The sequence below is a fragment of the Cupressus sempervirens genome, chromosome 8 (assembly GCF_028749045.1).
Source record: "Cupressus sempervirens isolate cs-2001-9-10 chromosome 8, ASM2874904v1, whole genome shotgun sequence".
NCBI classification, from domain to species: Eukaryota; Viridiplantae; Streptophyta; class Pinopsida; order Cupressales; family Cupressaceae; genus Cupressus; species Cupressus sempervirens.
Genome location: NC_143125.1, coordinates 610471154 through 610543242, shown reverse-complemented (window position 1 = coordinate 610543242; position 72089 = coordinate 610471154).

Genomic DNA, 72089 nt, shown 5'->3' with positions numbered 1-72089 from the left:
AACATGATTAGATCCTGGAGGAAACTATTCCAAACAATAGGAAAAAAAGAGCTATGAATGGTAGGAAAGAAGAAATAAAAATTTTAGAATAAGATTCTAATGCTAGAAAAAAAGTCTTGTGTAGAACAAAAAATGAAAATCTTACTAAGGAAATAACAGTAATTAGACAGTAATTGGTATTCTAGATGTTACTTAGGGTTGATTGTCATAATTTACAACCTCTCCATTTCAAGGTCATTTACTACGCATTGTTGATAGCTTCAGTCATAGGGATTTGTAGTATATTGTTCTTTACATGGACTGTCATCAGTTTTCATCCTTTTTTATTTAAGGCTTAGGCTAAAAGCTTCCTTTTTTTTGTTATTTATTTTGACTTCTCATTTTTACTATATTATTATTTTTGGTTTATAATATTGACATCTATCTAGATTAGCATTTAATTATTTGATCAACGGTTTTGTGGTGTTGATTTGATTATGAATAAAGGGTATGGACATTGTATATTTATTTTGGGTATAGTTAGTGGTTTTATTTCAGTTGTAATTAGTTATTGTAGTTTTTTGGCTTCTTTTTAGGATATATATAGGGTTTAATTCATCCATGTCCTTATAAATAATTCCTATTTTTATTCAAATGATATATATAGGAGATAATGTAAATATCTATTGATGTCTTTGTCTTTGCAATTTATTAAGGTTTTTATCATTCTTGACTCAGTTTTAGGTAAAATACTATCTCATACTTTATATTATCCATTATTAACCAATTTAATGTAAGATGGCTAGATAGGGATTATTGCATTTGGGTTTTATGTGTGTTTGAAGTGGAATTCTTTCCAAGAGCATGTGGTGGCCTCAAAAGAGAGTTGCAATTTAATGCTGATGTAAATAATTTTTTACGCTGTAATGTATTATTTGGATTTTCTGAATGGGGTGTGCCCCTTTTATGATGTAATAATAAAGGACAAAAGTCCTAGGCTAGACTGGAGGTTTTCTTTCCTTGTTCTTTCCTACCAGTGCCCATTTGAAGAGTGGAATGCTACTGTAATTATTTTATTAATAATAATATATTATCATGGCCTTGTTCATTTACCAATAAAAAAAATAGTAATTAGACATTCATTATGAAGACTTTAGGATAGAATAATATAGGGTGCCAAAACTAGAGCTAGACTCAATTAGGTTAGCATGGGTGATAGAGGATCCATCTACTTCTTTAACATGCTCATGGAAAAGGAAGAAAGAGTTAAAATTGATTAGATACATGATGATGACAAGGATATCCATGATCAAGAGGGAATCCTTTAGAAATTTGCAGAGTATTATAATAATTTGTTCACTTCTTAGGATATTGGAGATACTAGTGAAATTTTGAAAGAAAAAGTGTCTAAACTCATCTCTAAGAAGTTGGATCTTATATACACTATAGAGCTATATCAAATAATACCAGAAGGAGAAATTAAGAAACTCTACAAATAATGACAAGGCCCCTAGCCCATATGGGATTTCTATTGAATTCTATAAACATAATATTGACTGGATTAGCAAGGAACTACATAAAGTATATAATGATGCATTTACCAAAGAAACATTGGGAGGAAGAATTAATGTGGGTATGATTAAACTCATTCCAAAAGAAGGGCACAAAATGTTGATAAAAAATTGGAGGCCCATAATGCTTCTAAATGTGTCTTATAAAGTCCTAGCATAAATATTATCCTCTAGGCTTGAGAGGATACTACCCAAGATTATCTCTAAAACCCAAACTATCTTTGTAAAAGGAAGATGCATTCTTGAAAATTTAGTTACCTACTAGTAGGATTTGGATTGGGCAAAGGAGACCAATCAAAAGGCAAGCATGCTTCTCCTTGATTATTAAAAATTATATTATAGAATTGAAAGGGGATTTCAAAAAATGATGCATAAACAAATAGGGTTCCCATTGTTCTACTATATTATGGTTCATAAATTGTTCAAGGACTCCAATGCATGTGTGGAAATCAATGGTTAAAGGTCTCATTTTTTTTTGTCTATCTAGGTCTCTCAAGTAGGGATGCCCCTTAGCCCTTGCCCTATTTTTTTATTTATAGTAGATGCATTAGGTTATATTTTAAGAGATAGTGGCTTGTCACCTTATGTGAAAGGTATCATTTTCCGTAATAGCAAGGATGTCATCAATATTTATTTTGTGAATAATACTACTATTAACTTAGTGATGGAAGAAAGTGATATTAAAAATTTAATGTCAAAATTAGATCTTTTTTGCTTAGCTTCTTATAGTATAATTTCTATTCCAAAATCCATCATGCTAAGTTGGAAAACTGATCCCCCAACTTGGTATAGTCAATATTGATTTTCCTAGGGAGGCCCAAAGAACATAGTAATGTATCTAAGGATTGCATTTTTAGTTGACCCTAATCTATCAAATATGTGGAGATGGGTAAAAAGAAATATTGATAAAAATTTTACCAAGTGGAATGTGAGGTACATTTCCTTAGCAAGTGGATTGCAAGTATGTTAGAAAATCCTCTCCTCTTATACTATCTACTATGCATCTGCTTGGATGTTTAACTAAATCCATATCATCTAAGGAAAGCCCATGTTGTTAAGTGGCAATGTTGTACCATGAATAGAGTGATGGGAGTACTTGGTCTTAAGGATGTCAAGTTACAAGGTGTGGCTCTAGTTGTAAAATGAATCGCTGAAGAAATTGAAGGAGATGAGCCTTGGAAAATACTAATCATTAACAATATTAGCAGGGGTCATCCTGCTAAAGCCTCTTATTGGAAGAACTTAGATCTTGGGGATCTCCTCTTAGGTAGATTCTCTGTGAAAGTGGAAGGCTCTTGTGTCAATTTGGAAGTTTTGGGAATCAATGAGATAATTTTTCAAAACCAATGACCTTATCTTCAAAAATAATTCTATTAATGGGGACTTGTCTATTTGGTAGAGCTTAAAAATTGGGGAGAAAGCCTTAGCATTGATGCAAGGGTGTTTAGCCAAAGATTGGGATAGTAGACATATCTGCTCCTTCAAAGATATCTTGGTGAATCTAATGTTATCTATTTGGGAGAGTTTATGATCCAAATATAACCTTTGTGTTACTGAAAAGATGACCAATGCTATGTTAGAGAAAGTGTGTCAGCTTGTGCTTCCCTCTTATCTTGTTGCTATTAAAAGTGGCAGCCCCTTAGATCTAGCCTAGAAAGATGTTAACCCTTTTTCTAATACTAGTGGCTAAATTGATTTATCATTTCCATACTTCTAGCTTTGTCATCTTTGAACATCTAAATTTAGTCAAGTAGTTGATGTTAGCATGAGTGTTGATGTTATTGGGGAGCATTGCAAAACATTGATATGATGTATTCATAATTGTGCTTGTCATTGAGTAAAAGACTAATAGAGTAGAAAACTGTGATTTTTGTATTGAGAATATTATATTACATATCTAATGATGTGCAATTACCAACATTTACTACATTGTGTATTTGTGACATGGGCAAGTGCACCGAAATAGAATCAACAATGTACAAAAGATATGATTGATTTATAGAGAACCATATAGAAATAGAGTATCAGGAAAGTAGTTTCTATTACATGATTTCTAAAGCTTGTTACAATCATAGTGAAGGGTTGCATAATGAACTTGAGATAGTTTACTAACTACTAATGATGTAAGAGAATGCGCATGTACGAAAGTCATATGCGTGAAAGTTTGTGTATAACTATGAGCTGACATCATTAATTAAATGTGTATTTCATTTAATTAACATATGATAATGAAGTATGAAGCCAAATCAAGGATTTATTAATTAAGTATGGTATAAAGGAAAGATGTTTTCCATGTTTTAGATAACAAGGAAAAAGAGAAGACTTGCAAATTACTAAGCAATAGAGAAGAGTGACATACTAATGCGTGTAAGTGACCTTAAGGGTTACTGTTAGTAATCATAGAGTTCCAAATCTAATTGCATGATCTAAAGGTGAAGGAGTCCAACATACTAGATAGAGGAAGAAGTAAAAGCCTGTTACATATTGTTTATTATGAAAGGAATAGTACCGAGGTCAATTGGATAGTGGGTTCATTGATCTGATCCTGAAGCTATTTAGATAGTGGGTTCAGCTACCTTCCACAACTCCTATTAGGGTTGGAATCTCCTAATAGGGATTCAAAGTCTCCTAAAAGGGACTTTTTGTAATAAATGTTGTAATAGACTCCTTATAGGGTCCATCCTCTAACAAGGAATATTAATATTAGTACATCATTTTGTGGGCATCATTCCCACCAGGGTTTTCCCTCTGATCAAGGGTTTCCTAAGTCAATATATTTGGTGTAATTGTTTATATGCATCTCTTTATGGTTGCTATTTACTTTGGTTGAATGGTCAATATTTATTAAAAGAATAAATGTTTTAAATTATCATATAAATGATTCACCCCCTCTGCCAAGATATATTGGCAAACCATTATTTCTAACAATTGGTACTAGAGCTTAAAGTTCTTGAAGAAAAAGTTTAACAACTTTGGGAGATCCATGGTGAACATGTTAAGAAAGAAAAGTTCAAGATTTGATGGCACAAATTATGATAGCTAGAAGGATAAAATGAAGACTCATCTCTTGTGCATGGGTCCAGGATATTGGCTTGTAACCAAGGCATCTAAAAACATTGTGGAAGAAGATAATCTTGAAATGTGTATTGAGGAACAAAGAGAAGAATTTATGTGCAACATAAGGGCAAGAGAAGAAATATTGTTAGCTCTACCTAAAAGTGAGTATAGTTAGGTAAAACAACTCAAAACATCTCATGAAATTCAGAAAACCTTAGAAGCTAATAATGAAGGTGATACACATGCAAAAAGAGTTAGATTACAAAATCTGTATTTTGCATTCCAAGATGCTAAAATGATGGAAGATGAATCTGTAAGAAGCTATGGTAGAAAATTTGAGATTTTTGTAGGAATGACATCTCTTGGTGGAAAGAAATCTAATGATGAAGTAATATGAAAGATCTTGAAAATTCTAACAGCACCTTTCAAGACAATAGCACAAATGATTTAGTTAATGTTACATTGTACCACTAATTTCACCAAAGAAACATTTCTTGATAGATTGGAAGTTGAAGAATTCGATCTAAAACAATCTAGAGAATTAAAAAAAGTTGAGACAACATTTAGTGCATTTAATATTAAACTTGGTCTAGCAAGGAACACAAAAGCACAAGAAGACATTGCTAGTAGCAACAAGTCTATGGAGGAAAAGATACAGGAAGGAGTGGCTCTTCTTGTGGAAAGAGAAAAGGATGGTAAGAATATATTTAAATGTTGGACATGTAATGAATATGGTCATTATTCATTTAAGTGTCTTAAAAGAGAAAGAAAGTATAAGGGAAGGTTCAAATCTAGAAAACCTAGAAATTGTTTATATGCTTATGAAGAAGAAGAAGAAGAAGAAGAAGAATTTGATTAGAACAAAAGTGAAGATGAATTAGGAAAATCAAAGACTACTATAACCATGTTAAAATCACCTCCCATTGTCCAAGGTATATTAGGAAAATCACTCAACTAGTTCCAAAGATTGATCCTATCTTTATAATCACTTGGAGCATATAAATTGCAAATCCCAAATTCCTTGCCATCATTATGAAGTTTAATCTAGATTGAATTATTGCAAGGTGAGGTTCCCCATTCTAGAATATTTTTTCTCTAATTAGGACCAACTAAAATGGAGGATCCTCCCTTACCTTTTGGATGAGTGGTGGAGAATGAATCAACATCTCTCTAAATGCATTTGAGGGTAATGTCAAGCCCAAAACCAATTGCTTTCACTTCTTGCATCATTATTATGTCAATACCTCTATTACAATTTGAGAATGTTTTGATAACATATTTTCTATTAAGGGATTCTAAGCCTCTCACATTCCAAGAAGCTAGTTGGATCTGCATTATTCATGTCTATTAGTAGTGGTCTCTTCTGGGGGCCTTAAACCCTTTAAAACAACTAGGAAGTTGGGATTTCTCTTTTTACTCTCCTTAGGGATATTAGTGGAACCTTGAGGCCTCCCTCTCTTCCTTGATGATTTCTCCAAGCCACCTCCTTACTCTTGGTTCTCATCACACTTCAATGGGACATTGTCTTTCCTAAGTACCATCTTTTTTTTATGAGCTTTAAAGGAAAATGTTTCACCCTCTTTGAGGGGTATCTCATCAATGACCATACCTTCCTCTTTATTGTCATTAAAAAAAAAATTGATGATATCATCGCCACTAGCTAGGGAGGGAACAATAGGAGAGCAAATTTTATCCACTAATGGATGATCCTCCAATGGTTGTAAGGTAGACTTACCAAGGATGAGAATCACTTTTAAGTTAGAGATTCTATCAATCCCTACAAAATTATCTTTGAGTTCTAAAAGGTTATTACTACTAATCTTTTTACGCTCCAAAATGCCTAAGGTATTTACATCCACTTCTTCTAGGGGAATGTCCATCTTTGCAACTACAATATCTCTCACACTATTTATTCTCTTGAGAGTGTAGGCCAAGGTATTCTCTTACCTGATGCTACTACAGATGATAGACTTTTGTGTAGACCTAGTTTAAGAGAGACTCCTAATCTTCTAAAGAGAAATTTTCTGGTCATTAACAACCATGTGCTTAGGTTTGGTTTGGATTTTTTCCAATCCAAATTCAATAGGATCAATATCTAGAAGCCCAATAATAATTGGGGGTTGAGGCTTTACAATAAAATCACTCTCCTTATCTTTATGCCAAAAAATTTCTTGAAGAGAATTGAGATCATTCTGGATTTTTTGATTAGAAGTTAGAGAAAGAAAATTGTAACACAAGTTGGGCATCTATAGATTTCTTTTTAGAATGACCCACCTTAAGATTGGATTTGATAATAGGGAAATATCTTCTCCAATGTCCCTCCTTGCACAAGAAATACATGTTAAACTCTCAAAGGAAGGTAATAGGATAAGAGAGATTGATTGTCAATGGAAAAGGTTAAAACATCAAAAATTTCCACTCTGGGATTAATAGAAATGAGTATGTAAGCATCCATGTGTAGAAAAATTATGTTAGACTGATCAATTATAATTACATTGCCAATAGGGGTTAGGACATGTTGTAAGAAATTCCAAAGGAAGGGTGGTATTTTCCCCACCATAATCCATCTAGGACATGAAAGAGCCACAATTTATTCAAGCAACACATTAGGCAACCAAAAAAAATTCCTAAAAACACTATGCCCTATCTTCCAATATTGCCTATGTACCACATCTTTTTTTATACTTGGGGTTGCAGAAAAAAACCAAATAAACAACCCTTTTTTAATAAGTCTAAAATATGAAAATTTAAAACCAAATTTCTTGACCCAAATATTTTAAGTCTAGTCATTCATGTATTTCCTATAAGGGAGATTGTTAATGTCTCAAGAAACCAGAAATATCGATAAATCCATAAGCCTACCTTTCTCTAAATTAATGACTGGTTGCATGGAAATATTTGGTTTGATAATCATGGTTCTGGCATTAGAAATCTTATCTCTAGGGTAAGTGCACCAAGTTGTGGTGCCAAAAGGGGGGTATAAGTGGACACCTTTTTTCTGAAATCAGCAATTTCTAAACTTCAACAAGAATTTGAATCTAGTTACACTCAAAATTTTAAGATACGACAAAAACAAAAGTAGTAGTCCTTTGAATCTAGTTTCTAAACTACTAATTTTTTTCCAAAATGGTTTAGTTTTAGGTCCTTCAAAAAGGGGGCCACAGAAAGTGGTACTGTTTATTCCAAAAAAACATAACATAGTACAAAGTGTGGGCCCCCTAAAATTTTAACTTTTTTTTTTCAAATTCTTCAATCACTCTAATCAAAAGTTACTTAACACTATGTAGTTTATCCTAGATTTTTTAGGTAATTTTATAACGTGTATTTTTTTGTTATGAATTTTTTAACTAGACACATCCCAAAAATGTGAAATATCTGTGCTCCCCCTAAAAATGATTGAAAACTAATCTAAAATCAAAACTTCTTTTTTTCAAAGTGCATAGAATGGAGTCTAGTTTCTAAAAAACTAAGTTGTTGCAAAATTTGACAAACGAGCTAAAATCTACAACCCAATTAGTACATGGTGGTTTTTGATAAAAAAATGGACATATGTTCAAGAGAAATTATAGATGAAAGGCTTGAAATAGTTCAAATTAAAAATAAATTATATGGTTATATAGCTAAAATAGAGACCTACAATTTCATGTAACCTGATCTTATTGATGCCCAACCATGAGGAATCTTGAAGGAGAGCACACAAGAAAAATCAATCATTTTTTATATGTTTGCAGTAAAACATGTCTTAGACCTATTTATAGGCTCCAAACCTTTGGGTTGGATCTCCAAGGAAAAACTAAGCCTTAGGCTTGGTTTAATACAAAGTTTTGAATAGTGTGTATGCTCTATAGCATGTGTGCACTATAGCATACATGCGCTAATTAAAGCTTTTTGAAATTGGGTCTCAATAGCACGTGTGCGCTATAGTGTGCATGCACTATTGAGACCTAAATAGTACATAGAGAAGGAATAAGAGATGCAAAGCACGAGTGAGAGAGGGGAGGGATGGCTATGTGTGTGTGTGAGAGAGAGAGATAGAGAGAAAGTAGGGGATGGGAGAGGGGAGAGAGAGAGAGTAGGGGATGGGGGAGAGAGAGTAGAGAGGGAGAGAGAGAGGGGAGGATGGGAGTGTGTGAGAGAGATCTAGAGAGTAGGGGATGAGAGAGGAGAGACAGAGGGGGGATGGGAGTGTGTGGTGTGTGTGAAAGAGAGAGAGTAAGAGATGAGAGAGGGGAGAGAGAGAGAGAGAGTAGGGGATGGGAGAGAGAGTAAGTGGTGGGAGAGGGAGTGGGAGAGGGAGAGGGGGGAATGAGAATGTGTTTAAGAGAGAGAGTAGGGGATGGGAGAGAGAGGAAGTGTGAGAGAGAGTAGGGGTGGCAGAGAGAGAGTACAAGATGGGAGAGAGAGATTGAGAGTAGGGGATGGGGAGAGAGAGTATAGGATGGGAGAGAGAGATTGAGATTATGGGATGGGGGAGAGAGAGAGTAGGTGGTGGGAGACAGAGTGGGAGAGGGAGATCGAGAGAGAGGAAGATGGGAGTGCATGTGTGTGAAAGAGAGGGAGAGAGTAGCTCAAGAGAGAGTAGGAGATGGAAGAGAGAGAGTAGGTGGTGGGAGAGGGAGTGGGAGAGGGAGAGAGAGGGGGGATGGAAAGGTGTGTGTGTGTGTGTGTGTGTGTGTGTGTGTGAGAGAGAGAGAGAGAGAGAGAGAGAAGGGGATGGGAGAGAGTGTGAAAATGTGTGAGAGAGTAGGGGGTAGCAAAGAGAGAGTAGAGAGGGAGAGAGTGAGAGAGAGAGTGAGAGTGAGAGTAGGCGATGGGAGAGGGAGTGGGAGAGGAAGAGTGAGTGAAAGAGAGGAGAGAGTGGGGATGGGTGTGTGTGTGAAAGAGAGAGAGTAGGGAATGGGAGAGGGGAGAGAGATAGAAAGAGAGAGTAGGGGATGGGAGAGAAAGAGAGTAGGCAGTGGGAGAGGGAGTGGGAGAGGGAGAGAAGGGGGAATGGGAGTTTGTGTAAGATAGAGTAGGGGATGGGAGAGAGTGTGAGAGTGTGAGAGAGAGTAGGGGTGGTAGAGAGAGTGAGAGTAGGGGATGGGAGAGAGAGAAGAGAGAGGGAGAGAGTGAGAGAGAGATAGTAGGCAATAGGAGAGGGAGTGGGAGGGAGAGAGAGGGGAAATGGGAGTGTGTGTGAGATATCTAGAGAGTAGGGGATGGGAGAGGAGAGAGAGAGGGGGGATGGGAGTGTGTATCTATGAAAGAGGGAGTTTAGGGGATGGGAGAGGGGAGAGAGAGAGAGAGTAGGGGTTGGGGGTGAGAGAGTAGGTAGTGGGAGAGGGAGTGGGAGAGGGAGAGAGAGGGGTGGAATGAGAATGTGTGTAAGTGAGATAGAGTAGGGGATGAGAGAGAGTGTGAGAGTGAGAGAGAGAGTAGGGGGTGGCGGAGAGAGCTCGTACAGGATGTGAGAGAGAGAGAGTAGGGGATGGGGGAGAGAGTACTTGAGAGAGAGAGATAGTAGGCAGTGGGAGAGGGAATGGGCAAGGGGGAGAGAGAGGGGGGATGGGAGTGTGTGTGAAAAATATAGAGAGTAGGGGATAGGAGAGGAGAGAGAGAGAGGGGGGATGGGAGTGTGTGTGTTTGTGAAAGAGAGAGATTAGGGGATGGGAGAGGGGAGAGAGAGTAGTGGATGGGGGAGAGAGAGTAGGCAGTGGGAGAGGGAGTGGTAAAGGGAGAGAGAAAGGGGGAATGTGAATGTGTGTGTGTGTGAGAAAGAGAGAGGGAGTAGGGGATGGGAGAGAGTGTGAGAGTGTGAGAGAGAGTACATGGTGGGAGAGAGATCGTACAAGATAGGAAGGAGAAAGTGAGAGTAGGGGATGGGAGAGAGAGTGAGAATAAGGGATGGGAGAGAGAGAGCGAGAGAGAGAGAGAGAGAGAGAGAGAGAGAGAGAGAGAGAGAGAGAGAGAGAGAGAGAGATAGTAGGTGGTGGGAGAGGGAGTGGGAGAGGGAGAGAGATAGGGGGATGGGAGTGTGTGTGATAGATCTAGAGAGTAGGGGAGAGAGAGGGGGGATAAGAGTGTGTGTGTTTGTGAAAGAGAGAGAGTAGGGGATGGCGGATAGAGAGTAGGTGGTGGGAGAAGGAGAGATTGAGAATAAAGGATGGGAGAGAGTGAGAGAGAGAGTAGGGGATGGGAGAGAGTGTGATAGAGAGTAGGGATAGGGAGAGAGAGAGGGGGATGGGAGAGAAGAGAGAGAGGAGGGATGGGAATGCGTGTGTGCTTGTGAAAGAGAGAGTAGGGGGTGGCAGAAAGAATACAAAATAGGAGAGATAGAGTGAAAGGATGGGTGAGAGTGTGAGAGAGAGTAGGGGGTGGTAGAGAGAGTACAAGATAGGAGAGATAGAGTGAAACAATGGGAGAGAGTGTGAGAGAGAGTAGGGGATGGGAGAGAGTGTGAGAGAGAGTAGGGGATGGGAGAGAGTGTGAGAGAGAGTTGGGGATGGGAGAGAGAGAGAGTAGAGAGGGAGAGAGAGGGAGAGAGAGATAGTAGGAAGTGGGAGAGGGAGTGGGAGAGGGGGAGAGAGGGTGGATGGGAGTGTGTGTGAGAGATCTAGAGAGTAGGGGATGGGAGAGGAGAGAGAGGGGTGATCAGAGTGTGTATCTATAAGAGAGAGAGTTTAGGGAATGGAAGAGGGGGGAGAGAGAGTAGCCTGAGAGAGAGAGAAAGAGTAGTGGATGGGAGAGAGAGACTAGGTGGTGGGAGAGGGAGTGGGAGAGGGGGGATGGGAGTGTGTGTAAGAGAGAGAGTAGAGGATGGGAGAGAGTGTGAGAGAGTGAGAGAGAGTAGGGGGTGGTAGAGAGAGAGAACAAGATGGGAGAGAGAGTGTGAGACTAGGGGATGGGAGAGAGTGTGAGAGAGAGTAGGGGGATGGGAGAGAGAGTGAGAGTAGGGGATGAGAGAGAGAGTAGAGAGGGGGAGAGAGAGTGAGAGGGAGAGATGGTAGGTAGTGGGAGAGGGTGAGAGAGGGGGGATGGGAGTGTGTGTGAGAAATCTAGAGAGTAGGGGATGGGAGAGGAGAGAAGGTGAGAGAGAGTAGGTGGTGGGAGAGGGAGAGAGAAAGTAGGTGGTGGGAGAGGGAGAAAAAGAGAGAGACAGAAGGGATGGGAGAAGGGAGGGGGAGAGAGAGAGAGAGAGAGAGAGAGAGAGAGAGAGAGAGAGAGTAGGGGATGGGAGAGAGAGAGGGGGGGATAGGAGTGTGTGAGACAGAGAGAGTAGGGGATGGGAGAGGATAGAGAGTGAGAGAGTAGGGGATGGGAGAGAGAGAGTGAGAGAGATTAGGCTCATAACTTTTCCTCCTCATGGAGAAAACATGGTGTGATGTGTAGAAGGAGAAGATTCTAAAGGGCTCATAACTTTTCCTCCTCGTCATAACTCACAATCTTAAGGGTTTATTAGAGGTAGGCTTAATATGGCACATATTCTAATGTGCCATAGATTTATAAGATTGTGTCAAAACTATAAAAGAAATGATAGAGATCACTATTTTGCATCATTATGAGGGCTTCTCAAGGATCTTATCTTATGTAATGTCATATTTGTGAATAGCAAAGAATACATTCACTAACTCTTGCATTAATGATATTCATGAAGGGTTTCAGATAAAAGGCTACTATAATTGTCAAAATAATGTTAATGATAATCAATGCATAAGGTAAAGGCAGTATGAAGGAGTGAGATCAAAGGAAAATATTCCAGGCAACAATAGTGAGTGTGATGAACAACTTTTTAAACCTTTGTAGTAGTGTAACTATCAACATCTCTAGATCGGATAAAACTTTGGCAATGCATTACAAATTTTTGATTCTTCTTTTTTGTTCTAAAATATCCTATAGCTTACTTGAACATTCTTAATTGAATTAAGTTTTAACTATCAAAACAGAACTTGTTTTTCTACCTATATTTGGATAAATCTTTGGGTGTGCATGTGTCGTAACCAAGTTGATAAACAAGAAACAAGGAATGTACAAGCCTTTCTTGGTTCCAACAAAGTCATAGGAATCTAGTTCCATTGACTTCATATCTAGTTATCCAACTACAAAAAGGGAAAAAATTCTAAGTATGTTATGGTAGACATATTCTCTAAGATGGAAACTCTTATGCCTTGTACAAAAGCAATCTCACCTCTAGAAATAGTTCTACTTGTCAATGTTTGATAGCTTTGGTCAGATAAACCTATATATAATTTATATGTGTGTGTGTGTGTGTGTTCTTTATATTGAGATATGAGGTCATTGTTATATGAGAAAATTACACACACACACACACACACACACACACACACACACACACACACACACACACATGTGTGTGTGTGTGTGTGTGTGTGTGTGATATTAAATTTATTATTATTATTAATTATTTGATTAAAGAATAGACATGTCCCATGAAGGGATGTGTCTATTCATGGCCTATTCTCTCTATATATAAATCTAAGAGAATGCTACATTTGAAACACACATACCTTGAATAGGCAATGCCATTACATTTGCATCATCGATCTTTGGAATTTAACATGGTATCAGAGCCAAACTGCAAATGTAAACAACTATTTGAATAATGGAAGCTTGCAAACATGGTGTGAAATTAGGTCAAAATAGAGAGGAGGATGGTGATAGCTCTGGAACAATATGTAAAGACACATGAAAAACATGGAGGGAATTATATATTGAGTAGATAGAATGGGAACAATGGAAGAAAAAAATGAAGTCCCAGGCATAGAAATGATGATCAACCAACATCTTTTATCAAACATTGCCCTTCCCTTCTCAGCATATGTTGACATAATGGATTGGTGGGTAGATTATGGCAAAAATTAGTAGTGATTCAACAATAGCTATTCATCATGGGGTAGATAGTGTATCACCTAGTTTAGTAGAGTAAAATGAACACTAATCTATAAAAAGCATTCTCAATACTAAAAACAAGTAAACACTTAAGATAGGACCAAAGAAGACAAAATTGAGGAAAGTAGACCAAAGATGGTAAACTCCTCAAGTGCTTCTCATGTGTGATGAAGCTATGGCCCTGATAGATAGTGGATGTATGCTCACAATGTGCTCAAGCTCCAAGTGGATGAGTGATAATCAAATATGGGTGTGGATGAATGATTCAACAATGAAGGTATGGAGGGGTTTCAGCATTATGATGGTATTTTGGTAGTTTTTAGGCTCTCAAAATAGCATTATAAGTTTTCTTGAAAAGTCGATGATTTTAGTGAAGGAAGAGGCTTCTATTTATAGGCCAAGGGGTAGAGCGATGGATGGTCAGGATGCAAGGATGGCAAGATGGTGAGGGAGGGTCAAGATGCACTAAAAGGGGAGCACATGGATTGTGCTTGTTAGGAGCCAATAGGAAAGTGACACATGTCACAAGATGATTGGATGTGAGAGGATAGGATAAGGGTTGGTCAAAGGAGTAATGAGGGAGGTTGAGCCATAAAGAGGGATGGTTGAGCCATAAATAGAGATGGTTGGGTCATAAATAGAGATGGTGGGGAGGAGGGTGAGATTGTTGACTTTGGCTTGGGTTAGCAAGTCTTAACCCTTGCTTAAGTTGTGCACATGATTAGAAGAGGGATTGGGATTAGCTTAGGAGTTTGCTAACCTTGTTTAGGAAATGTGACAAGGTTGGGGGGGATTAGGATAAAAGATAAGGATTGACATCTTCTAGAAGAGTCTAGGCTTTGGATGAGAATGAAGACTTTCTTAGAAGAGTCTAGAACTTCCTAGGATGAGGATAAATAAGGTTTTTAGGAAATAAATAAAGTTTTATTTATTTCAAGGGTTTGGGTTGAGGAGATATTTATTAAAATATTTTTAATAAACATGAGGATTAATATTTAAGCTTAATTAAATATTTTGAGTTGGGATTAGGGTTAGGAAATGATGGGATTAGCCTTTAATTGAAATTAAAGAAGGATTAGAAGATTTTGGAAGATGTTAGTGGTCTTAAGGAAATTGGCCAAGTTTTGGGCAAAAAATAAATAAATAATTTATTTTGGGATTTTTGGTCAATTTATTCATTAAATAATTAATAAATAAGGAAATAACGTTTAAATAAGATTTGAAATTTTTTGGGAGGGATACCTTAATTAAATATTTTAAATTAAGATAAAGGGATTTAATGGAATAAAAATAAATAAATAAATTAAACAAAATAATTAATTAATTAATGATGATGTCATTAGGGAATTTTTTTTCAAAAAATAAAAATACTTTATTTTTTGAATACTTTATTTTTTGAAAGATTTTTGGTGTCTACAAATAGATCCTATGCTAAGGAGATGTAACATGACCAATACTAAATGCTCACAACTTGCAAATTTTGTTAGATAAGAGAACAACTATAGCTTTTACCAATGAATATGGACTTGTGAAACTTATGTTGTTGAGTTGCTAATGAAGTCAAAGTACCATCGTCTCTAATCAATCCCTCATTTTTTGAGACACCCCCACATGGAAATTTGGTCATTGACGGGCAAGAAGTTGATCTACTTCCTTCGGTAAAAGGATTAATATTGCACCTTCTTCAAATGTCCTACTTAAAGAAGCACACATGGGATGGAAGCCTACTTTTCATTAAGCACAACTATGGAAAAGGTCTTCTCAACTCTACAAACCACAACCCTTTCCTTGTTACTCCAATTTCAACTTCTATAATTGAATGACAAGGCTTATCCTGTGCTATGATCCTTAGCATCAATTACTCTATCTTAAGACAAAGTTGACAAAGCTATTGAATTCATCACACAAATTAAACAAATACAACAATATATGCAAACCATTTTGTAGAACATAACTACCAAGTATAGGAAACAACACAAGCCTATCCACTGCATTGTGAGCCTTATAACATCACTAAGTAAGTAGGATTAGACACCACCTTTGAGCTCAATCTTCCTGCCTAGCTTATTATGCACCTCATTTTCAATTCAAAACTCTCACACCATTACTAGCCACCTCTATTGAAATCTACAATGTTACAAAGGCTCTATTTTCAATTGAATGCAATCCTCTATGTGCCACCCCAACCAATAGTAACCGGATCATCAACAATCAATATCTAAGTTTTCAAACAAGAGACACCCTCTTCCTAATGATGGAAGCACAAGTTTCTTCCAAAGGACAGGGGTAGACAAAAGTGCAAATTTCTTAGAAATCTCCACATCTCATTCTACAATCAGACACAATGGGTATTAATGCTTCTCAAGGGTTTGGGGGACTTAGGGATACATAACCCTATTTGTACTAAGATAACCCCTTTTTTGCTTTATCAACAACACAATCATCACCTATAGAACACATCAGAGAAACATGACAATTTAAGTCTTCTAAAAACTTGCCACACATGTCTAGTGGCACATTTCCTGACATCTTTGCTAACTACAAATAGTTACAGTGACATATCTGGCCCTTCCATTCTCTAGGAGCCAACTTAGTTGTAGATTAGGGGAATAGATTAGGTACCAATGTATACAACATCTCAAATTGTACCTCTTGGATAATAATACTATGCATTGCAGTTAAAGTTTAACATCTAACTTATTATGTTATTTGTTTTCCCCTTATCTTCTCTAGCTTGGTATGGTTCTTAGCCTCTGTCATTCATAATTACACTTCCACTAACATTTATAGGAACTATCCTTGACCCCAAATAAAATAGGGGTACGATAAATTTGCAGCATCTGCTCAAATGTTTGAAGAGTTTTTCCCCATACAATAACTTTGGTGCAGTAATGTTTGTCATATAGAACTTAACTGATGATTTTCGTTGCAAAAAATTGAAAAACTATTGCAAGAGGCTTGAATGTCATGTGGAGAGATTAAGAAGCCTAAACTAGGCACTATTCCCATGCAAGTGGTTGCACAATAATTTTCTCAATGGGTGGTGCTGAAAATAAAATTAGCTGGATGCATTAAAGGGTCCTCATGAAACATAAAACTTCTATTTGACAACTGCAATGTCCCAGATCCCATATTCATTAAAAATTACCACACATAAAGCTTCCATTTGAGGAGGTTGGGAAATGTCAGTGGATGTTCTAAGTAGCAAGAGATCCTATAGACCACATAGGTGTACAGAAAACAACAAGATCCACATATAATATACAAGGTTGCACAGGGACGAGGGTATTTGTGTTACTTAGGGTATGTGTATGGGTATAGGTACGGGTACAAATATTTTTTATAATAAGGGATGGGGTTACTTTGGTATGTCAAACTTTATTTTAATTATACTTTTATATTTATAGAAAACCTAAATTTATGAATCATGACAATGATTTTTGAAATCAAAAAATGTGGTAAAGTTTTCAAATGTAATGTATTGTTTTCAGTTTTAGATTTGTTATATGTTTGTAATAATAATTTATGATAAATGTTTAGATGTATAACATAGAAGGCAAGCTTTAAACATGAACACAAATATCATAAATCATATGACAATGACATATTGCAAATGATAAATTTCTGGCATTAACATTGATAAAGTTTATTGCTGATCAGTATTGTATCAAAAATTCAAACTGATTACATATTGAATTAATCTTGATAAACAAATAATAGAGAAGAAAAACTTTAAACATGAACAAGATCATAAATCATATGACAATGATATATTGGAAATGATAAACTTATGGTTAAATAGTGATAAAGTTTATTGTTAATCAATATTCTATCAAAGTTTCAAACTAATTAGGTATTGAATTTAGCTTGATAAGCAACAAGCTGATACACAAACAAAAAATTGAAAAAAAAAATCAAAAATCTCAATCAATGTTCTTAGCTATGATGCTCTCCACTGAGTACCTAGTACTTGGGTACGTGGGTATGAGTACTAGGGGTGTGGGTATAAGTACCCATGCAACCTCATAATATATTATGATAACCAATAATATCATACATGAATGAACATATAATATATTATGATAACCAATAATGTCATACATGAAGGAACATATAATATATTATGTTAACCAATAATGTCATACATGAAGGAACATATAATATATTATGATAACCAATAACTTCATACATGAACAAACATATAATATAAACTGATAACCAATAATGTCATACATCAGCAAACACATGATATATTATGATAACCAATAATGTCGTACATGAAAAAATATATCATATGTTAACCAATAATGTCATGCATCAAATAAATGTCATACATAAAATATAAACTATCATATATACATCAAATGTATGTCGAATATGTCCACTGACATAAAATCCAACATATATGTCTGCTGATGCCTATACATGTATGTCTATCAACTATATCTTCTCCTTCCCACGAGGGGAAGGAAACAAATCTCTCGAGGTCTTTGATCTTTGTGTGGAGGGAGATGGTGGCAATGATGGGGTCTTCCTCACATGCTCGCTTGTCCTCTTGTTGAGGCTCTTCTCTAAATCAAGCTGATACAAAGAAAGTAGATATGAATCAATAATTATTATACATTGAAATCAAATATATGTACACACAAAATTAATTATTTTCTTACCGCCATCATACATTCACTCTACATGTCCACCTCAAAGGCTCGTGGATGATCAGGTGTGACAAGACCCTACAACAACTGAATCAATATAATCACTTATAAATAACATTAAATTTTTTGATACTAACTATTATAAAAAAAAAACTAAAACCAAGAAAATTCTTTCATACCTCGGTCAATGGCTGTAAACTAGCCATAGGTGCAACCACTCCACGATCGATGGACTACCGAAGATGAGGAGGAGTCTCAAATGTCAAGAGTTGCATGTCATACAATACACATTAAATGTAACATGAAACATGAAAATGTGACATGAAACATGAAACAAACATAATCAAATGAATTAAATTAACATGAAACAAATGTACCTCTATGAAGCTCATGTCATGTCTAGGCTCAGAGTCTGTAGTGAATGTCAATGGTCCTATAGAGAACTGATGCACATGCATAGATTTTTTTGTCAATCCTTCATATGATTACTTAATAAATATATGCATTCATTTAAATGATTAAATCGATACATACCTCTGGACTCATCGAGGGGATGAAAAATGGGGTCGAGGGATCACTACTAGGGTTGTCAACACTCTCACCCTAAATTTTGAACAATGTCAATACATGCTAATTAATTAGTCATTCACTATACATATGAAATGTGATAAAATTAGTTTACTATAATTGTAATTTACCTATGTGTCAATGCCAAATGTCTCATTTAGGAATTGGTTAGTCACTAGCCCATCATCTGCACCATCTTCAGCATGACTACCAAATGTGCATAAGGATCCACATGATGTGCACATGTGACCACGATTTATAGAAGGCTCCTCCTCAACTAATGGACTTGTGCAATGAATGAGGGTCTATGTCAAAGCACTAATAGTCCCTAGAGCGCTAGCCTCTACATGTTCCTTCACAATTGAAGGAATAGTCACATGCTCACCCTGTGGCTTGACCACAGGTGCCCTAACTACATTAGGATCATGATGTGCCCCCAGCCTCTCAAATGATGACCCCCCACCTCTACCCTACGACTCTAATATATCATAATAATTGGGGATCTCCCCAAAGACAAACTCACAATACAATTTCCTTAAGAAATACATTGGGACCTCATGATTATTGCGAGGAGGGGCATAAAAACTGATCCACCATCTATCCCAAAAATTATTTCTAATACCATCGTGTGTGCACCAATGGATGAGGAACCATTTAGTACCCTCTTTAATAGTATCTTGTTCACCAAGCTTTCTAAATAATGCACATATTCTACCTTTTGGTAAATCTTTTATTTTAACATCTTGATATGATAATTTATTTGCATAATATATTTTTTGTTCATCCCTCTTAACCCACCAAACATCTAACTAACCACTAACAGAAGCTATGTGGGTCTTAATGGATTCCAGGGACGATGCCAATTGAGCTCTCATTGGATTGGTTTGTCCACAAGCTTTCAACTAACCAATCAATGCTTCTAATTTAGTTTTGACTCTTTTGATTTCATTTATTATGTTTTTTTGTGTGTGAAGAGGAGGTCTTGCAATTGGTTTAGGTTGCAAATTTTTTTGTTCTTGTTGTGGAGGGTTTTGGTTTTGATCTTCTTGAGGGTTTTGTTTTGGATCTTGTTAAGGGTTTTGGTTTTGACCTTCTTGGGGATTTGTCAATTAATTATTCACATTTCCTAATAAGAAATCAATTAAAATCTAAATAAATAAACAAATTTAAAGAAAAATTGAGAAAAACCTACAAAACAATATAAAAAACATATAAAACAATGCAAAAGGAAAGTTAGATAACATATGACATGCTCATGATCTCGAACTTTGATGGCGAGGAGGCATATTGGCAAGGTAGGTGGCAAAAATCTTATCTTCTCTCAATCCACATATGCAATATGAGGAGGGCAAACTAGAAAATAGAGGAGCCCGCAACCCATTTATAATATTTTGGTTTTTCATAAAGCATGTAAGTGCTATAGTGCGTACACAGTATGGCTTGAGTTACTCGAGCCATAGTGTGTGCGTGCTATTGAAAATTAGAAAATAAATGTGTCACCTTTTTGGCACCACAACTTGGTACACTTACCCTCTACTTTCCTCTAACTTTGGTTGAATATTATCTCTTGACAATTGCTTGTAGAAGCTTGATCCATAAGGAAAAGAAACTTTGTTTTGCACTATGTCCTTGAAAGACTTGATCTTCACCAAACATCCTTGAGCCCAATGAGCTAGATGAGACATCATCATACCAAATATAGCTAGGAAGAATGAAAAAAATAAATCTGAGGGTTCCTTCCACCACTAGAAGGGCCTCCTCAAACTTCAAACCCTAGTTTGTAGAGCACACCCTTAATATTATGTATTTGTTTAAAAAAATGTGATTAAATCTATTAATACATTATTAAATTTGATATATTTTCTAAATATATTTATATCATCAGAAATGGAAGCGCTTCCATCTAAGACTGGTTTATCCCTTCGAGAAGGTGGTCTGAGGTCATGTCAAGTACCTTGAGTGGGTATTTGACTAGATCTAGCTTTTTCTCCCTATTCTAATTCTCTCTCCCTTGTTTCTAGCTCTTTCTTGGTAGCCTTTTTTGAAGATCTAAGATCTTTGACTTTCCAAGTCAAGGATGACCTTATGGGTCAAGGTAGACCTTTACCTTGACCTATGTTAAGAATGACCTTGACCCTAACCTAGGTTAGAGTCAACCTCAACCCTAGCCCTAGGTCCAAATTTAAGGTTTCGAAGGTTTCAGGATATCAGGCTTCAAAAAGTTTCATTTTTGGCCCCTTCTGGGTTAGCTATTTTAGATTTTGGAATGGTAAACTTTTAAATTGTATTTAACTTAGGTCCATTTCTAGGGATTAAGACTTAATTGAAATTTAATTCTCCTATGTTAGCCTCTCTAGAAGTGTGTCCTAGACTAGTATAAAATGAAGCCTTCCTCTCTCATTTTGAGGGGGGGTGGGAGGAAGTTTTTCTATGATCCGGATTCTCTACAATACACTTTCATGATCAAGCATCCAATCATTCAAGCATTCAATTCATCAAGGGGATCCATTGATAGGTATTAAAGGATTCAATCTCTTTGGAATCCTTGTGTTGAAGATTCCAACATTCACATTCCTTCAAGCTTCTTTCTATTCCAATATCTATTTAGATTGGTGTTGAAGATCTAAAGAAATTGATTTGAGACATCCTACATTCATTTGGAGCATCCATAATTGTGGATTCAAGGATTCAAATCCTCCACAAGGATTACAACATTTAAGAAAGGTGAATAGTTTCATTTACTTTGTTTATCTACATTGCAATTTCAATTTCAAGGTTGATCCCAAACTAGGGTTTGACCAAGGCACACCCCCCATCCAACAAATAAATTTTTTTTTCTTTCAGAAGCTGGTGTAGGACAATGAATATTAGTGCAAATTTGAGTACCCTTTTTGGAAAACTTTTGGGATCCACAAATAAAATTTTCATCAAAGTAGTGCAGGTCAAGGTCAAAAATAAGTGGTAAGATCCTACCCCGACTTTGGGTCAAGGTTGAATTTCTTCATAAAGATAAAAGGTTTCTTGGTTTTCTCTATTTCTACATTTCTAGTATAGATCCAATTGTAGGATTTCCTAAAACTGTACACAGACATCAAAAAATAGCATTTTCTAGATTTACAATACTTTAATGTTAGTATTTGTTTTCAATTCAATCAAGATTTAAATACATACTTTCTATAACAAAATATAAGGTTTTCTCCTTTATTCATATTCTCCATAGATGGATTCTTTTGTGCAATTAATCTTTTTTTGGTTGATCAATTTGGATCTCTCCTTTGAGAATTTGGATTTAGAGGTAGATCTTGTATCTCTTTATTCCTCTATATTTTGATACACTTGTTGTTCATCATACATTTTGGTGAGCACTCATTGTAGATCATACATATTGGTGAACCCATGATAGACAATTATCTTATGGTGTTAGATCTTGTATGTATTAGATTTCTATAATGTGTTTGCATCTCATATAAAGTAAAAATACAAATATATTCATTTCTCCATGCTTTGTGTTTTCTTAGTTTAGTTCATTTGCATTCCATTGGTATATGATCTTTACTACTTTTAGTTTTATTTATAATATTCTGGTTAGAAGAAGTTGTAGACTTATGGGTGTCTTTGAACCTGAGTCTTCCTCTCCTTTCCTTAGGATCCTATATGAAAATTTAATTATTCATGATTCCAACCCTATTATGGAGCCAAAATCTTCTCACTCATCTCATGATGAGAACTGTTGGCTCCTAAATTAACAATTTTTCAATAACCCAATGATAGGAACAAATACATCTAGGGGTAGCTAATTCACATGTTCAACATACCTATTTAAACATCAGGGCCAACTATATGGCTATACTCCTTCTTCAAGCTGTGCAAGACTTAGGCAAGTGAACCTCAGATTCATTGACATGGAACCAGTTGTCAAAACATGCAGTTGAATCTAGATAAAGAAATTTGAAACCCCTAGATGTTCTATGCTTTATGAAAATAACATAGACATGAAATACCCAATAACATGACCTATGAACTTGATAAGCTAAGTGAGGGAAAATCCTTTCAGCTCTTCAACATAAAAGGGAAAAGACTTTGATTAATAAAATCAATTTCAACATAACCAAAACATGAACAAAAAAACATATAGATCCTATAGCTAATTAGTGCCTTATCTATTGGGAAAATATATAAATTATTGACACACATCCTTGGAAATTATTGATGCATCTCATATATCAAGACTCTAGATCTATCCATTCACCTAGTGAATTAGACATCCACATCAAGACTGAATCTCATACTCGACCTATCCCTTCATGAAATTTGCAACCCCATTATGCTAAATCAAGCATTTACATAACTCCTTGAATCACAAGAAAAATATACCAAAAGATACAACCAAATACATGGTGCAATTGGTTTTGTACTCTTTGTTCACAAACTAGAAAGAGTTACAAATAACACAAATAGGAGACAACATTCATATTGAAGATAAACTCATTGCTCATTTTATCTATTCCTTTGAAACAAATACATTAAGGATGTATGAAATAATTAAGAAAAACAACTCAATAGACTAGAACTATCTATATTAACTCCATTAATGTTATTCATACATGAGAGAAATGTTGTGCATGAATGGTGGGATCATAGCTAGAGCCCTACTCAATAGTCTAGAAAACAACCAACCATCAACAACCCTAAAGAAAGAGAGGAGAAGAGACTAAATAGAATGGAAGAAATCTCAGATCTACTATGATGTTTCCATTTGTCCACTTGAATAATTTCCATCTATTGTAAAACTTCTCTCTTCTCTCTTTCTTCAACTAAAAACCAAATCTCATCTTTCTATTTGAAAAATGCTATAGGAATGTCTTCAAAATAATGGAATTATATCATCATTTTGTAAGAATACACAAATGTTACTAAAAATCATGCCAAAATGAATTCTAGATGACTTCAGAGGAAAAATAATCCTCTTAAAAAGATTTTCCCCCAAATTTGGAGCCAACAAACTCCTTTGTTTGCTTCTTAACTGAATCTGAAGCTCCATGATGACAAACACATGTTTTGTCGATAATGCTCCTTTTTTAAAAAAATATGCCTATAACTTTTACCATTGATGACCTACACATATTTTGACTACAAATTCCAAAAATTCATCTTTTCCTTTTTCCAATGGTATATTACACTTCACATTTTGGAAACAAATGAGGCCTCTAGCATAGATTTGAAGTTCTAGGCCCTCGACCATGAATCAAAGCATTTAAATGTTGAAATATTTAACCATTTCATATAGTCTAAACTATACAATATATTCAAAATTATTTTTAGACTTTTAGCCCTTAGAATGCACATACATATTTGAAGGGATTTTTAATATTTTTAATATTTCAAAATTTTGCATATCCTTCAATTTTACCTTGGTCAAACCTCTCATTGACCTTTGAGTCAATTCCACATGTCATCACCTAATTGGTTGAATCTTCGACCTCATCACCCTATCAATAGTTCCTGCCACATGTCATTATTTTGCACTTGTGGGGCCTCAACCTTCACCTTAGCATTAACCACTGTGAAACTACAATAACCATGATCACACCATCATCATGATTAAGCTTAATTGCCCTCTAACCATTATGATCATGCAATAAATTCCAAACTTAACCCTTGTGCAATGTTTTTGTAATGAACATCAAGTGCACATTTACTACTACGAACCTACATGTGGTGGTTACCTAACTATTTTTCCACCTCATGGTGGTTAGCACTAACCACATTCTGACCACCACAAAGGTGTGAAAAGTTGGCCTACCTCATGAACTATGCCACATGGCACCTCCTTATTAGTCCTCTTTTTGCTTGTGTGTCATCTCCTATCACCACTGTAATTAGTCAAAATTATGCTGACATCACTGCTAGTTGTCCATCTAGGTGGGCCCCTCATGTGTGAGCCTTATGTCTTAAAAGGCTCACACATTTAAGACAAACATATATTGTGAGTTGGGGTACTTAAATATTAAAAATTTCCTCTACCTACCTAATGTGGGATAAAAAGGAAAAAGAGTTCTTCCTCAAACACCTATGCATACAAAGAGGACTTGAATGCTAATCCACTTTCTCCACCTCTAATGCCTTCTACCAAAACTATTGGGTGTCAATGATAAAAGTTAGGCACAAAAATCCATCTATGTTTGGATTCATCCTTACTCTTCACACACACACACACACACACACACACACACACACACACACACACACACACACACACACACACACACACACACACACACACACACACACACTCACACACACACACACACACACACACACACACACACACACACACACACACACACACACACACACACACACACACACACACACACACACACACACACACACACACACACACACACACACACACTTCAATCAAAGAAAAAAAAAGCACTCCACATCCATGATAGAAAAACACTCACAGATGCATCTCAATTCATGGTTTCTATACAAGTAAAGACCAACTTCAAACCTCACACTATCATCAGTTTCTATAGTCATCAACTTGACTTTCTCTTCTGATTTTCCCAAGATGGACTTGGCAAGGTTGGCTATGTTCTCTAAAGGAATAAAAATCTCAAACCCATCTTCTCTTGTATGCTCAGTCCTTGGTCAAATTTTGTAGCGTTGATGTAGGGAGAGGGCCCTAGAAAGCCAAAAGAGATCTCCCATCATGTATATGCCAATTAGCACCACCACCATGTGCCTTGAAATTATAAGGCTGGATGAATCATCGCAGTAAATCTTGTCTTCCTTTGAAATAGAGCAAGGTGAACAAGGCAAAAGTTGGGGGGCAATGTAGAGGGTCTCCTATTGATGTGCAAACAAAAAGTGCTCTCCATACTTCCCAAATACCAAAATCTACAGAGCAAATCAAGAAGCATGATCATAATTGATCTTCTTTAAACACCCTTTTGCTTGGTGTCTCGAGTTAAAACTCAATCTGCTCCCCTTTGATAAGCATACATGTCAATTTTGGAATGCTACAATCATAAAAAACAAAATTCTTCCTCCCTTTTGGCCTTCTAGTCAGATTTCTTCTATGGTGGTTCCCCATTCCTTAAACTTTCCTCATCCACCAAGTTTTGCAACAACATCTTTTTAAAAGTATGTAGATTCTTCTTACAAGCTTCATTCAACACCATAGGTTCCTCTTACAAGACATATCTTAAAAGATGTTGGTGTTAGTGGAGAAATAGGTTACCACGACATCCCATGTACCTGACCTTATTAGTCTCTATTGGAGGCACATGGAGTTGCAATACAAAATCTCCCCAATCAAACATAGTGCCATTCCCTCTCCATTTATGCATGAACACCAGTAGGAAAGAGAATGTCCTTGTTCTTTAAATTCTTTGATTACTTTCTCCACAAACACATCCATGGAGTTTGTGATTAAAAGTGTAACAACCATCAAATAGGAAGGTCAATTGGCTGGTTAATGAGAGCAATCGAATAAGACTTTTTTTTTTACTATTTCGTACAAGTCTTTATTATCACAATGAGTGTGTAGAGGCATGCAATTCCAACATAAACATATCAAACTCCTTATGTTTCCTAATGGAAATAAAGAAAATTTAATGGAGGTGTCTTGGCAATATAGTGAAATATCATAAAAATTCCCACTTGTTTGATTACAATCACATATCATCTTTATTTCATCCAATGGCATCATCTTATCAACGCCCATACCTCATGGTGGTATAATGATCAAAAGAATCATAACCCTTATGAGACATTCAATTTATATGGTATCTTGCCACTCTAACAAAGATAATTAGGCCACAAAGTGGGTTCAGCTAAAAAAACTTCAAATTGAAACACTTGACCTACCAAATCCACTGATTCACTAAACTTTTTACACAGACTATATTCCAAATCAATCATTTCTTTATCATCTAAAACCCATTTTACCCCTTTTTTCAAATTGTAACATTTTTGTAGGTAGGCCTATGAACTAGCTTTAAAAATTGACTAAATCAAACAATCAAACCCTAAGATTGAACATACTAATTCACTACTCCACATTCTTATATCCTATCAGATTTCATGTCATGATGACATCTAGGTCAAAAGATACTGACTATCAAATTTTCTCACATGAAACTGCCCGCACAAACATGTTAGAAAGCAATAAAGTGTGTTTGATTTTGGCTTTGAAAATAAGTCAAACATACACTTGGGGGCACAAAAAAGGGGGTATTAATTTTTTTTCACAAGGAGAATATAAATCTATGATTTGGGCTGATGAAAAATATCTGGGCACATTCAGCAAGCAGTTAAAGCTGGGTACTCAGAATGGCAAAACTAGGAACAATGGTAGAACAACAATTTTCACAAACAACATGGACCTGGGAAAGTGTGTAGATGGATTGGTCAAGACTCAAAAAATGAAATATTCAAAGAATATTTAGATTATAAAAACATGGTACAATCTAATTGGTTTCATCTATCACAGATTCAAAGTTATAACATCCTAAACAAGGCTACCGATCAATCTACATTTTTTGACACCAGTAAAACTTTATAAATTGCATTTGGAATCACGTTTGAAAACTAGTCAAATGGATTCTTTATAGGCTCAAATCTAAAAGATATATTTCATCTAACCCCTAGAATGAAGTGCAAAAGGAAATTTCTTATTTTGGTTAACTGGGCCAAAGTTATAATTGGTCAAACAGGGCTTCCCAAAATTATGAGAAATATGCATAAGCATGACAACAATAAAAAACTAACTTTGAGGGATTTAAAACCTAGTCAAAACACATCAAAAAAACTTGAAATATAAAACATAGGTTCTATTATAAGCATACTAAACCCTCCCAAAGTGGCGAGTCATGAAATTTTATTGGGTGCAAGATACCCAGTTGCAAACTAAGCTTCCTATCATTGTTTCACAATTTATCATTATGGGACACATGCATATGTTGAATAAAAAGTGTTAGAAACATTAAGCACTTCACAGGCCTCAAAATGAAAATTGGGTACACATGCACAAAAAGCTCTTATAAGGGCTCAAATTTGACTCAAAATTTAGAATGGTACTAAAAATTAGGGCTTTAATTTTGAGTTCTAACCAGGACAATGCTTTAAGAGTTCCTCCTGAACAAGTCCAAAAACTTTCAACCAAACTTGATAAAATGGGTAATTGGTTTATTCAAGAAAATAATAATCAAGATTCCATTCAAGCTATAAAGTCTCTTAAGAAAGTCCTTCGTGATAATGATCAAGGTGTTAATCTTCTACATGGTATCACTCACCTTGTGCATTCAAATGTTAAACCTTTATTTTTTTGCTCAAGATTTAGGATTTATTCCTCCAGTTGCTAGTGTTCAACCTTATTCAGTTCCTTTACCTAGGCTTTGTACTTGTACCACTCCTTTGGTGACTACAATGGTTCCCTCTCTCTATGAGTTTTCCTCTTGCATCCCTCCTTACGTCACAATATTTTTACCATAACTTTCCTTTTACTTATTCCAATCCTCTTCCAGTTGTGGTTCCAACTGCTCCTCTAGTCATGTCTTCCATTCTTATAATTTCTTACACTTTACCTAGTGTTTCCAACATTGATATGCCTACTATTTCTTCTAATTATTCCACGATTATCAGTTTGTCTTAAACTATTTCATCCTTACAATAACAACTTGATTCCTTAATTCAAAACAAATTTAGCATTCCTACATGTGACATGGGAACTCCTCTATCCTTAGACATCATTCACACTCATGTTCCTCAACAAGTTGATATGCCCCAACTTGAGAATTACAACAGAAAAGGAGACCCTGTTACTTATGTTAAAACATTTCAAATCCTTTGTAGTGATTATGCTCATGACCATAGGATTTTAGCCAAGTTGTTTGCTAGAACTTTTCTTGATAAGGCCTTGAAATGGTTTTTGTTACTTTCCTTCTTATTTTATTGATTATTTTCCACAATTTTCCAATGCCTTTATTCAACAATTTCATAACAACATTAGTTCACAAGTGTCTTTAACTAATTTAATGCATTGTAAATAAAACACTAAGGAAAAATTGTTTGAATTCATGGGTAGATTTAAGCATTTAAATGCTTAGATTTCTTATCAGGTTCTTGATATTGATATTCAATGTATGTTTATTTCAAATTTACAAAAGGATATTAGAGATAAGATTCTTCTTACTGAATTCACCTCTTTTCAAAAACATTTTGCATTGCTTTATCATTATCAATTACAAGTGATTCAATTCAAGAGCAACACTCTGGAATGGATCCTATTCCAATTGATAAAACTAATGCTACTCCTAATCCAAAAAAAATTCAAAAGCCTAAAAATTATGTCAAGATAAATAAACAAGTGAATACAATTGTTGTTCAAGTTGTTGTTGCATCTCACAATGCTAGTTCTACATTCACTACTTTTCATTTGAATTGTACATTTACTCCTCTCTTTGAATATTTATGTTCTATTATGAATAGGTTGTTAACTATTAATATGATTACTTTACCTCCTATTTAACCTGTTTTTACCTACTATGATTGCATCTAAACCTTTTGATCCTAAATCTTTTTGTCAATACCATCGTCAAAATGGCTATGATACTAAGAAGAGTTATTCTTTAAAACATAAGGCTAAAGACTTGATTGATTACAATGCCTTATCTATGGATAGTTTTGATGGTAGTGGGAACAAGTCTATCTCTCCTCCTAATCAAAACCTTCAAATCTATATGAACCCTTTACCTACACATGATACTAGCCATCTTCTATGGATATTGTTTATGATTCAAAGATGAATTATCTTAATCATGTTGTCAACCATGTGAAGCATGTTGATTTGTCACAATCCATATCTCCAACTCAATCTCAAACTCAATCTCAAAATCAACCTCTAGATTTACAAAAACCTCAACTTAAATTCAAAACTCAACCCAAAAAATGAAAACAATATAAGAATAAAAGACCTCAGGAACTCTTGATTAATTTTGATGATTATGAGATCATAAAAGCTCCTGATGGTCCCCTTTACATTTATGCTAAGATTGCTAAGATACCTACAGGTAGTTGTCTAGATTCTAAGATTGCTAAGATACCTACATCCTTAGTCAATGTTGTTATTGAAGGAAAAAAAAATTATGAAAAGCTTGTAATGTGATTCTTATGATACATCTAATGTGTGGATTCAAACTTGTAATGGTTTTTTATATCCATTATTTGGTTCTATTGATTTTTTGGTTGAACTTTGTGGCAAAATTGTGAATACTACCTTTGTTGTTGTTCCTACTTCTGATCAATTTCAAGTTAAGCTTGGTTTGCCTTGGTTGAATGACATGCATGGTGTTTCTTCTCCTATCCATAAGTGTCTTAAATTTATTCATGATAAAGAAGTGAAGAATATTAACCATAGTTTATATTAACCATCTAGGCCCAGGGATTGTGCTACACTTGAATTCTTTTGGCTTTTAATGCCTAATTCATGTCCTTCTTGACTTGATAATATTTTTAACTCATATCAGGGCTATAAGAATCACAAGATTCTTGAGTTAATAATAACTTTTATGGATCTTAATAGTGATCTTTTTCCTACTCCTCCATACCTCCTTTATCTATGGCTTCTAGTTTTGTTCGTCAAGCTCCTAGTTTTTCTTGTCAATTTCCTAAGAATCCTATTAATCCTCCTATAGAATCTATGAAGGATCCAGTAGTTGTTCCTCCTAGTTCTCAAAATATTTCAAAAAAGAAAAAATGTAATTAATCAAATAATGAAAGTAGTAAGAAGCATCATGCTCAAGCTAAGGCCCATAGTTCTATTATTTGAAAGTTCTTTACCTTCTTTTGATTAATCTATGCATGATGTTTTAGAAAAAGTTAATTCTAATAATAAGGTTAAGATGCAAGATTATGATGATTCTATTTATATTTTAGACCCTATTTTGATTATTTTGGATGAAGAATATACTCTTGATGATGTTAATGATGAATATGAGACTATTGACATTGACATTGACATTGATTTACCTAATATGCTTTCATCACAATTGATAATTACACCTAGTATCCAACATGATGATTCTCAAGAGGATCCTTGTTTGGAACTAGCTATCATCCCTATTGTGTTGGATATAGTTTCTCTTATGAGTTAGCCACCTTCCCTAAATGATATAGAATGAGATGGGGAGAGTAGGCATTGAGCTTGATTAGATGGTCCTTCATCATAGCCTTTTGTGTGTTTGCCTATCATACTATGCTTCTCTTGTAATGTGTTTGCTAAATGGTTGTTAGATTCTTTTATATGATCCTTGTTGCTCTGTTGGTGTAAGGGTGATAAAGGAATCTAACCTATTGTGCTACTCCTCTATATGTATCTATTTTTCTTCTATATTTTATTTCCTATTAAATTGTACCTATGCCTTTGTTCGTAATGGTTTCCCTGTGAAATCTGCTTAGATATGCAACTTGGCAACACTAATTCTTTTTGGTCTCCATGTCATGGTTAGAAAAGATTCTTCTTTGTAACTTTATGTGTTCTTTTCTCCATTGTGATTGTAGTTCTACTTTCTTTGAGGAATGGTGTCAATTCATTTGCAATAATATCATATATAGTATCTTATGATTACACTAACCCTATGGAAGGTAAATCCCATCTTGGTTTTATGTATGTTTATGTGGTATTTCTCTTTATTTGTCTTCATTTGGGGGCATCTCATATTGGAAATGTAATCAATGGATTCATTTATGTTTCTATTCAAGCCATTGCCCCTGTTAAAGTGTTAACAATGACTTTAACATGAGGGCATACACTCTACTCACTTATTGCACACACACACTTTCAACAGATATATATTTTTCAAGGTACTTCTCTCCCTTTATGGATTAGTAACTAATCCTTAAAGCATGGATTTTTATTTTTATAAGATCTCTTCATCCCTCTAGTTTCAAAATTCTTTGATCCCTTAAGGGTAGATCTCTTTTACTTTTGGTTTTACTCTTATGGAATAGACTATTCTTAAGGGTGAATATTTGATGGGTTGATTAGTGAGTAGCCACATTTGCTAGGAAGTTCAATTCCATCTTTCTATTTGTTTTGTTTCCTTGTGTGGTTCACAATGGGACATAAGTTCTCATTGGGCATGATAATCTGTGTGTGTGTGTATGTGTGCGCATGCGCACACGTGTGTGTGTATCTTCTAGAGATGTCTCTCTTTTTGTGATCTTGGAGCTGATGAAGACTTGAGTCCCTAGGGGCATGAGATTTTATTTGTCCCTTTTATTTCAATAAGATTATCTTTTCATTACGATCTCTTTTACTAAGAGTTTGCATCGAGTCCATGCTCTTGCTAAAGTGGGGACTAAATGTGTCATTGGAAAATGGAAGCACTTCCATTTAGGACTAGTTTAGCCCTTCGAGTAGGTGGTCTGGGGTCATGTTGAGCACCTTGAGTGGGTACTTGATTGGATTTGTCTTTTCCCCCCTATTTTTCTTCTCTCTCCCCTATTTCCAACTCTTTTATGGCAGCCTTTTTATGAAGATATTAGATCTTTGACTTTCTAGGTCAAGGACTACCTTATGGGTCAAGGTTGACCTCAACCTTGACCTAGGTCAAGGATGAAATTGACCCTAAGCTAGGTTAGAGTCAACCTCGACCCTTACCCTAGGTCCAAATTTCAAGTTCCTAAGGTTTCAATTGGGCTTTTGAAAGTTTCTTTTCCTACTTTTAGGTCAGCTATTTCAGATTTTAGAATGGTAAACTCTTAAATTATATTTAATTTAGGTCCATTTCTAGTCATTAATGCTTGATTGGAGTTTAATTTTCCTATTTCAACCTCTCTAGAAGTGTGTTTCCTAGACTAGCATAAAAGGAATCCTTCCTCTCTCATTTAGAGGGGGAGCAGGAAGTTTTTCTATGATCTTCTTTTTCTATAGTACATTTTCATGATCAAGCATCCAAGCATTCAAGTATTCAATTCATCAAGGAGATCCATTGATAGCTATTGAATAATTCAATCTCTTTGGAGCCCTCTTATTGAAGATTCCAACATTCACATTCATTCAAGCTTCTTTCTATTCCAAGATCTATATAAGATTTGTGTTGAATATCTAATGAAATTTATTTGACACATCCTAAATTCAATTCTACATTCATTTGGAGAATCCATACTTGTGGATCTCTGTAAGGATTACAACACAAGCAAGGTAAATAGTTCCATTTACTTTATATATCTATATTGCAATTTAAATTTCAAGTTTGATTCCAAACTAGGGTTTGACTAAGGAAAACCCCTCATTCAACAAACAAAACCCTTTTTCTTGCAAGAGCATGTGCAGGAAAAATGAATATTAGTACAAATTTGAGTACACTTTTCATAAAACTTTCAGGATCCATGAACAAATTTTTTGTCAAAGTAATGTAGGTCAAGGTTACAAATAAAGGGGTAAGATCTTACCCTGGCTTTGGGTCAAGGTCTACTTTCTTCAGAAAGAAAAAATCTTTTTGAGTTTTCTCTATTTTTGCATTTCTAGTCTAGATCTAGTTGCAAGATTTCCCAAAACTATACACAGACATCAGAAAATAATATTTTCCTGATTTACCCTACTTCAAGGTTAGAATTTTTTTGCAATTCAATCAAGATTTCAATACATAATTTCTATAAAAAAATATAGGATTTTCTCCTTTATTCATATTCTCCATAGATTGATTTGTTTATGCAATTAACCTTTTTTTGGTTGATCAATTTGGATCTCTTCTTTGTGAATTTGGATTTAGAGGTAGATCTTATATCCCTTTCATTCCTCTACATTTTGATACAAGCTTGTTGTTCATTATACATTTTGGTGAGCACTCATTGTGGATCATAAAATATTTCAGTATTTTTATTTATTTATTTATTTTTTTATCTTCTTATCCTTTTTGTATAAAAAATGATAAGAAAAGTAGAAGGAACAATATGCATAGAATTCAACCAAGGTCTTCTTAAGAGAAGATTATAATTTAGGGGTCCAAGCATAACATGTATAGGAGTATCCAATACAATCGGGCCCACTTTAATAGGTAGTGTTATAAAACCCAAAGTTCTTTTGGCAATATTATCAAATCCTCAAACATGATTGATGTCTAATTGAATAGTAGAATGATTGACTTTTATAGCCTTTAATATATCCATGCTAAAAATAATGAAATTGGATCCATTATCAATAAAAGTCCAACATATTCTATTTTTAGTAATAGAGATGACTACCATAGGAAAATCATAATGATCTTGAACCTCTCTAGGAGGAAAATCATCACAAGTAAACACAATTGGAGGTGGGATATGGGTAGCATTTATGCATTGAAAAAATTCATTGATGTTATCTTTATTAGGAGGTGCAATTGGAAGAGTAGATAAACATTTTTATAAGGATTCATTATATGTAGGATATTTTTAAAGAAGTTACCGAAGAGAAATCTTGGCAAGGGTGTTATGTAGTTGTGATACCAAATCATGATCTAACCCAGGATTTTTAAAATGACTGTAAAGCCCAGGGTATTTTGTAGTGGCTAATATTCATCAATTGGCTAATTTTAGAAAGTTTTGGCTAATAATTTAGTAACTAAAAATATTTAAAATCGTCACATTTTTATAAAATTTAGTTCTAAAAATATTTAAATAATGTAGGATTTGCCAATTAATAAAATAAATTATTTTGTTTTTTCAAAATAATGTAAGATTCGCCAATATTTTTCTATCCTTTTTAGGAGGGAGGTTGCTTAAAGTTTACCCTAGTAAGGCCCCTTCCCCAGTACCTTGTTATGAATCTTAAAAACCTAGGTATGTCATGATTGGAATTTCCCTTATCAAAAATGAACTAGAGATCTTATTAAGACTAGTATAGTTAGTGTTGTGCTAGGTACCCTATTTGGAATTACATGAGGTTGATAAGCTAAGACCCAGTGGAATAAAAGCTCGAGATGTCATAACTTAAAAACTTTGGCAATGGGTTTGTGATATTTTATGGCCTATTAGGATAATTAAATTAGATGGCTAGTATGGAAAGATGAATTGACATCCACTCTTGTGAATAATATTAATAGTCATAAGATGAAAATTGTTATGAAATTTGGATAAAGGTCTACATGGTAGAACTCGATATGATGTAATGTGATAAGTCAATTAGGTGGATATCTTGGTATTTACAAAGAAAGATTTTATGAACCAATAAAATATAATTGATTTATTCTATGGTGGATTTTGAAATTATGTGACATGACTATGCAAACATCCTGTTTACATGACATAATTGATACACTTTATAATTATCTCATAATGATAATGGGATATTGTTAGAAACCACATTATATTTAACTAAATCAAAGGATATTAGTTGAGATGTTTACATTTTGATGATTTTGACCAAAAAATGTATTTGGAACTAATTTTCATGTTGGCTGATTTAATAGTATAGATTCAACATTTCATCAATGTGATTGGAAATGGATTATGATGTGGTCAAGAATGTTAGTTGGATCATATGGCTAGATAGTAATATTGATATGTAGATTCTAATATTTTAATGTTTTAGATGCTTTATATGAAAATGATTAGATAATAAAGTAGATTGGGATAATTGAGTATGTTAATGTAAATTATGCAATATGAAATTTGTCATGCACCTATATACATGCAGTTTACATAACTTTTCATTGGGCTATTGATGTTCAAGTTTAGTGTGCAGGCAATTAAACCATGGAATTTCATTGGGGAAACAAGGCCCAAACTTATGTGGACATAGTATAGCCAAGGTGAATCTTTGGAAGATTCAAAGCCTCATTGTGATGTGTTTATTTTGTAAATGTAAGTTGCATGTGTGTAGTAAATATATATTCACGAATGAATTAGGGACATTTCATTGTGATGTGTAATGTGTTTTAAAGTGTCACTTGATACTTGTAAATTGTTTATGTGTCGATGACATGTCACTTATGGTTTTGGTCATGGCAACACTTAAACTTAAATGAGATGCCCTTCAAAAGACTTAATCAAATCCACTTGGAGAGAGAATAGGATGGGTCACCATCAAGGGAATTTCAAATTTAAACTTGATAAAGATTTTAGAGGGTCAATAGGTGGTCCCAAAGTGCCTTTTTTTGTGAAAATAAGCTACCCATATGTTAGCATAACATGTTAGGGGCCTAAATTTGACCATTTTAATTCTTAGCTAACCTAGGGGAGCTTGTAACCAATGTATTCTTCCACCAATTCGAAATTTGAGTTGTCACATGACTTTAACCTTTCCTTCACACTTGGTCAAGGTCCTATGTTTAGACGGGACAATAGTGTAAGAGAAAGTGCACTTTATGTTTTACCAAACATGGAGATAGTGGGGTTGGAGGTCTTCTTAAGGGAGTTTGGACAAACTAGTGGGTGTTCACCCACTCTTTGAGTTTAGAGACAATTAGGATTTGTGAAGGAAGCCAAGGAAAGAAGGAGCTCTTCAACAACTCTCATTGCCATTATCTTGGACAAAGGTTGGTGCCCATTCTAGGATCCTCATTCCACTTGTTTGTTGTATAGAATACTTGTTCATATTGTGAATGGAAATATATAATGTATGTGGTGTTGTATTTGTTGTCATGTGTAAATGTGGTGATGAATTTATCTTGCATTTTCTCTTGATTTTGTGTGAATGGTTTAAGGATGTGAAGGCTTCACTCACCCTTGGGAGGGAAGATATGCCTTGGGTGAAGGGGTTAGTTGGGCTCAACATTCAATTTGAGAGATTTTCCTCTTGGAGAGGGTTTTTTTGTTCTTGGAGTATGGACTCCATTGAAGCCATATGCCTTATTTGATAACCTTGAAGAGGCATTTGTATTATGGGAGGTATAAGTGTATTGGTGTGATGAGGAGGATGTATTTTGATAGCCTTGAAGAGGCATTATGCAATTGAAAATGTATATGTGTATATGGATATGGCATTCTCCTGTTTGGAGAGCCCACCTTCACCCACTATTTTCATAATTCTAATGGTGAATCATTGTGTTAAACCTTGGAGGGATGGTAAATGTAGGGTGATATTATGTTTGTATACATTATGAAATGCTTGAGAGTAACCTCGTTTGAACCTTGTTTCCCCTACTCGATGGGTGGCTTCTTAGAAGCCTAGGATGGGAGGTCAACCTTCATGGTTCTTGGTTTTATGCTCTCTCTTTTTTACAAGTTTTTGAGAATGGGATCCATGAAGGAATTAGGTTTTCTCCCTTGCATAGACCAAGTAAAAGATATGTCAATATGTAATGTAATTGAAAGGAAAAAAATCTCCCTCCGTACCTTTGATGTAATGAATTTGTAAGGACAAATGTCCATTGCTATTTTGTTGTATTGTGTTGTAGAAAGAAGATCTCTCTCTTATGTATAATTGTATGAGGAGTGGTATCTTGAGGAAGTGAAGAAATTTTAGATATTACCATATGTTTTCAAGTTTAAAGATTTAAATGTCATGCAATACATGTATTCAAATGGAAGATAGTCATAGTTGAATGTAAGGTAGACTTTCAAAGGATAGCCAATGTTTGGTAATTATGTATTGAATAGACATTCTTAGCATCATGATCAATCAAATCACAAAGTAACACATGAGAATGTATTTCGATTGGAACAATCATGTAATGAAAATTTCCCTTAAGCGTGAGATTATCAATAAATGTCATTAAAGTTCCATTATTCATGGAAGATATAAATTTATTAATTCCATGCTTGACCATGCTTCAATTCATTTCATATTCAAAATAATTATTCAAGTGATTCCTAAATGCATCTTAATCCACATATTTATATGGACATGGGAAAGTGGGATCATATTACTACCAATCCAATAGGTTAAACATCATAGTTTAAATAAGAAGATGAATAATATCTTCTATATAAGAAAATAGGCCTATACATGCATATTAAGTTCTCTAGAAAATGTATGGGGAGTGAGAAATAATTCCCCTCCCCAAATTACAAAATGATAAAATAATGTTCAAGTACATTCTCTATGACTTTCCTAATTATATATATATATATATATATATATATATATATATATATATATATAACCATTCCCTAAGGAAGCTAACCCTTCCCTAAGCTCCCTACACTTGTATTTTATATACAAATTTTTATTAAACTATTCCCCCTAACCCCTTGTGTTTGGGTAGTCCCATCATGCCTTTGCCCATGTGCCAAATGCATGCCTATGGAATTAATCACTAAAGGTGCATTGAAGTGGGTGTTTTGCATATAAGAAATTAAGGGTAACATTCAAAAAAAAAAAAACAAGTAAAGCATTTCATTTGACAAGGAAATTGAGGAGGGAAGGTGGTCCACACCTCTTCTATCCACCCTCACTTGACCTCCCGCCTTTCATGCACTTTTCAAGCACTAACATGACTAACCATGGGTCAAGCCATGTTCTTGAATGCCTCCCCCACATGTCACATCATAAGCTGCCAACCTAGGAAGAAGACAATGGGTCGAGCTAGAGAGGAGGTACAAGTAGAAGTAAATAAAAAGGAGTAAGTCAACTTGGGTTAGGATGGGGCCACATGCCCTTAGGAGTAAATTGATTAATTTTTTTAATAAAGTAAGTGTAATGGTAGAGCTAAATATAAATAAGAATGGTTAGAAGTTGAGAAAGTGGTTTGGTTAGTAAATAGCATAATATATTTAGTTGTGAAATCATATATAAATAAGTATAACTAGGCTAGTAAATACTAGGCAGTTTGTAAAATGAACTAGATAATCATTAGTGAATAATGAGGCTAGTTAGTGACTAAATGAATTAAATGTATTAGTGTTGAAATAATATTTTTGTTTAGAAAAATTTGATGGGTAGGAAATAAGTTGTTAACTATAGCAACAAATTATTTGGCATGTAATTATTGTTGGTTGGTAAAATTAAAATAGATATTAGCAAGAGGAGGTTAGTGAGGTTTAATATTTAGTAAGCTAGGGTTATATGTTAGGAAATAATATAGGACCTATTAATATCTTAATTTTCTTGTATTGAATAAAAACAATGTTTAAAGTAATTAAAGGTTGCTTAGTATATGGTTATAAATAATGGTGATAGGAGGGGGATTGAGTGATTAGAGATGATTCTCGAGATATCATTTAGGGTGATGTTGTGGATACTCTAAGTGAAACATATTTATATGATTCTCTATGTAATCATATTGTCCAATATAATTTAGTTATCACACTTAGTACTTGGAATGTATCGGTATTGCTATAGGTTATGTTATGAACCTTGAATTCTTATTATATGTTATTCTTAACTATGGGTATAGGATAGAACTTTAATTGTGAACAAAACTAAAATAAAATAAATAAATAAATAAATAAAATATTAAATTATGTAGGTCAAAGTGGGATTTATCCTAACATGTAGACTTCTGGTGGTGAGTAACCTAAAATTCCAAAATTGAAATGCAATATGTAAGATAGCTAGCCATCACTCATTATAACATGTAGGTCTTTAAATTTTCCCTTTAATGTAACCTACCCCAAATACAAGTTTCAAGATTATACCAAGTTTAATCTATTTACAAGACAACTAGTAAACTATAATGTGTATCACCATCAAGAACACAAATAAGTTGACCTTCTTTCCATCTAATTATGATGTTGCATCAATACACTACTTCCTTGATTTCCAATGCTAGATAAAGGTGAACTCCTAACCATGCAATAACCTAAAGGATTATGTGTAGCTTTCTTATATGTGTTACCCTAGGTTTTTATTTTTCAAAAAAAAAATTAGTTGTGTTTGTGCCCTAAAAGTTTGGGCGTGACAATGATGAGGTGGAGGAGGAAGAATAGTTTGACAAGGAGGGAGAAAAGTAGTAGGTTGAGGATTATTCCTTGTACAATAGGTATGGGATACTAAAATATAATCCAAAGAATCACTAGATTTTCCCTTAATAGTTATGTGAGGACAACCTTTAATGGTGAGAAGAGGTTAATTTGAAGAAGGGTGACCCTTAGCAGTGAGGCTAGGTTGAGCAACACTACCTTGATTAAGATCTTGTGTCTCCATACACCATCATTAGAAGGGATAATATTAAAGAGTTTACCATTATCATATTTTCTTAAGAAATACTTAGAATAGGGATTATGGATTTTTGTTGATGATTCCTCTCTACTAGGATCTTCAAACAAAGGCAAGGTCACATTGATGAAAATATTTATAACGTCTTCTTCTTTCTCTAAAATATCACTAGGAAGAGGATGTGTGTTAGGAAAAAAGAAACATCAAGCTTTTCACAATGAAAAGAAAAGGCATCAATCATTAAGTTATATTTTTTATGAGGAAGAGAAAATTCAACATTATCATCAAGAGTTTCATTCCAAAGAGTGGCATTGGCAATGGAAATAACATCTCTATCAATAGAGCACACTATAGAGGAGGAATGGTCATGAGTTAAAGTGAGGTTTGTAAAGGAGGAAGGATGGAAATAAGACATAGGGAAACCCTCAAAAAATGTATCTTCATAATAAAACATAAATTAAGAGAAGGGAAAATATTATTCTTTCACTCATCATTAAAAAGATCATAAGGTAAAGTTAAGGTGATAAGAGGGTAGCATTTTAGGTCAAAGATAAGGGAATGATGTTTGGAAAATGTATTAAATAACATTTGTAACCTAAATAAAAGAGAAGTACATAGAGAATAGATCCAAATAACAATGTTTCATTTAAAGGTATGTAAAATTCAAATTGAACAACAAATAATGAAAGGTGCATACTTGATATTGTAAAATTCATGGAAAAGAGTTCTAGCTAACAAGATCTAAATGTTATCAATGCAAACTAAGTAGATCTAGATGCACACAAATGAAAAAAAGAAATCTAACTCCACAAGATAGAAAAATATAACTCAAATAAGAATGGGGTGGGATGTCAAGTTCACCAAAGATGTGCATAACCAAAATTTATCTCATAACTTAACACTTCAAAGGGGAATCAAGGATATTGATCCTTTCAATTCTAATTCTAAGGTGACTAGATCTAAGAAGATTATTTATAACCAAATGATGAAGGATCACTAATGAAAACAAATATCTAATGATTATATAGTTGGAGAGAGAATGTCAAATCCTTATAACGCTAATGTAGCAAGAGCGATGAAATGTAACAATGAAAGTAGATGTCCAATGAAAAGTTAAATGTAGAAATAGAAATGTGTAGTGAAATAGAGAAGGAAAGAAAACCCATCTTGTAAAATACAAAACTAAGGATGTATTCTACACTGTATCCTAATAAGGTGGTTAAGTGTGTATATAGAGAGTCAAAGACATGCAAAAGATATGTTTGATTTATAGAGAACAGTATATAGATAGCAAACCTAAGAAGCAATTTCTAATGTTTGGATTCTATCTCCTAACATAGATAGAATCATGATACATGTAGTTATACAAGAATATTAGACATCTTGGTGAGGATGTTAACAAGTGCACAAGGTCTGAGGTCATACATGTGAGAAGTTGTAAAGACTATGAGACAACAGTGTCATGTATTTGTAAAATAATTAATTATCTTAAAGAGGTGCTATTATAATTAATTAGAAAAGTCTCAAGGATGATTCAAGGAATTTTTTTGTGAACATGGTATAAAAGAAGGATATTTTACTTGTTTTTAAATATGCATGAAGTGTTATTATGCAAACAAGAGAAGAGTATTTTGGTAAATGTGAGTAAGTGATCCAAGTAATTATTAGATGCAAAGTTGGTGATCCAATAACAAGATCGAAAGAGGAAGTCTAGTTAATTGGATAGAGGAAGTAAAAGTACAATTTACTCTATTATTCTACAAGCAATAATATAGAGATTAGTTGTACAATGAGTTCAGTGATCTTACCCTTGAAGTTGTTTGGATAGTGGGTCCATCTACCTTCTACAACTCCTAGCAGGCTTGGAATCTCCTAATAGGGACTAATATGTACTAAATGTATTTCATTGAATCCTAACAGGATCCATCCTCTAACAATAAATATTTGTATTAGTGCATCACTTTGTGGGAACATCCACACCAAGGTTTTCCTTCTAATTAGTGGTCTCCCTAGTTAACATATCTGGTGTTATTGTGTATGAGTATCTTGTTATCATTGATGATTATATTGTTCACATACTTACACTACAACATTTGGGGTCAAATTGCAATGATAATTTGTGATGACGGTTTAATTTTTTGTGTTTTTCATGTTTTTTTTTGTAGCTATCCTTGACATCATTGCAATATTAACATTGGCATTATAATTATGATGTATGTGCAAGTATTAAAAAAACATGACATATATCATTCCCATTTGTTTTGATTGTAGAGAGTTGTGCATAGAAGAGGGTGGAGAGTTCCAAATGAGGATGGAGATCTTTAAACATTGTTGTGCCCTTGTGATCAACACATTTCGTTGTTGTGATATTTGCGTTTCATTTTTGTGCCCTTGCTCTATGATTTATTTGTTGTGATCTCTACATTTCATTATCGTGCCCTTACTCTATGATTTCATTGCCATGACCTTGTGATCTCTACATTTCATTTTCATGCTCTTGCTCTAGAATTTTGTTGTTCTGCCCTTGCTTTGCAATTTTTTTGTCATGTCATGCCCTTGTGATCTATGTGCCCTTTCTCTGCGATTTCATTCTTGTGCCCTAGCTCTATGATTTTCTACAAGGGCTATGTAAATGTTCATTTATTCTCCTTCTAAATAAGTATATCTTTATATTTCCTTCTAAACATGTATATTTAGAGATGTTTTTTAAGGTTCTTATTACATCTTAGCACAAGAAAAAAATTGATCCAACTACATACATATTCTAGAATCCAAATAATAAAACAATAAAACTCATTCAACCTATGCAAAGTGACTTACCTCAAGATCCTCCACAAAAATAATATACACTAGGAAAAATGGGTAGAGTTCACAAGAAATTTTACAAAAAACATATCATAACAGATAATTTAAGAAAGAAACTAACCATAACCCAGTTAAATGGGTCTAGTTGTTGATTAGCTAGGTTGACTACAAATTTCTATAGAACTATCATCAGATTAGATACAATAAAATGAATAATCAGTTGTTCCTAGCTAGCAGGATCAAATACAATTTTCCAAGGTGATAAAATTGCATATGTAAGGAATTGAAGAATAAGTTCAATGAGGAGTTGAGTGCAATAAGTGTATATGAGCAATGTTAGTATGCTAATAGAAACCAAATTTAAATAAAACTTCTACAAACTAAAAAAAATTCATAAACTTCAAGATAGACTAAATGAACTCTCAATTGAGAATATGAGCCATTAATGGACTCTCTCAATGAGAATCTCTCTTGTTGAGTGGCTTTGTCTAAATAGATAGGATGTATGCTCAAACTTATGCTTCAAAAAGGGCTTCAAATGGAGTTGAAATTTGGGTGTGAGTGTATGGTTTTGATGTAAAATGGCTTCTTAAAATGGAATTATGACTTTACTTCATGGATTGTGTTGTTTTGCAAAGGGGAATGATCCAATTTATAGGCAAGAGGCTTGAGGGATTGAGGGCTAAGATGCAAGGATGGGAAAAAACTCATGGAGGGCTCAGATTGCATGAGAGGAGAGCACATGGATTGTGCTTTCTTACAGCCAATCAGGGAGTGACACATGTCACAGGGTGAGAGGATGGAGGAAAGGGGAAGGATGAGTCAAAAAAGGAGGCTCAAGGGATAAAATCTTCATAAAGACCCTCATAATGGCTTGTAAGAGCAATAAAAAGGCTTGGAAGAGTCATTTATGGCCTAGTGGACTTCATAAAGTTTTATGGTTGGGGTATTTTGAGGGAGATGAGAGGAATTTCGACTTGGGCTTGATTAGGAAGGTTTTAAGCTTGCTTAGGATTGTGAAAATGATTAGAGGATGGATTAGGATGGTTTAGGATTAGCTTAGGGATAGGCAAGTGGATGGCATTTAATGAGGGTGGGTGAAGGAGGAGATATTTGTTAACTTTGGCTTGGGTTAGTAAGTTTTAACCCATGTTTAGAGAATGTGACAAGGTTAGGAGGGGATTAGGATTAGGTTTAAAGACATCTTCTAGAAGAGTCTAGACTTTGGATGAGGATAAAGACTTTCTAGAATAGTCTAGAACTTCCTAGGATGAGGATGAAGACTTTCTAGAAGAGTCTAGAACTTCTTAGGATGAGGATAAATTAGATTTTTAGGAAATAAATAAAGTTTTATTTATTTCAAGGGTTTGGGTTGAGGAGATATTTATTAAAACTTTTTTAATAAACACGAGGATTAATATTTAATCTTAATTAAATATTTTGAGTTGGGATTAGGGGTAGGAAATGATGGGATTAGCCTTTAATCAAAATTAAAGAAGGATTAGAAGATTTTGGAAGAGGTTAGTGGTCTTAAGGAAATTGGTCAAGTTTTGGGCAAAAAATAAATTTTTTATTTATTTTGGGTTTTTTGGTCAATTTATTAATTAAATAATTAATAAAATAAGGAAATAATGTTTAAATAAGATTTAAACATTTTTGGGAGGGATTCCTTAATTAAATATTTTTAATTAAGATAAAGGGATTTAATGGCATAAAAATAAATAAATAAATTAAATAATTAATTAATTAATAAATGATGATGTCATCAGGAATTTTTTAGAAAATAAAAATACTTTATTTTCTAAAGGTTTTTAGGTGTTTACATTTTGCCCCTCTTTGATGTGATGCCGCAAGTGGCATGGCATCAAAGATAAGAAAATAAGATGCCCAAGGCTAGAGCAGAGGAGGAGAGAATGGATTGCAAGATGCCCCCTCAAGAAGGCGGCGGGGAGAGAAAGTGAGGCTCAACGACTTTTGAAAAGTACAAGAATCCAAGATGAGCAAGAAGACTCAGATTGGCTTAAGAGAAGAGGTTTAGTTAGCTCAAACTCTCACTATGGGAGAATGATAAAGGAGAATCAAATGCACAAGAGGAAGCAAGCTTAAGACTTTAGGGAAGGTGGAGGATGAAGGAGCAGAGCGCTATAAAAAGGAATCCAGGATAGGGAGATGGATGAGGGGATTATAAAGCTAATGCAATAGGATTTCAAAGAGTCAGATTGGCAGAAGATGGGTTTCGGAGATCCCTAGGACTAGGATTGTGGATCTCAAAAGATGAGGCTTGGTGGATTGATTTGGATTGGTGGATCCCTAAGACTAGGATTGTGGATCCCTAAAGCTAAATGTGAGGAGTGATTTAAAGAGATACTGATGCATAAGCTGGGGTAGGAGAGACAGATGCTAGATATGGATGGGGAATAATGAAGATAAAGGAAAACCATTGATTCTTTTTGAGCGGAGGGATACTTCAAAGAGAAGTACCACCATGTAGTTGAGCACTAGATTTGCTATAGGACTGTTGGTTAATTGCCAAGGTTACCAAGAACATCAAGGCCTTTTCACCAACTATCCAGAGGACTGACAGACTGACTCAAAACAAACACGCAAGGATTTCCCCAGCATCACACATGAATCTTGAAAGAATCAAAGTGGAACTGACACTGGGTAACCCACAAGCAGAAAAGAAAAACAAACAAAAGACTTGATCAAGACCTTACACCCAGATTGCCCCATTCGCAGTATACGATGATATGGAAGATCATGGCAACTTTGAGGAGGGAACAAAAAGATTGTTTGGAAAAGATACCTCAAGACCCAAAAGGGAAGATTCCAAATCAAAAGAAAGTGAAAATCCAAAAGAGAACCGTTTGCCGACGAGATGGGTAGGACAAGGTAATAACAGGCCAAGATCAGACATGAGGAAAGCTATATCCTATAAGGATCTATTAGAGAGCACCTAAGTTGGTCGATCTGGATGAGTGATGTGTCTAGCAAGTTGAATTAAGAAGGATAACACTTTTGTGACAGGAGATCTAGCTAAAGGATGCATTGGAATAGCTAACCAAGATTTGTGCAATGTGTGCAAGATGCTGATCAAGGATGAACTGATACGAAAGCTAGATAGATACAATGATACTAAGCTAAAGAAGATGTACAAGCTGGCGAACCAAGATATGGTACAAATGTACAAGTTGTTCTGGACAAGATTGGATATACAAGATATGATACAAGGTATGATACAAGCGTTGGATACAAGATTATTTACAAGCTGTACAGGAGCTCCGAATGATAAGATAGTGGGATGGCTCAAGTTGGTGCAAGATGCAGAAGCAAAGGATGAGTTGATAGCGTAAGATATGGATGTGCAAGGATGCATCCAATGATGATGATAGATCTGCAACCAAGGATGGGGACAATGCTAAGGTTGGTGGTAGCTGAGCTAATAAATGGTGCTAGAGTGAATGACTAATGAGAGGATGACATTGGATTTGCATGAGGATAGCCTAGAGTGAGATACCAATAACAAGGGAGGATGGACAAGACAAGATCTCCAAGGAATACAGTGCCCCCAGTCAGAAGATGACATGTGGAAGGAGGTCTTACAATGGATGTGATAGGATTGAAGCTAGGATGGAAAAGCTAAAAGCGCTAGGGAGATGGACGATAGCTAGGATGATTGGCTGAAGCTGCAGGAGATAAGTGGATGGTGTGAGATGGAAGATGGAGGGTGGAGGATAGGTGGATAGATTGGAAGATGGAGTTGGATGTCAAGAGATGACCAAAAGCATGAGGGTGATAGGCTAAGCTGGGGATGGCGGGATTATGCATGATGCTTGTTTGCCAAGTTTTCATCATGGTACTTGTCCAAGATGCTTGAATTGCCAAGTTTTCACTAGTGGACGCTTTATTTTTCTTTATTTTTCTTGACTTTTTGACTTCGGACTTAGCTGGAATGATTTTGGCTTTCTTCAGCTATTTTGGCTATTTTGGGATTTTTCACTGGCTATTGGAATGTTCAATTTTGTTGCTAGTTGTTGGTACACTGGATGTGTGATTTATGCAATAGATTGGATTAGATGGGATTGATGGTAGGATATGGAGGGATGAAAAGGTTGGAAAGGAGAATGAGATGGGGATGCTTGCAAGAGCAACATTGGCACATGTTGGGATGGGTGTGAAAAGAGCATATGGGGGATAGATGGTAGATGCAGGCATGATGGAGGATTTATGGAAGCGTGCTTGGGGATATAGGCACCCAAGATGGAGTTAGGAGATGGGGGACATGAGTCACTGGATGGAGGATTGGAAATGGTGGATGCCATTATGCATTGGGTTTCAACTTTTTTCTTTGGGATCCACATGGTTTTGGATTTTCTTTTCATAGGCTTTTGCATTATTTTGCATTCTTTGATTGGATTTTTCCTTTTTGGAGTATGTCTTTTAGAATAGACATATGATTGCCTAGGATGTGGATTTTTAGCTTTATGCATTTTGAAGTTGGCATTTACATTGCTGTGGTAAGCTTTGGGAAGATGGTTAGGAGAAGCTTTGTGAGATGGAGAGGATATGGGAGAGCATGTAGGGGGATGATGATGGATGATGTGCCTCAATATGTGCCTTTTCTGATCTTGCATAGGAATGGAGGGAATAGGATTTGAATGATGGTTGATAGGAGGATGGAGGATGGTAGATTTTGGGACATAGGGACCCAAAATGGATTTAGCAGATGAAGGGGGGATATGGTAGGTTGTTTTAGGTTGAAAATATGGTGGAGGGGGGATGACATAAGATTTCTTGAAGGAGTGATGGGAGGCTGGCATGGGGGGTTTGGAGATAGGCTTGGTTTGGGGGTGTGGTGTACCAACACCTTTAGATGGTGAGCCTTTGGATACATATCCAAGACCATGAAATCCTTGATTTTTTTGTGCAATAATAGGCTTTCTGATTCCTTGCTCTTGTGGTCCTAAACCTTGACCTTGATAATGCTATCAATTGAGCATTTGAACTAGCTGAGGATATTTTTTACTTATAGAAAATGGTGGAAGTACTTTATTAGATGTACTGCAATAGGGAGATACTATTCTTAATTCTTCTGCTGAGAGGAGGCCACTATGGATGAATGTAAGTGAACCAAGAGGGTATATTATAGATGGTGAAATAGCTTGGATAGGTGGTAAGATGGAAGCATGGAGTGGAGGAGATGGAAGGATAGGATCTTGATTTAGCTGATGGGATGAAAAGATATCTTGCAGTAGAGGAGGTATGGCTTGAGGTTTTGGAGATGGAGGGGATAGTGACTGCACTATGGATGGAAGACATGGTATGATGATATCTTCATTTATGCTTTGGGGGATGTCAACATGCTTTTGGGTTGGATCTTGATAGGATTGGTTTGGAGTGGATGGTGCGATAGGAGGTGAAGGGATGGACTCTTTAAAGGCAGCGGATGGATAGATGGGAGATTCAGTAGTGGAGATGGGTGAGTAGACGATGGATACATAAGGGTCATTATGGGAGATTTGGGAAATGCTTGGAGGTGATGTGGATAGGATTTGGAGGGTTTTGTAAGATGGTGGGATTTTGACGCTTGCGGGAAGTGGAAGGATTTTAAGCAATTTGATGGATGGTATGGGGATGATAGCTATGGGAGATGGAGGTGATATTATAGATGGGGAAGCTTCATTACTGACTACTTCACATGGTTGGATTAGATGACATGGCTTATCGACTACTGGAGGCAACTTTTCTTGTATTTCCTCTAGGAGATTCCTTGGAGACTCGTGTGTAAGAGGTGGAGGTGGATTGACGGGAATAGCTAGTGTGATGGGGGTGGAAGATTGGAAGCTTGGTTGATTGGGTGATGGAGGAGAAGCTGGGATATTAGATGGCATGACTAGATAGTTTCGAAGAATGCATGGATTTTGTGGGATGCTTGGGGGAATGTTTCTAAGGCTTTCAATATACTCGTCATAGTCAACAAGATTTTCATCATCATTGGAATAGGAGGTGGCGAGAGCAAGGAAAATACGACCAAACACATCATGATAGGTTTGGGATTTCATGTTTTGATGATGAGTTGGAGGGGGATGGGGTCTTGCATATGGATGAACACGAAAGCTCATGGTTGGATTTGGATTAAGCATAGATTTTGGATTGGCTGATGAAAGATTTCCTAGGGAGAGTCAAAGCTGTATGATAGACCTAAGTAGGATTGGCTGTAGATTTTTGGCTTTCCTATGGATGGAAGACTTCAAGGGCATGCTGTCAAAAAGTGAGAGTTTTTCTTTCCTATGTGCTGGATTGGTGGAGATTGTGTCAACTTAAGGATAGACTAATGATCCTATGGTCATGACACGAGATTGACCACTTGTGGATCCCAACCTTTAGCTCGAGGTGATGAGGGATAACAAGTGACAAAGCTAGATTACCCTAGACAAAGCTCTGTCAAAGGGATAACCTTGGTGAGGCTGGTGGATTGGTCGGATTGCTTGGATAGCAAATTCTAGTAGAATGACCACAACTCTCTAAAGGCTTGGGTGTGATTCTAGATTGGGTTGCTAGCTGGCTGGGGGGGATGATTTGGAGAGACTTTGGATTTGGGATTGTTCTAAAGCAAGGAACTAGATAGATTCGGTTGCAGTGGGGGAGCTTGAATGATTTTATGATGAGGCAGTGACTGTGCTAAGTATGCCTTGAGCTGGGAGATTTATGCTTTTTTGGGATTTTGACCAAAGTTGGCAAAAATTCATTCAAAAGCTATGAACAAACAAGCAGCCAAAATTTTGGAGCAAGCATGTCAAACACACCAACATCCTAGGAAGCTTTCTACAAGGATGAAATTTGTTATAGCTAGGGAGTCCTCGATATACACAAGGTACGTGAGGCCCAAATCCGTAGATGAAACCAAAAATATGTCACATAGCCGAGAGGAGCGGTAACCCACTTCTCCTCTTTCACTTCTCAAGGGCATAAAGTTCCTTGAGGCTTAGCCCGAGTGACAAAATCTTTCCAAGAGAGGTGTCTTTGGATTCACCTCCCAATTTTTATACTCTGCTGAAACGCTGGAGTTGAGGTCGTCCCAAGGGGTGATGAAATCCCCAAGCAAGCCTCCTAAAAAGTGTAAAACAAGACCACATACATGATCTTGGGCTTTAAAAGACACTCGTTTATTCCAATTGATGATTTAGATTTTGTAAGCTATGATTGAAGACACTTGTGTTTATGGCATACAATGTTCATTCCAATTTGATAGCATCATCAGCATAATGAAAGTTGAGAGATCGTCAACATAAGAAATGCGAACATCATTGAAAATGTGTCCAAACCATGCAATGTTCATTGATTGTTAGGCATTCAAGATTGAGTGTGAGTTTGTTTTAAACCCAAAACAAAAATGTGTGAAACTTGATTGCCAAGCGTGCGTCCGGAGGCCCTCCACGTCAAGATTTGTCCAATTTTTATGCCCAAATGAAGTGTGAGCAAGATTAATGCACATTCAAGGAATTTTCTAACTTAGAAAAACCACTAAAGACCCAAGTGAGTGGAGTTTGATCTTTGTGGAGCACTTAACACCCTCTTAGGTAGACCCATCGCCATAGATGGCGCCGAGATTGCAACCAATGGTTAAATTGATGGGTAATTAAAGAGGGTGAGTCCAACTACAAAATCACTTAAAGCGTATTTATTTGATTTTTATAATTTAGGAAGTTTCTAGAATGTAGATTCTTTTTATGCCCCAAAAGATGATTATTTGATCTATGGCATTCAAGATTGGATTTTTTGTTTTAATCAAGCATTCATAAAAAAAACAAACTTGATTTTAATCCATGGCACTCAAGAGTGATTTTAGAAACATGCATTCAAATACAAGTGATTAAACATTCAAGTTTTTTCCTTTGAGCATTCAAGATTGAGATTTTGTGTGTTGTTTTAAGAATTTTGAAGTGCTTTGTTTTAACCTTAGATCATTCAAGATTGTTTTGGACTCAAAAGTGAAAATGACTCTTTGGACTTTGATTTTCATTCAAGATTTTGTGTTCTAGTTTGCATATTTTAAGCCCAAAAATGATATTCCTAGATTGTTTTGATGCATGAAAAACCTAAGAAACATTCAAGATTTTGCAACAAGACATTTGTTTGGAACAAATAACAAAGCTTTTAGGACAATTTTTGGCAACCATTTAGGACTCTTAGTTTTCATGAGATTTTTAAAAGAACTTTAAAATATTTGCAAATGAGGTTCATTTTATCCTTGATTGATGCTTTGAGTTTGATTTAGATTTTAGTGTGCACTTAGTGTTGATTTTAAACCTTTTGAAATGGAAACTTGAAGTTCTTTTTAAATTCCCAAAATTGAAGTGTTCCTAACTTTGCATGAATGCATCTAAAACCTTGATGTTGCAAGCATGCAAATGATTGGATTGGTTTAGTTTCACTTGTTAAAAGATTTTTTCTTTTTTTTTGCAAATTTTTAGTTTTTAATGGATTTAAGTATGATTTGGAGGTTCATTTTAAGCACTAAAAAGAAGTGTGTATGATTTTGCTTCCTTTAAAAAAAAAAGGCCAAGATCTCCCACAAGAAGAAGAAGAAGAAGTAGATGGAATAAGAAGAATATAGACAAGAAGAGGAAGAAGAATTCCAAGTGCTTTGTCCACCTATAAGCTTGAAAAATCTGCAAACACTATGAGATAGACTATGAGTTCCTTTTTCTTCTTCACGCTCATGTGGACCTACAAAACCAATTTATACAATCCTACCAATCACAAAAACAAGCAAAATTAGCGAAAATTAGCAAATGACATACAAAACTTGAATAAAAAAGCTAATGAAGATGACCCATGCGGGATCCCACTGGGCGTGCCAAAATGTATATGAGAAATGTTAGTATGCTAATAGAAACCAAATTTAAATAAAGCTTCTACAAACTAAACAAAATTCATAAACTTCAAGATAGACTAAGATGAACTCTTAATTGAGAATATGAGCCATTAATGGACTCTCTCAATGAGAAGCTCTCTTGTTGAGTGGCTTTGTCTAAATAGATAGGATGTATGCTCAAACTTATGCTTCAAAAAGGGCTTCAAATGGAGTTGGAATTTGGGTGTGAGTGTATGGTTTTGATGTAAAATGGCTTCTTAAAATGGAATTATGACTTTACTTCATGGATTGTGTTGTTTTGCAAAGGGGAATGATCCAATTTATAGGCAAGAGGCTTGAGGGATTGAGGGCTAAGATGCAAGGATGGGAAAAAGCTCACGGAGGGCTCAGATTGCATGAGAGAAGAGCACATGGATTGTGCTTCCTTACAACCAATTAGGGAGTGACACATGTCACAGGGTGAGAGGATGGAGGAAAAGGGAAGGATGAGTCAACAAAGGAGGCTCAAGGGATGAAATCTTCATAAAGACCCTCATAATGGCTTGTAAGAGCAATAAAAAGGCTTGGAAGAGTCATTTATGGCCTAGTGGACTTTATAAAGTTTTATGGTTGGGATATTTTGAGGGAGATGAGAGGAATTTCGACTTGGGCTTGATTAGGAAGGTTTTAAGCTTGCTTAGGATTGTGAAAATGATTAGAGGATGGATTAGGATGGTTTAGGATTAGCTTAGGGATAGGCAAGTGGATGGCATTTAATGAGGGTGGGTGAAGGAGGAGATATTTGTTAACTTTGGCTTGGGTTAGTAAGTTTTAACCCATGTTTAGAGAATGTGACAAGGTTAGGAGGGGATTAGGATTAGGTTTAAAAAAATATTCTAGAAGAGTCTAGACTTTGGATGAGGATAAAGACTTTCTAGAATAGTCTAGAACTTCCTAGGATGAGGATGAAGACTTTCTAGAAGAGTCTAGAACTTCTTAGGATGAGGATAAATTAGATTTTTAGGAAATAAATAAAGTTTTATTTATTTCAAGGGTTTGGGTTGAGGAGATATTTATTAAAACTTTTTTAATAAACACGAGGATTAATATTTAATCTTAATTAAATATTTTGAGTTGGGATTAGGGGTAGGAAATGATGGGATTAGCCTTTAATCAAAATTAAAGAAGGATTAGAAGATTTTGGAAGAGGTTAGTGGTCTTAAGGAAATTGGCCAAGTTTTGGGCAAAAAATAAAATTTTCATTTATTTTGGGTTTTTTGGTCAATTTATTAATTAAATAATTAATAAAATAAGGAAATAATGTTTAAATAAGATTTAAACATTTTTGGGAGGGATTCCTTAATTAAATATTTTAAATTAAGATAAAGGGATTTAATGGCATAAAAATAAATAAATAAATAAATGATGATGTCATCAGGAATTTTTCAAAAAATAAAAATACTTTATTTTCTAAAGGTTTTTAGGTATCTATAATAAGTTGTTTGTAGTTGTTGTTTCTTCCATGTAGTCTCTTTCTAAAGCCACTCCATCTCCTTCTCTTTCTAAAGCTCCCCCTCCTCCTTTTCCCTCATGAGTTAAATTTTGATTATCAATCTTCTAAATATCTGCCTCTACCTTATCTAAAATCAACTTCACATTATGTTGTAACTCTTGCATAGGTGTTAGATCATCGATAGATTTCATTTTAGCATTCAAGTTTTCAAGATTGGTCAAAACCCTTACTTGTAGACCTCTCATCTCAAACACTTTTTTTATTGTTTCAACACCATGTTCTTTCCCCTGAGCTAATATTTCTTTAATTGCATTTTCTTGTAAAATATTAATTTTTTTGAACAATTGTAAACTCTTAGAAAGTGCATTATTGTTTTCATGTATGTATATATTTATGTATGTATGTATATATGTATGTATGTATGTATGTATGTATGTGTGTGTGTGTGTATGTATGTATATATACCAAGAGATCTTGTGGATTGTTGATAATGGATTATAAACAAAAAAAGAAAACAAAACATGACATTAATCATTCCCCATTTATTTTAATTGATTATGGAGAGTTGTACGTGAACGAGGGTGGAGAGCTATGAACAAGGGTGGAGAGCTCTAAATGTTGGTGGAGATCAATGGAGATCTAGGATTTTGTTGTTGTTCCCTTGTGATCACTACATTTCATTTTCGTGTCATGCCCCTATGATCTTTGTTCCCTTGCTTTGAGATTTTCTTCAAGGGGAGAAGAGGTACCTATGTAAATGTTCTTTTTTGCCTTCTAAACATGTACCTCTTATTCATATATAATAGCTTTGCTCAAATTTAGGGATAACTAATTATGATGATTGTATGCACATGTGCATCTATGTATGTATATCAGTTCACTATGTGAACTACTTTACATGCATAAATACACACTTTCATGGAACTTGCACTAAATTAAATTAAACATTCACATCTTGAATTTTCACAAGAAATTATCCTTGCATTCAATAAAAACTATTCATACCAAACTAAGTAGGAAAAAATATGCACTTACGTATTATATTATCTCTTATTGATTGAGTAAAGATCTTGTTGATAATATCACCCAAGTAATGATCGGATGCATTCACATTAAGTCATAATAGGATCAAGTAGATGATCCATTTATGTTACTTCATACTTGTTTTATTAAACATTTTGTTTGACATAATCAATAATACTAGAATTATAAAACTACAACTAGTACTCTTGTTTATTTTATTTTATCATATACATTTAAGAGTATTATTTTTCCTAAAATTAGATTGTATATTTGTTATCACAAAAATAAAAATATAGATCTCTGATAGTTATCTTTTTTAATTTCAAGATCTTCATATTTAACATGAATAGTGTCCACTATTGGATAGTGGAATAGCCACAATGTGGAGCCACATAGCTTATGGCTTTTTCCACCAAATTATATTTTTTTCCTTCAAAAATATTATAGGTGAATGTTCTTTTGATTTTCTATACATTTAATAATTTGTCTCTTGTCGTTTGAGGTGATTTTCTATTTTGAGATAGAGACATCTATCATAAGGATGGATATGCCAATTTTGACCATCGTGCTTTCAATGTTGATTCGCTTATAAAATTAATGAAACTACTTGCAACTAACACCCTAATTTCCTACAACTTGTTTGATGAGCCATTCACACAACCATCTTCCTCCTACACCACCATAGCACTTGACCTTTGTTTGAGGTTTATATCTTAGTCCCTCTTGGGTTTTGAACCTTGTTGAACCTATTTCAAAATGATTACATTGGTTCAAGGAGGTCAATATGTTCGATAATTTCAATGTCCTAGGCATTTTAGTGGTTTTAATTTTCAGAAGGCTCTTGGCTTGGATCAGAGTACTAAGATTCATATTCTTTGTAATTTATATTGAATATGCATTCCAATTAAGTATTGGTGACATAATCATATTCTATTCCTTAATTTTGGATGCAGTAATGAGGGTTTTAGCTTAGGCCATGGGAGACCATTTGAGTTGTGAAAATAAAATTGGGAACATTTGAGCTAGAAACAACATCTAATATTTTATAATTCTCTCTCCTCTAAAGACCTAGTACATGGAGCCATTACCATCATGAGTAGACTCACTCTTCTTAGATGAATTCAATTGAAACTATTCATATCAAACTAAGTATGTGAAAATTTGTATTTATAGATTATATTATCTCTTGGTGATTAATGATCAAATACAGTTTTCCAAGTTGATAAAATTGCATATGCAGATGTATGTATGTATGTATGTATGTGTTGGCTCCTAATTTAACATAATTTGAATCACCAAATATGCAAGGCAAGAATGCATATATGGGAAACTATCTCCAATAATGGACACAATTCACCAAGAACCCAGGCCAACTATAAGGCTACACTCCTTCTTCACTTCAGCCTCTGCAAAACCTAGGTGGGTGAACCTCTTAAGATCTGATTATGTGACTAAGTGCAATGAGCATAATCAAGACCTATAATAATAGATGAAACCCCTAAATCTTCTATACTTATCCAAGAAATCACAAGCATGAAAGAGCTAATAGCATGACTCATGAAACTAGTGAGCTAAGTGAGGGTTATACTTTGAATAACTTTCAACATAAAAGGGAAAAGATTATTTAATATGTTGATATCAGCAAGACCTAGATATGAGCAACAAAATTGAATGATTGTATCTTTGATCAGTGCCTTATCTATTGGGCAATTACATGAATTTAAAGCATACATCTCTTGGAAATCTTTGACACAATTCCTACATCAAGATCCCTAATCTATCTTTAACCTTGTGAATAGACATTTGCTTCAAAATGAATCTCATACTCAGACCATCCCATCATGAAATCAGCAAACCCTGTGATAAACATCAAGCAATTAAACAACTCTTGTTCCACAAGAAAAACATTTCAACCACATACATTTTTAAACAAAATGCAACATACTAGAAAAGATTACAAATCCATGAATAGTAGACAAGATTCAAACTAAAATTAAAACCCCTTGCTATGTTTTTATTCATTTTCCTTGAAAACAAATGGCTGAAAGATGTATAGAATTGATTCAAAAATCATTAACAAATGAGAACTATCTACATAAACACTTAATTTTTGTTCATACAAGAAGAAATGTTGGGTGTGTGGCTTTCAAAACCTGAGCAAAGCTCCTAGAACTAAAACTTGAAAACCAACTAACAACCTTTACAAAAGAGAAAAAGAAAGAATAAATAGCAAGGAGGCAATTCCTGGATTTGATCAAAAGATGACAAGTGTCCCCTCAAAATTCTTTCCCAAGAAGCTAAATAACCTCTCTCTACATTCTCCCATTAACTACTAATCATATCCCTTCTATTTTGCCTTTCCAAATGCAAAGTATCTTAGTAAAAGACAAAAATCTGATAATTGAACTTGGACATGTGCTAATTGATCAATTTGAAGCCAAAACACCACAAAGACTCAAAATAACTTGGTACAATTTGAACATTTTTAAGTTGTTTTTCCACTTAATTCTACAACTCACAACTCAAAACACCTAATAAAACACAAAAATCACTCTGAGAGACAAAACCTCTTATAGAATGCACCAATGATGACCTGTGCAAAAACCAACTTCAAATTTGGATAGCTTATTTTCTCCTAGTTCCAATGGTATAGTGGAGTCTATACTTCAAGTTAAAATCAAGCTTCTGGTAGGCATTCAAAAATTAGGCTCCTAGTTCCAATTGTGCATATTAAAATGCACAAATTTGATAAAATTTAAAAACTATATAGTATAAACTATAGAGTTTTAGATTTATAACTTTAATTTTTTAAATGAATGCCATTTTACTATTTTGAATAAAATATTAAAAAATATATATTTTATTACTTTTTGCTTCTTCCTTAAATCCACCTGGGTGCCTAATGTGTGCCACATGGCACCATATTATTGGCCTAATTTTGCTACATCATATGCTGACATGACCATCCACATCACCATTGGCTCAGGGCCACTACCACATGATGCCCAAGTGCTTCCCTACATTACTTATCCATCAAGCAACTTCCTATTGCGGGGAAGCACTCACTACAGGATGTGCCACATGGTGCAATCCTATCCTTCCATCATTTTAGTGTGCCACATCAGCTTACATCACCTCCAGCTCAAAATATTACCTATGATGGCCTCCAGTTGGACCCCTCTATATGAAGGCCTTGCATTCACAAAAGAGCTTGTCTTTTAAGACAAGTCAATGTATGGATAATCTTGTATGTAAATGCATAAAAGTCTCCCCACATTGACAATGTGGGATGAATGTGGTTTCATAGATATTTCCTTTGCTCATCCTTGCATCCAATTTTTCATTCCTTTTTCTCTATGCGACTACTATTTTATATCCCTTGCTGTGGTGGATTTCCCCTGTAGATTTTTTCATGCCTTCATTGAGCTCCCTTCTTTTATACGTTGGTTTCTACTTGGTTGGCTCCTTTTCTTCATGCACGAGTTTTCTTGGAGGTTCCTTTTCATGGTCTGCCCTATTCTATGTTGTTGCTTCTTGGTAATCAACAACTTCCATTTAATTAGCTTCAATGTGGACTTCCTGCCCTTAAAATTTTTTGGTCCTTACAAGCTTAGTACAAAATACATGTCGTTCTCCTTAGTTCCCCTTCCATGCATGAGTCTTCTTAGCATACGGTGCCCCTACTTTTGGTAGCTTCCATCATGTGGAGGCTTGTCTGATGCAAAAGATGCCTTCCCTTGTGTGGTCAATATCCCTCTACACGTGGATGCTCCTCGTTCAACTCTACATGGATTTTGTTGGTTGAATTATCTAATGAAGACTCTGCCTATTCAATAATCTCAACCACATGGTTAAGGCCATTGGGAGGAAAGCCACAAATTTTGTTGGCTAGATCTTGCTTTTCCATCATAGACATTCACCTATAAACAAATAGCTACACTTGGAAGTTGCTGCACTAAGAAATTCCACCAAGTCCTCCTCAATATTGCTTAGCTTTTGAAAGACTTCCTCTGAATATTTCTTAGCAGCAATTTTTGAATCAAGACAACTAGGATCCAAGTAACCTCGCTCGTCCTCCTTAACACTTCCAGTTCAATAAGCTTTGGTTCCAAATCATTTCTCCATTTTTCTTCAAACTTCTCCAATAGAGCCTTTGCATACTTATATACATCTGAGCCTACTGGATTGTATGACATTGCATTCCTAAAAAAAGTTTCACATCTTCAGACATTTCATGAACATTATTGTAACACAAACTTTTTACCTTCAGTCGATCTAGCACATTGTTCAAGTTTGTGGGCTTTTCATTAATATCATGGCAGTTACTCAAACCCATGTCTGAAACTCCCTTTTTTATCACAATGGTTCATCCACCCACCCTCTACCTAGGCACCTTATCATGAATAGAAGAAGCTGACCATACCAGCTATTGAAAAGAGATCCTTAGCAACAAGAACCTTAATCATACCTAATAAGATGTAACACAATGCAAAGCATTTCTCTGATGCTGATTGGCCCGGAAGGAGAATACCAATCGATCTTAAAATCATTGGTCATGTACAAAATGATATGGTTGGATCCATAAAATCTTTAAAAAAAAAATGAAATTACTAATCTTATTTATCAATGACATACTTTGATCTTTTCCATGGATACAATTCCATATATTTAGTTGCCCTCAAAAGATCATTTTCACTTTAAAACTTAGGGTGTCTCTAGGATCCCGAGACATCCATCAGTCTAAAGCAGTCAATCGAACCCCAAAATGGGTCTAGCTAAAAAATAAATTGTTTTCAAACAACTAACTTCTTAAAATGCTCTAATGAATATTCAATACTGATCAATTCTAAACTTAATCACTGAGGCATCTTTTTTAAACTATTTTTACAACTTTCTTCCAACCATCAATTTAATGCTAGAAGGTCCTTTGACTGACTTTGAAAACTGACAAAAGCACTTGACCAGACTCTAAGATCAATAATATAGATTCTTTGTTCCACATACTCTTAACCTGTCAAATCTTGTCTCATGAAAAATTCTCAGTCAAAAGATATTGACTGTCAAAGTTACCCTTTAAAAATTCCCTACAAGAAAACATGTTAGAAAACACTATATTGTGTTTGGAATCGGCTTCAAAAATTGGGTAAACTGACACCTGGGGAAACAAAAACTAGGGTGTGGGTTCACTATCATGAGGACAATATAAATCTAGGATTTGGGCTCATGAAAAAAAACTAGACACATTTGGCAAGCAGTCAAAGTATGCTACTTAGAATTTGCAGACTGGAAACACTGATAAGAAAACATTTTTAAGAAATGGAATTGGCCTACAAAAGTGTGCAAACAGATTTTAAAATTGGAAAACTTAAAGTATTTTTAGAGCAAAACATAGTGGTACAATCCATTTGATCTCATCTATTACAAGTTTTGAGATATGACATCACGAACAGGGGTTCTAAAAAATCTACACTTCTTGACACCAGTAAAAAGTTATAAGTTGCATTTGGAATCATGTTTGAAAACTAATCAAACGAATTCATCATAAGCTCAAAATTGAAACATAGCTAGTCTCTGACTACTAGAATACAATGAAAAAGTAATTTTAGCATTTTGGTCAACTAGGTCAAAGTTATAACAAGTCAAACAGGGCCTCCCAAAATTCAGAACAAATTGCATCGGCATGACAATAGTAAATGACCAATTTTGAGGGATTCAATACCTATTCATACGGATTCAAAATGACTCAAAATTTGAAACATAGGCTCTCTAATATGGATTCTAAACACTCCCAAAGTGAAAAGTCATGAAACATTTATAGGTGCAATATATTTAGTTGCAAACAAAGCCTCTTGTCGTTGTTTGACATAGGTAAAAATGCAGATTTGATAATTGCTCAAAATAGGACTTCACAAAATGGCTCAGAATGACAATTTAACTTCATGAAACACATAGGCATACTGAATGCAAGGTCCTAGAAGCATTAAACACCTCTTAGGCATCACAAATAGAGCTAGGTACATATGCACTTAAAAAGCATTTATAGGGCTTGATTTCTCAATGGTACTCAAAATCGAGGCTTCAATTTTGAGTCCCAACAATATGTATGTATATATGTATATGTATATGTATGTATGTATGCATATATGTATCTCTACATCTTTGCATTTTTTTCTTGTGCCATTTTGATCTATATACATGTGTGTATGTATGTATATACACACGTATATGTATATATATCTATATATACATAGGCACGTAGGCACATACATATGTGTGTGTATATGTATATATATACATACATATACATAAAGATAAGCTTCTCTAATCACCTACTCGGGAAAATATAAAGAGAGACATGTTTAGAAGGAAAAATAAAAATATTTACATAGGTACCTCTTCTCCCCTTGAAGAAAATCACATAGCAAGCACTACTAAATTTAGGACTAAATTACACTACAAATTATTGCCATTGCAAATTGTAAAAAAGAAACCTGAAAATCACCACAAATTACATCATCATTGCAAATTGTCATCACAATTTGGCCCCAAATTTTATAGTGAAAATTAGGGCATAGAAATCACAAGGATATGACAATGAAATGCAAAGATCACAAGGGCATGACAATGAAATGTGATGATCACAAGGGCATGGAAATGAAATTGTAGATCTTCATTGATTTCCACCAAGAGCACGACAATGAAATGTAGAGATCATAAGAGCACAGAAACAAAATGCAACAATCACAAGGGCATGAAAGTGAAATTGCCACCAATATTTTGAGCTCAGAGCTCTCTACCAAAGTTCAAAGCTCTCCACCCTCTTTTACGCACAACTCTCCATAAAAAAATAAAAATGTGGAATTATTTATGTCTTTTTTTTTAATATATATCTAAAATCAACTTCACAGTGTTTTGTAACTCTAGCATAGGTGTTTGATCCTTAATAAATTTCATTTTAGCATTTTAGGATTCAAATTTTCAAGTTTCCTCTTCATTATATGTTTGTTTATCAATGAATTCATCTAGTTTGATTACAATGCATATCAACTAGGTGCTCTAATGATGCAATCATTCATCTATCTATAGATTATGCAAGCACTTGTTTTATAGAATCTAGATAGATACTAAGAGCTTCAAAGTCTTAAACCTAAAGACTATCATGTGTGCATCCCACTTTAGGGAAAAATTGGATGTCATGTTTTTGTGCATATATTTCAATCACTTCCTTCAAACTCAACTGAGGTGCACCCATGGAATTATTCAGGTGAATCCCACTGCCCATGAAAGCTAAGGCTTTTTGTTGAGAATATGTTGCTATTGAAGTGCCTCAAATTGGTGTTGCTCCATTACTCTAAGATAGCTTACATTCTCTCTAGCCCCAGGTTGGTCCACAATTGTACCCTCTACAAACTGATTTATCATTTCAAGGGATACATTTAAAAGGCTTCTTATCCTCTCATTAGAAAGAAGCTTGGAGAAAAATAGTCATTTCCACCATAAAAACCACCTTTTTACTTCATTAAAATCAAGACTTGAACAAAGCCAATGATAAAAATTGTTGCCACTTCAGAAAAAACATTGCCTCCAACAGTGCAACCATATGATAAATGGGAATAACACATGCTTGAGCCATAACCTAGTTAAATTGGTCTAGTTGCTGATTAGCTAAGTTGATTGCAAATTCCTATAGGACTGTCATTAGATTAGGTATAATAAAATGAACAATCAATTGATCCCAGCTAGTAGGATCAAATACAGTTTTCCAAGGTGATAAAATTGCATATGCAAATGCATCACTTGCATGTCAGGCATGAAGTGCTTTTAGTAATTTATAATAAATGGATGGATATAAAGGCTCCATATTTTTTTGTCCCAACAATAGAATCCAAGGATGTCACCATGCATGTATTGGCAGGCTCTCCCTATGAGGATCCCAAGTATCTACTATTGCTACTAATTTGGGCATCACTATATGATCTAGAATATTATGAAGTATTGAAGCTAGTAGTAAATTCTCCCATATCTCTAAAAAGTGTAGCATAGTTTTAGGGTCCCTTGACTCCCATGAGTTTGTAGCATAGGTTCAAGGTAGTAACTCCTCACACTCAACTCTTCATTGAAGTTATACACTCAACCAGTTTTGCATTTGAATAAAGGGTCCCCTTATAGAACAAAGAATCCATACTTTGTTGGAAGCATGAATGTTGATGATATTCCTATGGGGGAGTATTTTAGAAAATTATTAGATCATTATCATGATGATATATTATATTCATGACTGTGTTTTTCATTGATGTCAACATAGTAGTTTTTTGTGGTATCTAACAAAAGAATAGTAGAAAGATCAAGTTGGTACAAAAAGATCATTGAGTAATTTCAATATTAAGGTTAAAGGGTGATACTACTAAGTGTATAATATATGCAATTAACCTTGGAAGCATAAGATATTAAGTCTAGAAGAAGTTATACAAGTTTCGATGAAGATTTTTTTGAGATAGAGTTTACAGAGGCATGTTCTGGTAAAATTATTATATCTATTAGAAAATTTCTTATTCTAAGAAGTAAAAGTTATATATGTCAAGAAGACATTCTAGAGATGATGCAGCTAAGCTCGCTCATCATAATGATATGTGTACAAAAAGATATTCAAGTTACAAGGTGGAAGATTAATGTTATCACTAAGTGTAAGGTGTTCTTAATGCGGTCCTATAATGATTAATTGAGAAGGTGTAATAGCTAACTTAGGAAAATGTTTTATGGATTGTTATAAAGGAAGGACATTTTCCTTTATCATGTATGATGGATATATGGAGGAATGTGAATGATTGGAAGTAGCACAAAGAATGGAATGTGAAGATAAGCATAGCACAGTGAAGGTAAAGGAAACTTCATTGTCACTTGGTTTTGTTCTATGATTCAAAGTTGGATACTTGAATCTGAGGTTTGTGACCAAGTTTACAAGGTCAAATAGTGATTGGTCTAGTTGATAGGATAGAGGAAAGAAGTCAAAGTACAGTACATACAATTATTCTGCAAGGAATAGTTGAGAGATTAGTTGGACAATGAGTTTGGTGATCTTGCCCTAGAAGTTGTTTGGATAGTGGGTCCTTCTATCTTCTACAACTCCTAACACGGTTTGAATCTTCTAACAAGGATTCAAAGTCTCTTATTAGGGACTCATATGTACTAAATGTTGTAATAGACTCCTAGTAGGGTCCATTCTGTAACAAGGAATATTTATATTAGTGCATCATCTTGTGGTCATCATTCCCACTATGGTTTTCCCTCTAATCAAGGGTTTCCCTAGATAACATATCTAGTTTTATTCTGTATGTACATCTTTGTATGGTTGTTGTTTACTTTGGTTGAATAGTTAAGTTTATTGAAGGTGGATAAATGTTTTAAGTATTGAATAACTAATTCACCCCCCCCTCCCAGTTATCTTAGTGGACTATTATTTATAACAATTGGTATCAGAACATTAGGTATTTGAAGATAAAGTTTAACAACTAAGACTATTATGGAAAGTGAAAATGTGAGAGTTGATGAGAAATTTAGGATAGAATAAATAATAGTTGATTACAACTCAGATGATGAAAATATTGTTACTAAACCAAGGAATGATGAAGTATTCTTTGAGACTAATAATAATTTGCAGAATGAAGGAGAGCCAAGGCAAGAACAAAGCTCAAAACCTTCAACAGAGCTAAGAGTTGAGATAACAACTCCTACTTTATGTAAGAGTATGACAAAGAATCATCCACCTAAGTAGATCATCAAAAGTAGAGATAAAGGTGTGATGACAAGAAGAACCATCAATGAAGAACTATGTTTGATATCCCAAGTTGAACCAAAGAATGCAAATGAAGCATGTAAAGATGACTATTGGAAACAAGCTATGAAAGAGGAATTAGATTAGATAGTAAAGAATGAGACATGAGAATTGGTCCCTAGACTAGTAGACACGAATGTGATAGGAACAAAATGGGTATTTAGGAACAAGATGAATGAACAAGGAAAAGTTGTAAGGAACAAAACAAGACTTGTATGTAAAGGTTACTCATAGCAAGAAGGAATAGACTATGATGAGACCTATGCTCCTGTGAAAATAATATAAGCAATAAGGTTATAATTAGCATATGCAACATATAAGAAATTCAAAGTATTTTAGATGGATGTCAAGTTAGCATTTTTTAATGGGGAACTTAAAGAAGAGGTATACATAGAACAACCTGAAAGTTGTCCTTTGACAAATGACAAGGACATATTATGAACATTAAAGAAAGCATTGTATGGCTTGAAGCAAGCACCCAGAACCTAGTATGTAAAGTTGGACAAGAATTTGACAAAGCTTGGATATAACAAAGGTATGGCAGATAACAATCTATATTGGAAAGAAATTGATGATGGATTGATGATCTTGGTAATATTTGTTGATGATATCATATTTGGAGGAATGATGATGAAAGTGAAAAGTTTGTAGAAGAAATGAAGAGGAATTTTAAATGAGCATGATAAGAGAAATGAAATATTTTCTAGGATTACAAATTTTGTAGCACAAAGAAGGAGTCTTTATTTCTCAAACTAAATATTTGAAAGATTTACTAAAAAGGTTTGGTTTGGAAACATGTAAACTCATTGGAATACCTATCATAGCTAGACACAAGTTATCTACAAAGGATGAGACATGTACTATTGAATAGAAGAATTATAGATCTATGATCAAAGGATTACAATATCTAACTCACACAAGGCCACATATAGAAAATGTAGTTGGAATTGTTGCAATATTCCAAGCTAATCCCAGAAAAGCACATTATGTGGTATGGTAGATCTAATGATTTCACTCTATATGCTTATACTAATGTTGATTGGGTAGGTAGTATGGATGACAGAAAGAGTACTAGTGGTGGAGCCTTCTTTCTTGGAGGAAGATTGGTTTCTTGGCTAAGCAAGAAGTAGGATTGTACCTCACAAAGTTCAACAGAAATAGAATATGTTGCAGTTGCAAACAATTGTAATCAAGTTGTTTGGATGAAGTAGATGTTGAAGGATATAAGGATAGAATTAAGTGAACCTATTGTCATACATTGTGACAAGAAAGCATAGTAAATATGTCTAAGAATCCAGTGTTGCATTCTAAGACTAAGAACATTTCTATCAAGTATCACATGTTGAGAGAAAAAGTTGTAGAAAAGGAAATTAGATTGGAGTATGTAAGCACTAAAGAGAAGATTGTAGATATTTTCACTAAGTGTCTTCCCAAAGAGACTTTTGAGTATTTGTGAGGTATGCTAGGGGTTATGCATCAATCCAGTGTAATAGAGCACTTTTTTTTTGGATTGAGTTTTGATGTTTCCTATATGGGGGAGTATCTATGATGGATAGAGTCATCTAGGACTTTTGTTAAATGTTGTTGTTGAACATTGTCTTTGGACATTTGAGCTAGTAAAAAATAATTGTTGCATAATTTGATGGTTGTTGGAAACCTTTGACACTGATGTCAATGAGGGAGAAGTATAGCATGAAAAATAAGTACAACATGGAAAAATAGTTTAGAAAGCATGGGAAACAAGTACAACATGTTCATAAAATTAGTTGGAAAGAAGTACAGTAGGGAAAGTATAACATGGAAAAACAATTTGATGTAAAGAACACTAAGGTATATCAATGGGGAGAATGATTGATGGAGAGGATTTGAAAATAAAGATTAATAGTCTTTTACATTTGATATTCTTGGAACTAGATGTTCTTTATCTATGCTACCATCAATGCCAAAGGGGGAGATTTTTGGAAGCACAAATTTTGATGATATTCCTATGGGGGAGTATTGTAGAAATATGATTAGATCATTATCATGATGATATGCTGCATTCATGATTGTGTTTGTCATTGATGTCAACACATCACTTTTATATGGTATCTGACAGAAGAACAACAAAAAGATCAAGTTGGTATAGATAGATCACTAAGTACTTTCAGTAGTGAGGTTAAAGGGAGATACTACTAAGTGTTTATTATAGGCAATTCACCTTGAAAGCATAAGATATTAAGTTTGGAAGAAGTTATGCAAGTTTCGATGAAGACTATTTTGAGATAGAGTTTATAGAGGCATGTTCTGGTAAACTTGTTACATCTCTTAGTAGAGTTGTTATTTTGAGAAGCCAAAGTTAAATATGTGAAGATGCCATTCTCAAGAAGGTGTAGCTACGCTTGCTCATCATAATGATATGTGTATGGAAAGATATTCAAGTTACAAGGTTGAAGATTAATATTATTTTTAAGTGTAACGTGTTCTTAATGTGGTCCTATAATAATTAATTGCTTAGGGAATTTTTTTAAGGATTTGATATAAAGGAAGGAAATTTTTCTTTATAATGTATAATGGATGTATGGAGGAATGCAAATGATTGCAAGCAACACAAAGAGCAATATGCAAAGATAAGTAGAGTAGAGTGAAGGTGAAGGAAACTTTGTTGCTGAGGTTTTATTGTGTGATCCAAAGTTGGATACTTTAATTTGAGGTTTGTGACCTAGTCTACAAGGCCAGATAGTGATTAGTCTATTTGACAAGACATAGGAAAGAAGTTAAAGTACAGTGTATACAACTATTTTGCAAGGAATAGTTGAGAGATCAATTGGATAGTGAGTTTGGTGATCTTGCCCCAAAAGCTATTTGGATAGTGGGTCCTTCTATCTTCTACAACTCCTAACAGGGTTAGAATCTTCTGACAAGGATTTAAAGTCTCCTAACAGGGACTCATATATACTAAATTTTGTAGTAGACTCCTAACAGGGTCCATTCTCTAATAAGGAATACTTTAATTAGTACATCATCTTGTGGGCATCATTCCCACCAAGGTTTTCCTCTGATCAACGGTTTCCCTAGTTAACATATCTAGTGTAATTTTGTATGTACATCTTTGCATGGTTTTTGTTTACTTTGATTGAATGGTTAAGTTTATTTAAGGTGGATGAATGTTTTAATTATTGAATAACTAATTCACCCCGCACCCGCCTCTCAGTTATCTTGGTGGACTATTGTTTCTAACACACTTGTGTTTTATCTTAAGACAATTTAGTAGATGCAACTTAGTCTACCTAGCTTTTGAAAATAAAAGGCTAAACTCTGAGTTTTAACATTAAGTTGGCTGGTCTATTTAGACCCATTGACTAGTTTCACAAGATTTTAAACATAGCTATATAAGGAGTGAGTTAGGATGTATATAGGTTAACCTTACACTAACTATAAACTACAATACAAAGATTGCACCAGGGTATTATAGTATTGTAATTATAGAAAATTGCCTAATTTTTGTGAGTGGCTATATGATGCCAAGGAGTTGTATTAGGTGAGTAAATCTAACTAATGGTTATAGGAATACAACTACATCAAAACAGTTAGAAACTAGAACTACATATTTGTTAGAGTGAGTAGTTCAAGGGTCTTGATTCTATGGATATGGGTATGTAGGCAACATGGTAAGTGGAGTATTCCTCCAATGTGTAGATGCCTTGGACATAGTTAGGTAGCACTTAACTATTTTAAGACATTATATGTTAACTCACAAGGCTTGTTCCCTTGTAGAAGCCTCTTCTATAATGACATTACCTCTAGACCATGCAAAGGATGTTGAACTAGTTCCCAAACTTGAAACACTCTTATAAGCAATAGAAAAGAAAATGTAGATGCAATATATTATTATTATTTATGTATATTTATGTATATTTATGTATGTATGTATGTATCTATATATATATATATACATATGTGTGTGTGCCTATGTATGTATATATATATAGAGAGATCTTGGTACAAGAAGCTCAGGTAGATCAATGGATATGGTCAGACATAGTAACCCTAATAGGTTAACTTTATTACTATATTAGTGAAGATTTGTGGGTGTTATCCCCACCCTAGTTTTACCTTCAACTTGAAATTTTTCTAGGTAACCAAATCTTTGAGTCATGTGTTTAATTTGCATGCATGTAGATATATATGCTATTACAATTTGATTATATTTGTTATGCATGCATAAGCAGTTAGATATGAGGTGGTAAATGTAGTGAATTTATTATATAATTGATGAAATAATCAAAGTGTTACAGATCCTGATACACCCCTCCCACTCTCAGTACCTTAGTTTCTAATTAAGACTTCCAATAGATTATATATGGGAGAAATCCCAAAAATATTGTTGAAGTGAGGTGGTTGGATAAAGGAGAGATAAGTAATGCTAAAGTACAGGATTTGGTTGAACATTTGAAGAACATCCATAAGGAGGTAAGGAAGCACATTATAAGGATGAATATGTTATATAAGGCTAAGAAAAATGTGAAAAAGAGGAATAAGGAATTTTAGGTTGGGGATAAATTCATGGTTTATTTGAGGAAGGAGAGATCTCTAGTGGGTACATATAATAAGCTGATAATGAAGATGTTTGGACCATGCAAGATAGTGAAAATGAGTGATTTAGGAAATGCCTGTGAAGTAGAGTTGCCTAGTAAATTGTTTATTTCACTAGTATTTAACATTTTAAATTTGAAAGAGTATCATGAAGGATGTGATGGTGACGTAGTCATAGAAGTGCAGTCAAGTATTACAATAGCTACTTTAACTACAAAGGAGACCGGGGACATAGTAGATAATTGAGTTGGTAGAAGTATAAGGAATATCTAGTCAAGTACAAAGGATGGTCTATTGAGGGTTCATTGTGTCTTACAACCTTGGTTTTCATCAAAACACCTGAGACATAATAGGGTCACTTCTCAAATTACTTGGGGTATCTAGTACAAGAGCATCTTGGGTGTAAGGGCAATCTTGCATCACCCAAATATAAATTTTTTTTGTCATTTTCAATAAGGGTTATTTAAGTATAGAGTTACTATCTATGGAAAATTCTTATTTTTAGTAAGTAGGTCATATGATCTCAAAATGTTTTGATTGCACAGGTGGAGTTTCAGATTAGTCATAACAATCTGCCAATGGAGTTGCATTGCCATACCATATATATAGTAGAAATTATTGAGGTTTTTGGGTACAAAAAATTTGAGCTCATATTTAAGGCCTTAGAGGCTTTGGAAAAGGGTTGTGCTTGGGTTGACTAGCTCTTTCTCATGTGGGGCATTGTAGATCAGGAGCTAACAATTTTGAAAAGTACTTATAGTTGAAAATTGGATGTATGGTTTGAAAGTTATGGCTTGTGGAATTTGGAGTACCTAAAAATATAATTAGAGCTGATCCTATGTAATAATTTAGGAAATAATTTGTAATTGGAATTTTATCTACAACCTTTTTGGGCAATGAAAAATTACCTACATAAGGAAGGCTCATAGTGATGTTTAGACAATTCTAGGTGGTAGTTTGTGGCTCTGCATTGAAGAAATTTTTAAGAATTCTCCCATGTGGTTTTTTATATTATATTTCTGAAATGTGTTATTGCATATTTGCAGCAATACTAGAAAGCTCATATTTTTTTCTTGCCAATTTTTATTAATTCTTTGTGTTTGAATTACAAGTGGGAAGATTTACTTCTAAGGTGGGGGGGGAGGGGGGTGGTGAATCAGAAGTAACTAACTTTTAGCTAAGTTTATTCACATGCATCTAACATATTCTAATAAACATGAAAGTAAAGACATGCATGAAAATAGATAACACAAGATTTTGGTCACCCAAAAACCCTCCAAAATGAGAAGGTAAAACTGGGGTGGGGATGACACCCACAAATTATCACTGCAACAATATGTAACTGTTTAAGGTTACATAGTTTGACCACTTCCAATGGTCTACCCTATGAAAGGCCTACCCTATTAAAGGCTTTACACCTTGTTAAAAGTGACCTAGTTAAAGGATTTACAAACATTCTCTTGGAATGTTACCCTATTAAAGGATTTAGCACCTAGTTAAAGGTTTACAACATGGTTGTTAAACCAACCTATCTCCATAGGATTTTCATTCCTAATACAATGGCTAGAGAGTATTAGAATGTATTGACTTGATGACTTACAATCTTTGATTGTTGATTCTAGATCTTGTTCTACTCAATCTGATCTCATCGTTCCTGATCTAATATGTCTCTACCCAAAGTGCTAATGCTCTATTCTAACCAACTAAATTCTATAATGCTACTCTTTCTTCTCTAAGTCTTTATACCCCTCTAAATTTCTCTAGCATTCTTCGATATAACTTTGACACATCTTGCACAAATTATGGGGTTTTTTCCTCCTTATAAAGGCTTTGAAGGCTTAGGGTTAGGTATTAATCTATGATCAATATTCATCCTTTTTTTCCCACTCAAATCTTTACACTTTTCCTATTGGTTGCATGTTTTCTCCATTTTTCTTATTGGTTGCATGTTGATTACATAGGGAATGTAAAATATCTGATCTTATCTTTTAGATCCTTTGAGATTCATCTAAGTTGGCTCAAAAATGGTTTATATCTGAGTTTGTGAAGACATAAACTCATATGTTGATTCTATGTTACTTGGCACTTACTGATTGCTGATGCTCAGCACATATAGGATTTCTATCTTGCTCAGCTCCTATAGTAATTCTATCTCACTCGATATCTGTAGTTTACTTTGCACCTATCATGACTTGGTACTTGAAACTTGCTTGGCACCTAAACTTTACTCAACACCTATTGAATCTCTAGCTCGACACATACTATAGCTCATCATCTATATCATACTCAGCATAAACTTAGAAATTGGTTACATGTGTTGACACTCAATTGTCAAAACCAATTTGAGACCAACAATCTCCCCCTTTGACATGAGTGGCAAAAACACTTAACTAAACATTATGAATCTAATCCCTATGAGTATAACAAATATCTTGTTTGGCATATGTACAAAATTTCAAAAACTTGTTCAAAATTTTGTAGAAGACTATATACCTCAAAAACTTATAACTCCCCCTAAGCTGATGTGCCATTTCTGTATCCAAAATTCCTTATGCTAGATTTGTCTCATGCTGATGGTTCCATTTTTTGCCTTATCATTCCTTTGCTTCTATTCCTATCTACTCTATTTCTGCTCCCTTTTTGTTTCTACTCCCCCTTTCACACATCTTCCTTACTATTTTTGTATCCTTTTGTCATTATTTCCTTATCTATCCTCAAAATTTTAGTTTCTCCCCCTTTGGGTATATCTCCATCTCAAAAATGTATTTCTCCCCCATTCCTACATAATGTTATTATCTCACCCTTTTTGACACTTATGTCAAAGGGTTCTATAAGAGTTGTATGGTTAATTAAAAATGCCATTATTGGAGTATATAATGTTATTAAATACTACTATGGTGTATTTATGGCACTCATCCCTTACTGCATTGTCCATTTCTTTCAAAATAATGGGAAGTATAGATGGATGTTACTTGCAGAAACAATATTATCTCTGAAAGGCTTGTAAAAGATTTCCAATTATTGAATATATATTGTAGAAATTTGTCTCAAGCAATCTTAGAAGTTTCTTATCAAGTTTTTTAGAAATACTGAGTATGTTCATACTAAGTACATTTATATTTGGAAACTTAAAATAGGTGAAAAAGAACAATACATATAAGGAGAGTTTTTTTTTCTGAAGTATAGGTTTATAAAAGAAAAATAGGTATCCAAGAAAAATATGTAATAAGGTCTCAGAGAGGGTTCCAAGTGTGTGTTAGGTTGCTTATGATGTTTTTAGGATGATAAAGGTGTGACTATGCCTAGTTTGGTCAAATGTTGCTTGTAAGGGAAAAATCTTGTCAATGTGGCAAAGTGGGCCTAACAATCAACAAAGTGAGTGCCCAAGTTTTAGGAGGTTTTTTTTTTTGGTCTAGGAATGTTTGAAATGCCTCAAGATAATATTTTGCATCACTAGATTGCATGGAAGCATGAAAAAATGTAAAGTTGCACAATGTTGAAAAAGTTGTCAATTGAGAACTTTGCAACTTTTGCAAACAACTTGAATTTTTTTTGCAAGTTACGGAAAAGATTTCCCAAGTAGTTATTAGAACCCAAGAATTAGTTGGGATAGGAAGAGTAACTTTTTTTAAGCCCTCCCAATTCATTTTGTATGGTATGGTTCTTTTGATGCAG